Consider the following 64,633-nt stretch of genomic DNA (forward strand, 5'->3'; position numbering starts at 1 on the left):
CGACCGTGTCACGTTTATTAGCTCTCAAACCATTATTCATGTGCAATTTAAGTTTAGCCTCCATGAAAACTTGTAGGGTTCTTACTCATGCTAACATACTGAGTGCTCAGGGTCCCTCGTGCTTCCTCCTCTTAGAAGCTCAGTCCAAAGGCTCTCCTTCCCCACGCACGCCCACACCCACACACAGTTTTATTTTATTGTATAAAATTTGTTTATCGCGATAATAACAACTTAAATCACCATCATATGTTTGTTGCAGTTTGATTTTATGTCCCTTCTCAGAAGATATAACACATTTAATGTGAAATGCAACACTAATGTGTGATGTTTTAGTATACAAAAGTCATCTAAGTAGTGCTTTTGAGTGTGTGGGTGATGGCAGTTGGTTTTTATAGTTAGTCAGTTATAGACTACATTGGAGTTACAAAAGCATTTAACATATGATAGTTAAAGGAAGATCATAAACCAACATAGAAGCTTCCAATGTCAGCATCAATTTAGATAAAAAGATGTCATTTAATCAGCAAGTTTCTTTTGTCTGGCGATCGACTCCTTGCTCTGTATCTGCATATAAATCAGTTGCAGTAATAATTTCATATACTTATAGGATGTATAATATATGCAATGCTAGGAGAAAACAGGTGAACATAGAAAAATTCTGTCACCAATAATGATGACGGCAGAGTGCAACCAAAGCTTGCAGTGGATCTAATAAACAGACCTTGTACAGAAACAAGTGAGTGGATCATTATTTTTGTCCATGGCCGGGGCAGAATGATAGCAGGGAAGATGGATACAGGATATATAGGAGATCAATTTGGCAACTGGACATGTTAAAAAACAGAGGAAATAATAGTATCCGAGTTGCATGATCTTTTTCAGAATTTGTAACATGATTTATTTTTGTTGCAGATGGATGACTATGATTAGCAGCAAGCGCCAGTAATTAATAATAAGCAATGCGAACTTATGAAACAGCTTCCAGTAGCTTTTAAAGTTCTTCTGTTCATTGAAATCTTTCAGCCTATCTCGCAAAGTTACAATGCAGCATTAAGAGGCAAGTCTTTCAGCATAAAGTCGTACGCACAGTTTCACCTCCACTCACTGAATAAAATCTTACTCGATTATCTTTTAACTACCCCTCCAGATTTAGTTTTGTATGTCAATAAGCCAACAAAGATCTTACAGGAGACACGAGAGAATGATAGCGTCTCTCCATCCTTTCAGAATACAAGTGCTGAAAACATCACTGAGGAATGAATGAGAAGCAAGCAGGTACTTTTCACTTATAAGTGGAGAGACTACTTAACATCCAGCATATACACATTCATAACTAAAAATGTTATATGCTCTCATTGCCTTTAATAGGCAACATACCAAAACTAGAACAAAAAGAACAAATCCACAGACACATATTGCAACCAAAGGAAATCATGAGGATGCAAGGATTTCTTTAACCAGCTCATCAATTTCTGTCCCATATGTGCGGGGAATATATTCTTCCCCTATATCACAGCAACTTAATGTCGAAATTCCACCAACTTGCAAGCTTGTAATTATACAGATTTGTAAGTTTTTTGAAACAGGCAGTTTAATAACGTAATGCAGCATGGCAATTGTTTTTGTGTAAATGACAAAAGGATTATAAAACTTTAGGTACTAACTGAAACATGAATTGAGTAAGAAGATCATTCCATCTAACAATGCAGGGCAAGTGTCATTTTTATGATGATCTGGTAGTTGGTTTTGCAACGGTTATATCCAGACTCCTGTGTGATGAGATATCTGAACAACCAAGTATATTCTCCAGCCAACAGACTGCATACCTGAATTGATTAGCTTAGCTTTCTATTACATTATTTTATGGCATTACTGTAAAACAGAAATTAAGAGGATCTAAATGATGGTGTTTGTTGCATCACTGTAGCTTGGGCAACTAAGAACTAGGCTCAGATAAATGTGATTTGTATAAATTTAGCTGACTCAAGTCCCAAATCTAAACTCATATAAAATCAGGACAAGCTCCACCAGCATGCTACAATGTCAATATTATTATTAATTACACACAAATATAATCCAGTTTTCCTCCATTTTATTAAAATTTCACAGTTATTTGCTTAATATTTTTTGAAAGTTGTTAGTTTATGATAATCTAACTTTTATTTTTTGAAAGTTGTTAGTTTATGATAATCTAACTTTGGAAATAGTATAAATGTGTCCATATTAAAATTAGTATAAAAATTGCATTCAACAAAATGTGGACAAATATCATGAAACATTTTATTTTGACAAACAAAACTATTAAAATGAGAACTTAACATCAGACATATCCCTCTTCACTTGCATGTCTTGTGTTGGGGTTAGCCCCAAATTTTTGAATAAGTTAAGAATTCTAATTTGAGAATTTATCTTATGTATTACTCCTTTTGTCCCACCAGGTTCTTTATGTTATTTTTTGGCACGCATTTTGAAACTCCTATAAAATATACTCACATAATATATTTTAAAAAATTCCTAAAAAAGTTTGACGTTTTAACTTTATTCAAAAAAATAAATTAAAAATCTGTTATAGAACTATATTTTACCAGAGGCCCAAAATACGTGCGTAAACAATATAGCGGGACAGAAGTAGTATCTGTCGATTATATATTCTCTATCTATCTATCTACTATTATATTACGACCATCTCCAACCCGAAAAACTCTTAGCTAAAATTGTCTATATGGCATATAGGTGACATCTAGATGACATTTATAGAGATTATCTACAAATTATAAAACTTCAAACCCTCTATCCTTTAGCAAAAAAATATAGTTGATTATATTTGTCGAACCAAATGAAGCCTTTAGGTATACTGTAATTTTAGACAAGCACAATTATAAATAATCCCGTTGGAGCATATATATGTCACCTTAAAAAAAATTTAGATAATTAATTTAGCCAGCCATTATACATATAGATGCTCTACTAAATACTAATAGCCTAACACGGTGCTAGTTGAGCAAGAAAAAGGTTGAGACCTTTTTATCAACTGAAAAGATTTTTTTGACCCGCTAGATTGAGATGAAAAGAGTGAGAAGTGAAGGTAGCTGAAAACAAATGAACTTTCACTTGTAAATTGCATCCCACCTTTGGAATTAAAATTTGAAGTAAAATTATGTTATAATTACATTTTTATTTGCTTTCATGTCTTCGAAAAACTCATAAACAACGACAGTGAAAATTATATTATATAATTTTAATTCCTTTTCACTAAAGTGTGGGGAGCAGGACGTCACGGAGTCTCCGGCTGTGTTTCTTTTTTGCCGCGCAAAGACTGGGTCGGCATGGGTGAATCAATAGCGACCTCCATGATTATGAGACAATTAAATCCACGTTACACGAAATTAGTTGAGATATCTAAATCCAAGTCCGAACTAGCTCAGTTCCACGTCGCCCCAGCCGGGTCAAAACTCCAATGTAAGCCTTTACACTGCAGACACTATACAGTCAATACCCAACTCTCACCTTCTCCGACTCTTCGCCTGATTTTACAATCGTAACTATCCGACTATCAGAAACAGTCATTTCAATTCGTGAATGTTATGAATCCGATATAGCTTACATATCAAATTCTAAATTTTTGTCAGAAGTTTGAGAATCAGGTTTCGAGTAGGTGACCCAGAGAAGTTTCGTATATTTATATGTATCAGGATCATTATGGATGAACATATGAATTCCATGATTGTTCCAGGTAATTGCACGCCCCTTTTCAATTTTTTTCTTTTATTTTGTTTGTTTACCTCCTGGTTTGTGTGTTCTTATCAAAGTCTGGATTTTTGTTTGTCAAATTTGTAACCTGTAATATTTTAGGGTTTAATGAATTAATTTAATTAGTGGAAATTGGAAATTTATTAATGTAAATTAGTGTTTAGTGTAATTTTGTTCTTGGGCGAGTTAGAATTCTCTGTTTTGTAAAAAACAGGTTCGAATTTTGTAATCTTTATACATCTACATAGCCTCCTTCTCTAAAGTTCCTTATAGCTGATTTTAAATCTTAAAATAAAAAGTGTAAACAATTGACCTTTGCAACTTGGATAGCAATGTATTATTCATATAATAGGTTCATGAATATTAAAATAAAAATTGGATATCTCTTTGATCTACATTCGCCTTTCTTAGTATTTGATACCATATACGCATAGCCAGTTGAGCAACATGCATGCGAAACCTAAATACCACCAATTTTTGTTGTTTTTGGCCTCAAAGTTCTCACAAATATTTCACGTTGCAGAGCTAAACCATAGTATCACTTTACCTTCTTTTTTTCATTTATAAATGATGTATATTTGTCTAAGCCTATGGATAGCTAACTCCCGAATAGAAATTTAAAAAATTAATTCATAGGACTAGGAACAACACCCGTGCCTTGCACGGGTTTTAGGGCTAGTTATTATAAATATAATGCTGCAACATGAATTTTGGTAAGCCAATTAAATCGTGTCAAATTATAGTCTTATCCTTTCTTATTTATTTATCTTAATCTATAAATAGATAAATACTCCTCCCTTTTTAGTTGGATGATTACTATCACTGCCCTTCTTCAGCCTTCTAATTACGTTTCTTGCCATTAAATTTCAATTTTTCTTTTTCAAGGCGCACGTGTACTGCCATCCAGCACGTGTTTTTGTTTCCAAATCACTGACGCGTGCTACATTTTGCTTTAATATGCTGAGAAATGGCGGGTTGAACTGCTGGGTAATGTACACACTGCTGGATAATGCTTATATTCAAATACAAGTCAATGTTATGTCCTTCTAATCTCCCAAAACACTATGTTTGCATTTTGAATTTGAATTTGAAAAAGAAAGAGCCCATTTTGCTCTGCATTCTTTCAAGGCGATACAGTGATTATTTACCCTTGAGCTCCACAAATTCATGGACGATGTAAGTTTCTAATGTTAGTTTTGATTCTGCTCCACATGTTATCTTCCTGGCATGATTTTTTTTTTTGGAATATGCTCTTATACACAAATTTCCCATGTCTATGTTAAGTATTTCAGATGGAAGAGGGATGTCCTCTACCGTCTGTTGCTGCTTCTTCAAACAGGACTCGAAAGGGTGAGAGATTTATTTTGAATTTTGCTTGAATTTCTGATGTCCATCATCTGTTTGATTTAATTACAAAGTTAGCCCAGAGAGATTCACTAATATGGTCTAAGTTTGATGACTAATTATTGTTGTTCGATTGTTTCAGGTTTATTTTGTTATGATTTGAAGATCTTTAAGTGTTTGGGAAGAAAGTTTGCATATTTGTTGCTTATGAGTGAGATTGGTTTTTTGTCTCAGTATTACTCATAAGATGTTTGATAGATAGTCGGAAAGATGTTTAGGTAATATTTGCAGGCTTGTGATATTTTCTTTCTCTAATTTTTGAATTTGTTTCCATACTCTCTAATCCTGCATTTTATTTTGATTTTGTTTCTTGATTAAGTTACTAAAAGTTTATGGTTGGGATATGTTTATTCATTCTTAATCTTGAGTCAAAATTGCTATGTAGTCATTATGATATTAGGCTAGCCAACATATAGCAAGATGAATGGGATGGTGCATCAGCCTCAAATTATTCTGTATTATGGTTTAAAGAATCATAGTTACCATACTTGAAACTTGCCCTTATCAGATACAGTACTTGCTACCTCTACCGAAAGAAGCTTGAATGGTGTAACAATTTTTCTTTACTTGAGGAAAGCTTCTGACATGATGAAAGTACTTTTCTGGAGAGACAGAAGGTAGTAAACTCCTACTCTCATCACTGTCAATTAAGTTTGCGTCAGATTTGTAGTGTATTCCGGGCAGACCACAATCTATGCTCACAAAGCCTGATAGAATTTAAACAATATAAGACATGTAGTTAAGTATATATAAACATGTGTTTGCTAAGTGTTTGTAGTACATTTTGGAAAGATTTAAGCCTGGTTCTTGTGCATGACAAGCACGACTCGATAAAATGAATATCTGAGAACAAGTGCAAATAGTAATAAAGCTGCAGTAATTTGATAACATCTCTTTCTCGCTATATAATCAATTTCTGTAAATAAATGAAGTGTTTCATATCCATAATATGGTAGTTCAACACTTAAGCACACATGTATTTTTTCCAATTTTTAAGATTAAAAATATAAAATAGATAAAATTTCCGACCCACAATATGGTTAAGTAGTTGAGTAGTTGATATGAAGACTTTGCTGGGGGGTAAAATGGTGGCTATCCTTTCACATTAAGCATAAGGTGAAATCTGCAGTACTATTGTTGTCCTAATAAAAGCTCTTAATTTATCTTTTTCTTATTACATGTGCGTTTCATTTAGCGGGATGCCCAGTAGATTATTACACATGAATTCCGGCCAAATCACTCATTTTTCACTCATTTATTGTGCCAGCTATAACAGTTTATCAGCATTCACAGATGTAGTACAACTGGCAACTAAACATTTTCTGATGACAAATTTACATATAATTATTACATTTACCAGGGGAGATGATAATTGGCCCATCAAAGGTTCTCTTCATAAATGAAACCTCCAATGGCTTAGATAGTTCAAGCACCTTTCAGATTGTTAAATGTCTCCAGCAGTTGACACACATAACAGAATCAACCACTCTGATTTCACTTCTTCAGCCAGCACCGGAGACATTTGATTTGTTTGACGACATTATCTTGATGTCTGAGGGACCGACTGTATACCACAGGCCTCGTGATAATGTTATACAGTTCTTCGAGAAGTGTGGTTTCTGATGTCCAGCAAGGAAAGGCGTTGCTGACTTCCTGCAAGAAGTGTGTTAGTTATTACAATTGAGAAATTCGCTTTCATGCTTAAAATTGGTTGTGTCGCAGTAATTATTCTTTTGCCATAATACTTATACTGCAATGTCAACTTCGACAGTCACATCTCTGCAGGTAATATCTGAGAAGGATCAAGCACCATATTGGCACCCTGATAATCAACCTATTTATGTCAGTGTGAAGGAGTTTGCAAGAAAATTAAGGAATCCAGTTTAGGACAGAATTTGCACGAAGATCTCTTTCGGAATACTGAAACGGATGTGATCCAGATTCTTTAGTTAATTGCTGACTGTTTTTTGTATATTTTTTCCGTTATGTGTATTTATGGACTCTTTCATTCTTTGTGCTTTGATTGAGTTTGACGACATTATCTTGATGTCTGAGGGACCGACTGTATACCACGGGCCTCGTGATAATGTTATACAGTTCTTCGAGAAGTGTGGTTTCTGATGTCCAGCAAGGAAAGGCATTGCTGACTTCCTGCAAGAAGCGTGTTAGTTATTACAACTGAGAAATTCGCTTTCATGCTTAAAATTGGTTGTGTCGCAGTAATTATTCTTTTGCCATAGTACTTATACTGCAATGTCAACTTCGACAGTCACATATCTGCAGGTAATATCTGAGAAGGATCAAGCACAATATTGGCACCCTGATAATCAACCTATTTATGTCAGTGTGAAGGAGTTTGCAAGAAAATTAAGGAATCCAGTTTAGGACAGAATTTGCACGAAGATCTCTTTCGGAATATTGAAACGGATGTGATCCAGATTCTTTAGGTAATTGCTGACTGTTTTTTGTATATTTTTTCCGTTATCTGTATTAATGGACTCTTTCATTCTTTGTGCTTTGATTGAGTTTCTATTTTGATTTTATACTTTCTAGCGAGCAATGTTGATAATGATTTTATAAACTATATTAGGATGAAAGTAAGGTCCAGACAATGTTGCCGTTGTCAAATAAGTATGCTCTGCATCCATGGCGTCTCACACTCGGATTATTATAAAGGAAGAAATGCAAAAATAATGATAGTAGGTATACACAAGTACCTGCTAAGCGTAAAGGGTATGATTAGTATAAAGTCCCTGATTTACGAAAGGGTTATATTTTATGTTGTGAGATCTGATTTGATTGTTCTGTAATGTGGAATTGTACTTTTCAGGCTTTTGCAAATGTATTGACAACTGTATTGAAGCTGGTGAGCTGATCAGCGCTCCTAAACCTGGTAGTATGATAGTATCAACACTTAAGGGGCTGCGATTGTTGAACTCAATGTGGAGGGGATGGTGAGGTCATTAAGTTGGCTGTCGCAAAAGCATGGAAATGTTTTGGCCGCATTGATGCTTAGGTCAATAATGCTAGAATAAGAGGTAATACTACTTGACAGTAGTAATGGTTATGATAAGTTAATTATGTCAGTAGTATGTATCATATCTGATCAGAATTTCTAAATAAAGTGTGAATTTGTACATTTATCTCTTCAGATTGTATTTTATAAACTCCTGTTTTGCCCGTGTGTACACAATGTTTGCACATAAAACTACCAAGAGATATATACTTCTAGAAAAAAATAACTAATAAGTGACTAATTTCTACAAATAAGGAATGTTAAACACTTATAATATCGTTTTGTAGTTCTTATTTATGATTGTTATTTAATGTATTGATTATATTTGCATAACTCAGGTGGAACGAAATCTTCATTATATTTAAGTGTAGAAGAATGGAACAACGTGGTGAGAACCAACTTAACAGGATCATGGCTGGTGTCCAAGTATGTTGGATTACACATGGTCGAAGTAGTTCAAGAAGGCTGCATCATTAACATATCTTCTTCTGCTGGAAATGATACATGCCTTGAGGCTGTACCTATTCCAAAATTAAGTCATGTCGGAGACTCTTCAGATCCTCTCGAATTCATAAGGGAACTACACAAAACGATGGACAGAAAAAAGAAATCATCAGCTGTTTATATGACCGCCAGCTTAATAAAGTGTGTCGGAAAATTTAGAGGCCCTGAGGTACATACTATTATATTGCAAAGAAACAAAAAATTACATGCTATGAGAAATCACAAGATATATATGAGTTCAGTGTTAAAATTCTGTGTGTGTTTGTGTGTGCACGTTCCTGATCAGGTTGCAGCTAAGCTCATTCATAGCACAGTGAAGAATTCAAGTATAGCACTTTCGAATCTAATTGGAGCAGTGGAATACAAAATCATCCTGTTAAAGGCTTCTACCTCACAGTGGCTGGTGTTCCTGTGGTAACTTGCTAACACTCTTCTCTAATGAGTAATAGTGATAATAATTCCTGTAAGAATCTAAGCTTGCCAGGAACTTTCCATCCTAAAAGATAAGAAATCTTTAGAAGAATCTGTATATATATTAAGAAATGATAAATACACTAAAACCTAAAACATTGATGGGTTTGCAGAGCACTGGCTTTGCGAGTGTTAGTTATATAGGGAAGCTGAGGGTTGCAATTGCTTCAGAGAAAGGCCACATCGATGCAGATAAATTCAAGTCTTACATTCTTGAGGCTTTCTATATCATTTGTAAAATTATTGCTGATGTCTAAATGTGTTTCAGTGAAATTTATATAGAGTTAATTGCAAAACGCAACCCCCCCAGGATATCCGAAAAGGCATTTTAGACCAATACTTTAAATAATTGCACTATGCACCCTGTTGGTTAATTTGGCGCCTCATTTTGCACCCTTTCCGTTAATTTTGACTGTTAAGGTTAAAAGTCTCAGGGGTAGTTTGGGAAATTTAAAAAAATTAATTTTAACCGGATCCTTATTTAATTTTTTTGACCCTCTAAATGATATTTTTTGAAAAATCTTAAAGAACGAAAGTTGTAGAGAACGAAAAGATCCTTTTAAAACAATAAAATTCAAAAATATTGAAATCCTTTTATCAGTTTGCATTTTTTTTTAATTACAAAATTTTGCACTCACACGAGTAGCCTGGAGTCGGGATATGCTATTCAAATATGGCCTGAAGGCTGGGTATGCTTTTCAGAGATGATGTTAAGAATTGTTGCTGCCTTTTTTAATGCAGAATGAATTTGGTCAGAGCAATACACAACTAAGCTGCCAATTTTTTCATCCCATATTGGCTTAACTTTTGATATCTTGCAACAGCAAGTTTACATATGATGGATTCACAAGTGGTCCCCTCCAACACACCGCCACCTCCACCAGGAAAAAGGAAAGATTTAGGAAGTCAAAGAATTTGTCCAACCCAATCCACAAGTATGTTGATCATTTACTCTCATAGGCTAATGTCCATCTTCTAAGTCTTGGTTGATTCTCATCTGAAAAAAACAAACATAAAACATTGGGTTATAAACTGGTTTAATGAATCAATCATGTATGTTGCAGGTTATAAACTGGTTTCTCCTAATAAAAGGGAATGCTCTGTTAATGTTGACTCTGTTATGCGTAATATTTTGTCTAATGAGAATAGTTCTCTTCAAAGTATTGTCATGCCGACGCATCTTGATGGTGGTTTGTGTTCCATCCATCAGACTTTTTTATTTGTTTTATATTCTATTTTTTTTGTAATATCATCTAACAATCATTTGTTAACCAAAAGGAGAGACTTTGTTCATTGGTACTGAAAGTGAAAGGTAGACGATGACTTCCTACAAGTTGATGGTAAAATTTTAAATGTTCTTTATATATCTGATAATTATTTGTAATTGTTTTGGATGACTTATCTACTTTAATAGATTTTTCTTCCAGATTAAATCGAGCTTTTAGAGGATTTCAATATTAAATAAGAAAAAAACCTAAAACCTGGTATGCATTCAAGAACCTTACATTTTACGAAAATATGTTCTGCAACAACCTAATTTATTATTCAACTTTGCAGCCCCCAAAGCTATGGCTTTCTTGGTCCTCCTACCGGCAAATGCCTGAAATGCCAGGCAATAATGTGGGTAGAGGAAGAAAGAACAGCAGTTACCAGTCCGAGAACTTTATCAACATGATTGGACATGTAAGTAACAATCTTTCCAATATTCTACACTCAATAGAATAAAGTAATTAATCATGTAGAATTCCCAACTTGTGGCCTTATGTAAAAAATTTCTCCCAGGTTTGGGATCTTTGGGGAGAATCGAATGTCTTGGAAATAGTTGATCCGGCGCTTGGGAATACACATGAATATGATACTGAAATCCTTAGATGTATCCATATTGCGGTACTGTGCGTGCAAGAATCTGCTGCTGCAAGACCAAGCATGTCGGAAGTAGTGTTTATGTCATGCAACGAAATGAGTCTTCAACCTCCAGGCCAGGCTGCATTCCTGTTGAGAACAGCGAATAGAGGTGTCACAAACACGAGTTCTGGTAGTGTTGGAGGTGTTTCTGTTAATGACTATACAATTAGTACAGTTGAAGGTCACTAAATGATACATATTTTCTGATTTTGCACTAAGAATATGCCTGCTTTTGTAGTCGGCTGCTGGCAGCTGCTGATCTTACTCCTGAACGGCATGATATTTATTCTAAAAATTAGAGCTCTTCTCTTTGCTGCACTTCCACAGGTATCCCATAGCACCCCACAGGCTTGATTTTGATTAATTCAACTGTTATTTTTTTTTCCTGACATATGCATTTTTTGGTTTCAATGGTAATAATAATAATAATGATAATAAGAAATAAGAAATATATCTGCATTAAAATCATACTGTGTATAGATTGATAATGTGATTTTAATTGCAGGAACTGCTGGTGTGTGGAGAATTTCAGCACTTAATGAGGCAGGAGGATGGAAGGATAGGACTACTGTCGAGGATATGGATTTGGCTGTCCGCGCAACCCTCAAAGGATGGAAATACGTTTTTGTTTGAAAATATTCAGGTACTTATTTTAGATTGTATTCAAATTTCAACAACAAAGAAATTGAAAAGAGAGATGCTAATTGCATTGAGTTATTGGTAACTCAGGTAAAAAGTGAGCTTCCGAGTACTTTCAAAGTCTTCCGGTATCAACAACATAGATGGTCTTGTGGTCCAGCTAATCTCTTAAAAAAATGGCCGTCTGGTAAGGCAACGGGTTTTGGTCCCGGTATTCGGAGGTTCGAATCCTTTCGTCCCAGGTCGAAATTGCAACAAACAAGGTAACATATTCTATGCAGACATGTTATCATTTATTCTTTTTTGAGTTTGTATATTCTAAAAATAGTTGAAAAATCAAAAAAGCAGGCAGACATTTAGGTACTCTGTAATTCGAAATTTTGTTGTCTGTTACAGAAAGTGACTTTTTGGAAGAAGCTATATCTGCTCTACAATTTCTTCTTTGTAAGAAAAGTTGTGGCCCATGTTGTCACTTTTACCCTCTACTGCGTCGCTTTGCCACTGACCTGTCTGGTTTCTGAAGTTGAAGTTCCTAAATGGGCAGTCATTTACATTCCATGTACTATAACTATCCTCAATGCTGTTGGAATTCCAAGGTCTTCTGCTCTCATGATAAAATTTGATCATATTGATGATGATTAACGATCCATACCATACTTCAATTGTTTGGATCAGTAAAAATGTTATTCTCATTTTGCTTAATTATGTTGCAGATAATAAATATAGGTATGAGAATAATTATGTTATTTTCATTTTGCTTAATTATGTTGCAGATAATAGTTTTACTTTGGGTTTTGTTGTAAGGAAGAGTCAATGAGTAGGTTGTCACCGAAAATTTAGGAGATGCTTTGAAGCCTAAAGCTTCTAATACTGTCCCTCTTCTTAGTAGTGCCCCTGTAAAAAAACCTAGCTCAAAAATATGGGGAAGGTACTTTTGTTCTTTTTCTGATTTATTGCTTAAACTGAACAAGATCTACAATCCAATAAGTCTATAATATAAGCTTTTTGCAAACAAATTATATATATCAAACTATAACAACAGTTTTTTTTGTGTTGCAGAGTTAACGGGCTAGAGTTGACTAGACTGAGATCACAGAGAAACTCATGGCTCAAACACTGTAACTAGACTGCGAACACAGAGAAACTCAGGGCTCAGACGATCCAGAAATTTGTTTGAGCTCCGGAGATGCGAAAGCTATGCCAATTATGGGACTGGGATTAGGAGTTCCTGATCTAACTCCAGAAGTTATGAATAATACGAAGAAGGTTGTGGTTGGAGCGATTGAGCTTGGATACAGGATATCATATCTGTTTGGACAGCAATGTAAGAGTGCCAAAGTCCCCGGCCTTACAAAATCAATAATTGTCAGTAATTTAAGTTGCAAGGAGATTGCTGATGTTCTGGCATTTGCCAAGATTCCTTCTGCAATCAATCAAGTAAGCTTGCTTCCATATCATAGTGTAAATTCCATTAAATTCCACTTACACCTTTGGTGATGTATCTTACTTGAGCTATTGATAAGGCTTGCTAAGATCAATTGAATCAGAATCCTTGCTATAAATAAATTGAAGTTTTCGGAAAAAGTTATCACCGAAATAAATCCCCAATGCAAACAGTGGTCTGAATTCTTAAAGAGTCTTAGGAACTCCACTTCATACTGTGCTATCGGATTTAGTAATAGTTCAATTCTTTTCATAACTGAAGTTTGTAGGCTGTTGATGTTGAAACATGTTGCTATTATTCTCCTCAAAAGAAGTATACAGCTACTGCCAAGACAAATTTATGACTAATAATTTTTTGTTAGGAAATGATCTACAGCCTAAGAGGCCGTGCAAAATCAATTGTTTAGGACAAGGTTCCTAAGGATCCTAACAAGCCTAAGAGGCCTGCAACTGCTTTTTTCATTTTCATGTACTTGAGTTTTCACCATTGCTATCCAGCTTTCTGTTTACTGTTCTTTTGATGTGTATGGTTCAAGTCAACTTGTGCTTGCTGCAGGGAGACTTTTCGAGCTGAGTTTAAGGAAAATAATCCTGGAAATGCAAATGGAAATGCAAACGAGTCTGTTGATTCAAATCCCAGTGTTGTCATTTTAGGTATTTTTAATTCTTTTTGTGGCTATTTTTTTTATTCTTTAACTGCAGGCCTTATCTAATTGAGTTGATAGTCTAATGGATTTTATCAATTTAAATGTGACATGTTTTTGAACATCCATCAGTGATGAAGAACCATAAAGTGATAGCCTTTTAAAAGAAAAAAAAAACAGAGAAAGCTTGTGCCTTTGATATTTCCACAATGAAGTTTAGATACTGCAGCAAGAATGTAGTGAAATCCCAGAAAGCTTTCTTTCTGACAGAAGTCGTGTAAGAAAATTTTAAAACTGAATAAGAGGAATTGCTTACCTCCGTTAATTTCTAAAGTTTTATAATAGACAGAGCTAGCCCAGATGTCCAATGTGATTAAGGATACTTTGAAATTATTATTGGTGTCTTTGTTTGGTACTTTAAGTAATTGATTTCTTATTTGCAGTTTTTAATGGGAGGAAAAGCTAGACATCATGCATCAGTTTTTGACAAGTACCGGCTCAAATAAACGGTTAGCTTTTGACAGTTTTAGTTGGTGTTGCATTTTGCTCAGAAGATACAAAAACTTGCATATGCGTATGCGTCATTGTTTTTCTGCCCATGTTTAGTGGTGCTAAATACCAAACTTGATATAATGCCAGTATCTCTTCTTATATATAAAGTTTTGACATGGTGATGGTGTTTGTTCGGTCTACAATTTGGGCTCCCAAGTTCCTGCAGCCTTGCAGGTGGTGATGGTATATAGCTAGCATGGGATGATTACACCATTTGGGTTCCTCAGATTAAGATGCTAAATTAAGTCCGTCAAGGCATTGTTCAATTCGTCAAGTTTTAGTTCAGTAGTTATATTCTCTAATTTATCAGATCTTTTTGTTATTTACTTCAGGCTGTTGCAACAAAAGGCCAAGAGACCAATGTGGTGATAACTAAAAACAACTGAGGAAGTATATATATAATAATATACGGTATATATCATCTTAATGATTTTATAATAATTTTTTGAAAAAATGATTTCTTTAATAGTTATCTACTACATCAGTCTATATTTAACGGATATTTAAATTTTTAACACAATAATCGAGTTATGAAAAAATATTAATCATTTTTATTATATAAATTCTTAAATTAAAGAATTTCAATTTTAAAATTTTTACATAATAGAATTTAACATATATAGCGTAAATTTATAAAATATCGATTTTTTTTTAAAAGATGTTGGTTGAGAAGCACGAAAAGTTCAGTTTTAGGCTTTTAGCCAGGTACATATCGCAAAGAGAAATGCATATTTTGAAAACAAATTGGGCTGGGCTGATTGAAAACAAAATGGACAAATTGAACTTGGCTTTCTAAAATATTGGTTGGTGATCTATCTTGCTTTTATATGAAAAACAGTAAAGTTATCGGCCACTCGAATCAGGAAGTGCAGATTAAACTTTTTTTCTTATCAATTGTAACATACTCCGTCCCATTTATATGACCTTTATTTCTTTTTGGAACGTCCCAAAAAATGAACTTATAATACTTACTCCACTACCTCTATATTTTATACTCTCTTTTTATTAAGTAATCACTATTACACCCACTACTTTCGTCCATTATCTCCAATCTATTATTAAATATTGATAGGTCCCACCACTTTACCCATTTTTCAACTAAATTTAATATTTTTTTCTTAATCTCCGTGAATGTTAAACCAGCTCACTCTTCTTGGGACGGAGGAAGTATACTTCTTGATATCAAAATCACCTTGGAATTTAATTTATATAATTTTACATAATATTATTAAAAAAACAAACTACACGTAATTTATATAAAATCTACAAAATCTAATTTATCCCTAATACTATTAACAATAATTTATATATAATATTAAATTATTCGAGAAATAAAATTTTTTAAAAGTTTAAGCTCGCGGCAGCGGGCACAATCCTAGTTACATATATTCCTCGATCCCTGAACCCTTCTTCTTCCCTGTACCATTCACTCTGCAAAATATGGTTTGTGAACCATTTCTTAATGGTCATCCATCATTTTGTGCTTTGCGGGACTCAAAATTGTATCCTTCCTCATCTGGCGATTAGCATAGTAAAAGATATTTAATTTCTTTTTTACAAAGCAAGACTGGATTTTGATTGTGAAATTTTATATTGGCTTGATTATGAAATTTTATCCGAGTTCTTGGTCTTGAGATGGGCTGCTGGTATTTTTCAACACCTTTTCCTTCTTGGGATTGTAACTTTATGATCTTGTTTTTCTTGTCCAAAAGCTGGTGGATCTGACAGAGTCGGTGTTGAAACAATGTGAAACAAGAGAGAAGCTTCAAAAAAAGCTTACAAAATTATATGATTATCCCAAGTATGATGCTCCATTTAGGGAAGGTACAAGTTTTTCTATTTCCATAACACTGGTCTTCAAGCTTAAAAAGTCCTCTATATTCAGGTACATCAATTTTTTTTAATGCTAGCATCTATCTATGCATGTGTGCTCGAAATACACCTAACTAGCTGTTTAACTTGGTACTTAACATCTATCCTGATTTCTGAATGCTATGTAATATTTTGTTAATTGACTATATAGCAATATTTTGTTTAATTGACTATATAGCAATATTTGTGATTCTTAATATATTATTATTTTCAATATTTTTTACTCAAAACTAAAAACTTCTTATTGATTATCTATATATGCTCTAGTTCTTTACAGTGTTTTATGCTAGTCTGGATGGACAACTAGAGGTTTTACTTGATCCTAGTGAACTCAGCGAGGATGGAAAGTAGCATTAAGTGTATATGCAGTAATCAAAGATGCTAAATAATTGGCATAGGCTCTCATTTTCTGCCATGGGTATGTAGTTTCATTGAGTGTTCTGTACAAAATAGAAATTGCAATTACCATAGGCATTTGGTACTATTTTGTTAATGATATGTTTGCTTTGTTACAGGTCAAGTTCTCAGACATAAACTGGACCGATGAGCAAAGGCTTTTTCTATTGTCGTTTCCCAGCTCCCAAGTAAGCCGAAGATTTAAAATTCACTTTTGAATGATTTTATGTTATAATATCATCATACATCTGTTGTAAGTTGTAACTTGATTGTCATATGGAAAGCAATCCCGCCTCAAATTTTATAAAGAACTTGTCTTTTATATTTTTATTTTTATTTGATTTTGAAAATGAGCCGAAAAATACATAAATTGTATTCAACCACTCGTATAATCTATCTGTGTGGTTTGGTTGTGAACAACAGTGACCGTGATAATAAAATCTGTTAAGTTGGGGACGTTTGAATTGATTCTTCAAAAATGAAAAAGAAATACACATCAATTTATACCATCCAAAAAGATCAGACAATTCTTGAATACATCATTTAATGTATCTTATATAATCCTAATTGAATATTATAAAATTTTGAAATATAATTATTTTAATTTGATTCAAAATCTCAAGATTTAAAAAAAATAATTTTAAGTATTATTTAAAATTCAAATTAAATACAGTCAAAATTATAGAATCTTAAATAATCTTTAAAAATTCACATTAATACTTGAAAAACCATTATTCAAAAATACATATAACATTCCTAAACTAGAAATGATAGAAAATTTGTAAAAATAGGATCCCTTCAACTATACGTTGCCTTTATTTTTAATTTAGAATAAATATTCTTGGAAATCTGGTACACTAGGAAGAGACTTTAATCGTAGCGGAATCATATCCCTGTCAGCATTCAATAAAAAAACTCTTAAAAAAGGCAGGCGCTCCAATGTAAAAGCTCTTAAAGAAGGCAGAGCTCCGTCATCAACTTGAAGTTCAAACGGACCACCACTGTCGGGTTGTATTCTTAAGAATTGTAGACACGGAAACACATCTGCACTACAAACCATTTTGTCTCCACAGTTCATTAACCAAAGGGATGTAAGATTTGACAAACTCCCCGGAATGGGCATCGGATCTTCTGTGGAAGTGGTAACTGATAGTGTTAAATCAGTAATTGAATCTGGTAGAAAATTCAGTTCTGCTAGATCTTTTATCTTACACAACAACACCAACTTGTTGAGATGTTTGCAAGACGAAAGTGGTTGCATTGTTGAAATAACACCACCCACTCCCATTCCCAGTAGGAGGACTAATGTTCTGAGACTTGTTAAATTTGCCATAGACTCCAAACTATATTCTTCTTCTTCTTCTTCATCATCACCATATTCTTCTGAAATTACAAGTGTATGGAGATTGGTCCAATTATTGGTTTCAATATGGCACCATTCCTTATACATTATTTCACTTATGGTTTGGAGCTTTGTCTGGTCGCTGCCAATATTCAAATTCCCTTCAATTTCATTAAAGAATATATGCCTTAGTTCCTTAAGCTCACATATCTCTTTTGGAAATACGTAACTATTATGCATATAGACTGATCCATGCAAAGTTTGTAACCTTTTCAATTTGCCTATACTTGGAGGAATCACTAAAGCTTTACCAGAGTAAGGACCACCCATTAAACCCAAGAACTTTAGGAGAACTAAATCTCCTATTTCTTCTGGTATCCCCACTGATTTATTCACACTGGTCAAGTCTAGCACTTTGAGATATTGGAATCTTGTGTACATCAACTTTATTTCCTCTACTTGAAGTCTAGCAGTTTTAGTAGTTAGCGCTAATGAACGCAAATTTAAATTGCCAGAATTAGGACCAAGTAATTTAAAGTACTCACCAATTCCATTGTAGATTGCATGACGTGTCTGTCCTTGCAACGAACGTATGGGATTTGGATGATGTTTATTTGAGTCAAAAATTCCCAGTATCTTCTGCTCCCTGGCCTTCTCTATGACAAGATCACGTACAAGATCATGGATCTTGCACGCCAAAACTTGCCCATCTGCAGTCTGTAATTCTATCTGAATCATATTGCGATTAATAAGCTCATTTACATAATCCTCAGCTACATCCTCCATGTCTACTTCATCGTGTTCCTCAACAAATTCCTCTGCAATCCATAACAACTTTAACTTAAAAACTCTGATAGTATGGTCTTCAGGGTATCTTGCAAGGTATAGAAAACATTGTCTCATGTTGAAAGACAAGTCATCATAACTCAAATTTAGTAGTTCTTGAATCTCTGAAGACTCACCCTTCAACTTTCTCCAAAGCTGGTCCTTCACATCGGACCAAAATTTGTAGGTCCTTTTTTGCAATAATAGCCCACTCAGGATCACGATTGCAAGAGGTAAACCTCCACATTTATCTAACATCTCCTTACCTAACATCTCCAGGTTGGGGGTTGGTTTTGCTCTCTTACAGAACAATTGCCAGCTCTCGTCTTTGCTCAAAAAACTTAGTTCATAGACGAAACATGTGTCTTCTACACCCTCGGCAACTACTTTATTCCGCGTGGTTATAATAATCCTACTTCCGTTTTTCTTGTCAGGAAAAGCATTTTTAATCTTTTTCCAGACCTCTACATCCCATATATCATCAATCACCACAAGATAGTGATCACCTTGCAGAAGTATCTTTCGCAGGTGCCGCAACAGCTCTACCTCTTCCATTTTGTTCAACGAATCTTGTCCATCTACCTCAAAACACTTTATTATCTTCCTCAGAACATGTGTGATGTCATAATCCTCAGAGACACAAACCCAAGCACGACTTTTAAAATGGCTTAATTCGCTTGAGTGGTACAGCTTACTAGCAAGAGTCGACTTGCCCAGCCCCCCCATTCCGTGAATGGAAATTAATCCAAGGGATGGATCCTCATTACCAAGTTTAGCCAACAAAGTCCGAACATCATCCCCAAAACCAACGACATCCTTCTCGTGGTCGAAGGAAGCTGCTCTGAGCAATTTTCTCCTTCTCTTTTGCACGTTTGGAGTGGCGATGATCATGTCGTTGATATGGTATTCGTCTCGCCTACTCTTGATCCCAATCATTTTTTGCTTCAGGGACTCGATATCCTTACCGAGATCATAAAGATTGGCTTCTTTCTTGCAGATACAGATAAATCTCCGGATACAGTCCAGAACACCACCTTGCTCATCTGCTGCCTGTTCTTCTCGTTGAGCGCTAAACCTCTCCAGGATAATAACCGCCTGATTAGCAACATCTTTGACGCTGTCTGTCCATCGACGGATATGATCCTTATCTTGGTGTGCTTCAGCAGCTCTTACAGAGATAAGCAGGTAGCCTAACTCATCTTTAAGCCACCCTATACCATCTTTCACTCCAATCCTAATGTTTACTTGTTGGGAAACAAATTCATGAAGTTTTTCGATGGTAAACGATACAGCTGCATCAACCATTCTTCCCTGTGGAGTAAAACAACAAACTGTGATTTGTGATATGGCTAAAATGAATTGTGTATATAGTAATAAGCTTCCAGGTTAATGGCCCATATATATGATGGTGATGGAGCCTATCTGGAATATAAATGTGACTTGTATTTCACAACTACAGCATTATTCAATCATAATCCTTGCTTGTAGGCTGTCACTACCTTCTTCTTGTTTAACCTTACAGAATTTATGCTTTACTTCTTTTGTAATGTAACTATTTTATTAATGATATGTTTGCTTTGTTACAGGTCAAATTCTCAGACATAAACTGGACCGATGATAGCGAAGGCTTTTTCTATTGTCGTTTCCCGGCTCTCAAGCAAGCCGAAGATTTAAAATTCACTTTTGTAATGATTTTATGCTACAATATCGTCATACATCTGTTGTAAGTCGTAACTTGATTGTCATGAAAGCAATGATCTTGTTTCAGGGAAGGTGAAAAGTAGATGCTGGGACACCCAATGCTAATCTTGATCATCAGGTGTACTGTCATTTCCTGGGCACATATCAGTCTGACGATATTTTATGTTGGGAAGATCCTGCCAATCCAAAACATACTTTTGGAGCCCAAGTAACAGATGATGGAAATGTTACGAATTTTACTTAATGTGGTCTCTCTTTTTCTTTCTATTGTTCAAACTCAGTAAGGTTCTAAAAGTCATTAAATTTTGAAACTGAAAGAGAAAATCATAGTATTGGTTTTGTTTGTCGGTCTCCTCTCCCTTGAACATATGTCGTAGTTGACATATACAATCACCTTAACCTCCCTCATATAAGAATTGTTGTATACTCATGGTAATTGATTTTCTCTATGGTAAGAAGTTTATGTCTTTCATAGCTTTGCCCAAGGACATCAAACTATTATCTTCCGGTTTTAAATTATACAAATCCGTTAATATAGTTTATGCAAAGCAAAGTTATGTCTTTCATCGAAATATTTAGAAGCTTGAACTAATCTCACGTCTAATTTCTTCTGCAGTATGTTCTTTTTTATACCTTTGAGAGTAGTGATCCTGTCAACAAGTTGTACTATTGTGATAATTCTGCTTTTTCTAATGGACTTGGAGGTTACAAGGGGAAAAATCTTATTCACTTTGTTTAAGCTTGTTGACAATTCTGATGCATATTATGGAGCCATTGCCAATGTTAATTCTTTGTTCACCTTTCAGACTAATAAGGATGTACCAAGATATAAGTTAGTTCGGGTAGATTTGAAGGAACCATCTACATGGACTGATGTCCTCGATGAAGCTGAGAAAGATGTGCTTGAATCAGCTATTGTTGTCAACAAAAATCAAATAATTGTGAGTTATATGAGTGAAATTAAAGATGTTCTGCAGCTAAGGGACTTAAAAACTGGTACTTTTCTGCATAAGCTGTTGATTGACATAGGCACCGTGGTTGATATCTCTGCCCGGCCTGAGGACACAATAGTCTTCATTTCTTTCATCAGCCTCCTTAGCCCTGGTATAATATATCAGTGTAACCTAGAAAGCTGTGTCCCGGATCTTAAAATATTTCGTGAAATAATTGTTCCTGCATTTGATCGGGCAGAGTTTCATGTTAATCAGGTAGCAGACTTGCTCTTTTGGAATTTGTAGTTTGAGATTAAATTTTTACTACTACATTATTCATTGATGTTTCTGAGTTCAGTCATATGGAAAGTTTATATTGGGATTTTTCTTAGAAAGTACTATCTTCTTCATTCAAGTTGACGCTCTCCTCTCCCTAAAGACAGCCAATTATAAAGTATATCTGGTACATTACCAAATCCTATGTTATTTATAATTGCTACACCTCTTCCATGTCTCTAACGCCAATAAATCTGTATCTCGACTCACCTTTGGATACAGATCAACATATCCCCACAAGTGCTTCAGAGCACTATGCCAGTCAAAGGGCTTATTATCTTTTTTTTTTTGATTTCGTATCGACACTATTTGGTACCTTCTTTACAACTCTTAACTTATACGATTATTATGTGATTGGCTGATTGCTGTTTGGTGCCTTTTTATCAATATATACAGGTAAATTTATGAGAAAAAATATGTTAAGTTATGTGAATAAAATTTTCAGGAACCATAGGTATTAATATGTTATGTTATTAGCGATAGAATTTGTAATAGATTGAAGCTATTGGTTTCTTTCGGATGTCTTATGAAGGTTCTGAGTTGGAGAATGGAATTATTAAATTTTGGGATCTTCTATTAAGCTCGACGGTCTGGAGACACTATCAAGATCTGATTGAAACTATGTTCTCCCAGCTCAGTAGCGCCAAGATTCTTAGTCTTGACTTGGTGACCATTCAGGTAACTTTATATCTAAGTTGGTTGTTATTCTGGAATTTGCATCACCAATATCTTCATTTTATTCAGTTGGCTTGCTCTTAAAATAATTCTCTTAGTTGGTCGGCATAATTTTGTGTTTGTAGTAAGAACATCTACACGAGGGTGCAGGTGTAGGAATAGATGGGAGATTGGTTCGAGAGATAAATATGGAATGAAGGATCAAACTTTAAAAAAATAATTAGAGAAAGGGTTGCAGGAGACTATTAACTTCAGGCAGCAATAAGATGATAAGACTTCTGAAAAATGTGAAGTAAAAGATTAGTTAAAAACGGACAAGCGAAAAGAATACATGATATAGCAAAAAAATTGCAGCAGAATGGAGAGAAATTTTGTTTCAGTCATAATGAACAATTTAGTTAAATAAAATTTCTCTTTCAAATACATCGTAGAGCTTGATCATTATTCCCAAGACTTGTATCCTTCCACAATTGTGCGGTGGATAAATCACTCCCATTTACATGGTCTACCATTCATAATAAAGTATAAGATAGACACAAATTCAATAAGGATAGAAGGAACAAGGCTACTCTGTTTGAAGTGGTGATGGGGCATCATAGATAACTTAAAACAAACCTCAGGTACTCTGGCGGTGAAGCACTCTATGCAGTCCCTCCCACTATTCTTCAAAATACTGTCTAAAAGATACAGGGATGGAAGTTTTTGATCAGTAGGAACCTGTAAAACGATAGTCTTGGTCAAATATTAGATGTATCAGGCGGAATCTCGAAGATATCGGATTGATAAATGCGGGGCTAATGTTACAAAAGATGATGAGTAGAAATATATTTAAATGGAATACAGTTGAGTCAAAGTAATAAAATAAACTTATCTGCAATGGAATTGTTCTGTAAATACTGAATGCAATAAGAAGCATGATACAGAATATATGTATGAGTAGAAGTATATGATAGTGGCCGAACTTTATCCATTTTTCATTTTAGTGGCTGTGGATTCAAATTTGCAATACGGTGGCCATATATTGTCTTAATTCATCAAAAATGTGGTTAGGGGCCACTTTTTTGAGAAAAAAAGATTAATTTTTTCTTGGAAAAATAGCCCTTGGCCATTAATTTGAAACATAAAAACAAAGTCTGGCCATGTATTTGTAAATTTGAAATTTCGGCCACTAAAATACAAAAACAGATAAAGTTTGGTCATCACTTTGCATTTTACTCTAATTATATAAGAGTTTTACCTTTTAAGTTTTCAACTTAAACTGGAGATGGACTTAAAGAGCAATTCCAATGTTTTATTGCAGTAATCTTCCATAACCAGTACTCCCTCTGTTTCTTATTTCTTTTCTCCTTATGCGAATGACACAGACTTTAAGAAAACACGGTTTTAAGTAATTTGCATTAACTAGCAGCAATCACACAGAAGCACAATAGCTATAGCATTACATGTAATCCTCAGGTTATGTTTTCAACCAATCAGCTTACATGATCAAGTTTAGACAAACAATCAAAATTCAATATTACATACACATAATCTATGTGGGTTAAGCATTAATGGGGTAGTGGGGTGATGTTCGGTTGTGTTGTTTTTTTAACAGCTGTATATGTATATAAAACTGTTACTGCAGTGGCCCAAAATAGAAGTAGGAAAAGTATTTCGAATTATTTTAAAAGGAAAATAGGAAAAGTATCTAGAACGGAGGGAGTACAATTTAAACTGATGGAAGATTACTCTACTGTTTAAGTCCTTTGACTAAAGTAGCTGTTTTGAAGTTGTATTTCCCATTTAAAGAATAAAGAACACAATATAACATCAGATCTTCATGTCAAACTTTGCACATTAAACTACGGTATCAAACATCTATGTCCTTGCAAAAAAAGAGAGAAAATACACACAGCTGAAAATTATAACCTGAAATTACTGATACTCTGATAGCCACGACCAATGCAAATGAATAATGCCAAATTTACGAATTACGAGCATCGACTGTAATGTATTATTATTATTATTATTATTATTATTATTATTATTATTATTATTATTATTATTATTATTATTATTATTATTATTATTATTATTATTATTATTATTATTATTATTATTATTATTATTATTACTTCTTTATAAAAACACTCAAATGATAAGATCGAGAATTTGCAAGCAACATCAATATCATAATCAACCAAGCTCACTCGAACACAAAAGCTAAAACATTAATTTACCTTTTACAGTAACACACTAGTATTATATAAGGTGGAACCACCTCAACGACATTCGAGCATATAAGAGCAAGTCCAATAGCCGTCTCAAATGATGTCATAAGTCATAATTTGAGGCATTTGATTGAAAACATTGCTCCAACAGTGTCCTAGTGATGCCTTAAATCACTAGGACAACTTACTTCAGTCCTTTTTTTAGGGCTCACCTACTTGTGCCTCATTTCACTTTTAATAATAAAATATTATCATTCTCTCTCTCCCCACTACTTTTCCCTCTACTTTTTCATTCAAAATATTAATATTTTAATAATAGAGCTTGTGGATAAGGCTTTTTGTTGGAGTGAATTTATAAAAGTGATGTCCTAAACTACTAGGACATTATATTTTATTATTTATATAGGGCATCCTCTAAGACACTCTTGGACTTGCTCTAAGGCCAGCACTAGCCTTAGGAGCCTGCAAATTTTCGCCAGCAATAATAGTCAAGTTAGTCGTAATAATCGGCGTGAGCTCGTCAGCTCGGTAAGGAACATGCACGCACTTGGCTTTATGGCAGATGTCCAAATGCATCTAAAGCTTCTCGCAGTATAGTAACAGTTACGTGGAAGACCTGGCATGTAGGATCAAAGAAATCTGGCTGATGAAGTTAAGGATCAGTGAACAAGAGAGTCCAAGAACCTAGACTTTGTTGGTAATTTGATTCGGTACCTACTTTGGTTTGTATCAAAGATTAGTTTATTAGGATGTTTAATATTTAAACGTTATATTTTCAATTCTTTTCGGTAAATAATTTTGCTCTTGATTAATAAGATGTTGCAGGTTATGTAGTAAAATGTTGAACAGTTGTATTTATATGTTGAAGTTGCATAACAAGAATATTACTCCCTCCGTCCCTATTTAGTTGTCCATTTTGCAAAAAGAATTTATCCTGAAATAATTGTCTCATTTGGAATTTCAAAACATTTTTAACACATTTTTCTAACTTACCACTGGATTCCAAGTTTCTATGTTTGACTTTACAATTACTCCCACTGATTTATGCAATAATTATGGGCATATGTGGAAACAAATTTTATAATTTAATGCTCCTTAATATGTGTGTTTTTATGCAAAAAAAAAAACGGAGGTAGTACAAACATAAGACGTATAAATAGGTGTCCATATGTGGGACTGCCACGTGTCTCCATCTGATAGAAACACGTGGCAGTCACTAGCCCGATACATGGCAGAGGCCAACAAAACGGTGTCCACATATGGATCTCATTTATTTTTTTGAAATAGGTAAATCTGACATAACATAAAATTTCAGTTGTAATAGGGTAGTTGTAACATAAAATAGAGACAGGATATTAAGTATTTCAAATTACCTTGTGACAAAAAAAAAAGTTATTTCAAATTACCTCAATTCATTATATGGCGCAAGACGACGGAAAGCCAGCACATATTTTGTTAAAAACAACATGTTTTTCACGAGTGTCGAAGTTTTCATTGATACTTTATTCTTGATTTCTTAATTTCCTCTCAATCCTGTATACTTTATACTATTGCATTATGATGAATATATGAATATTAATCCTTTAAATGTTTTGGAATAACCGGTCACAAGACTCACAACTATGATTTTGTATAAAAATGTAGATATTCTGAACAACTAGATCCACGTCAAAATACACAAACTCTTATAATAAAATTAAGAATTTAGGCGGAAAAAATCCAATAAATAGATTCAAAAAGGAAAAATAGATTTTTTTGTCACCAAACTTATTATGTTTTTAGAAACTTACCACTCAACTAAATTTTTTTTCCTTTTACTCACTAAAGTTAGGTTCGGTTTTGATTATTAGCATTATATTAATTCTTTATAGCATTAATAAATTATAGATGATGTGACGTATGTTTATATCCTTATATATAGCAATAATGACATAAAATGAGTCGATAAAATATTAAAATAAGGAAAAATCGTAATTAGAATATTGAATCAATTACTTCAAACAATTCATCCTCCTTGATAAGATAAAGTGTAATTAAGTGATATGATAATTGTCCTCTGTAATGCATCATTTTATGTAAGGTGTCAAACGAATAATTCGGATACGGATCTGTCTGTATCCGTATTCGAAAATTCATATCCGGATACGGGTCCGATCTAAAATTTTTTAAAAGATTATATCTGAATCCGGATCCGATGGATATTATCTAGATACGGATAATATCCGGATCCGAATTTTAATATAAAATTTATTTTTATATTAAGAATCCAAAAAAAAATATAAACAAAAAAATATTATTGGATACGAATATGCCTATATCCGTATCCGCATCCGACATTGTTGTATTCGGACACGGATAATATCTGTTTTGTTTTGGATACGGATAATATCCGCTTTACCTCGGATACAGATATCGGATTTTTTCAGTCTTTTTTGACATCCCTAATTTTATGTTATTATCACCTCCTCTGCCCCTTTCATTTGTTTACAATTTTTTTCTATTTAGCATTTACTTTAAAAGTTTTATAAAACATACTTTTATAACTTATTTTTGAAATTTTCTTTTTTGTGAATAAAAATTCAAACACTAAATTTTTATTCGGAAGAAAAAATAATTATTTATGAAACTACCTCTTTTAGAATCCGTAAAATGCGTGTCAAACTCTTATCACCCAAGGTAAACGATCTTGGGTACAAAATAAGTTTCATATATAATGATATAGACCTATATCAAATCATCAAAATATTACAGATTAGCGCTATATTTTAATAATGTTACAAAGAATTAGTATAATGCTAATAATTAAAACCGAACCTAACTTTAGTGGCAAAAAACAAATCTAAGCCTAACATTAATGAGTAAAAAGAAAAAAAAATTAGTTGAGTGGTATGTTTCTAAAAATATAATAAGTTTAGTGACAAAAAAATCTATTTTCTCATTGAAAAACTCTTAGTAGAAAAAAGATTTATAAAATTAGAAATAAAAGTAAAACAAATATGTTGAACGGGAGTTTGTGGGTATATAAAGTTGAGTTAATATAAACAGTCTCTAAACTTGTTTATAATAATTTCTTTGGCATGCTAAAGCCCCTTTAAACGTAAAGAATAAGATTTGTTGTGGTCGCCACAATTGCTAGTGGCTGAAAGAGATAAAGATACATATTTTCCGTTTGGGTAGGCATGTTTAGTTTCACAAACATCCTCTAATCCTCTCGCATATACACACGTAAACAAAGTCGTCACCAAGAGTCTAAAGTTGATAGATTCCCCTAATCATACACTAATATATGCATAATTATAGGCATAAGCATCTAATTATAAGTTTGTGTAAATAATTAAAATTGAAGAAGTACGACTGCTTTAAGGCTTTAGCAATAATCTAAGTTGTACATACTTTAATGAATTGGAAAGCCGTAGTAAACGCCTAAAGCTTCCTCTTTTAGATGTGGATTAATATTATAAACGCATGATTAATGATCACTCGTATCTATGAATCACAAATCACATTCTTCAGTGCGTGTAGGAATGAACCAAAGTTTCTTTACAAAATGGGTCTTCGATTTAATACTACAATTATTTTTATATTAGGGGTCATTTGATAACAGGTGAATGACTGAAATAATGGGCTCGTCCAGAAATCTATCCATTCAGATCATTTGACTAACTATTTTTTGGGCTGGACCACACAAAAAATCAGCTGGACGACGCGACCTAAAAATGTTCTCTCAATCGTCCAGAGCGTCTCTCCCTCGGCCCTACAGTTCTTCCCTGTAGTCTGATATACACTGTTGTCCTTTCCCGCAATTTACAAGTCTCCTTTTCTTAACACGACTTTTGCAATAAAAGTTCAATAAAAACATTGACATTTTAATTTTTATCCCTTATAAATAAGTACTAGCCTATAAGCGGGTATTATTTAAATTTTAATATCATTTTATTTATATTTTAGTATTAATAAATTAAATTTTATTTAAATTATATTAACCAACTAATTATACGTCCTCACGTAAATTTAGCTTTTACAATTTATTATCTATTTATAAATATTTTTATGTTATTAATATTTGATGTTATTATTCAAATAATTTTAAATCAAAATTTTCATATATTTGTATATCTTCGTATATATGAAAAATAATATTTATTGTGTAATAGATTAGAGTTACAAAGGGTTACATAATGATTAGTGTTTGGACTACAAATTATACCTATATTGACTTATTATAGTGTAGTACTCCCTCCGTCCCATTTTAGTTGTCACATTTCCTTTTTTGTTGGTCAAATTGACTAATTTTTGACCAAAGATTACAAGTCACTCCTTCATTATTTCAAAAATCTGAAAATTACATCTTAAAGTAGATTAAAAGTTATTTCCGGTGACATATTTTTTTTATTTTTTCAATTGATAAAATATTAATAAATTGCAGTCAAACATGGGTCAATTTGACCGGCACAAAACCAAATGTGACAACTAAAATGGGACGGAGGGAGTATTAATTATTTAACAGGTTATATTAGTAAATTATCATTATCGAGGTAAGCTAGTAGAATTATTAACAAACAACATCATTCATTCAGATACCGAGATTGACTAATCATCCAGATGTTCCTCTCATCCAGAACCAGTGGTTCAGATTTAACAAATGACCCCTTAGTGTGCCAAACACCAACACAATAAGCCAATCATTCTCACTGATATTTTAATAAATTATTAATAATTTATGACTTATGTTTGAATTTGATTTCATACCGTGTTTATCCGATTAGAGATTAAAAAATATCATTGAAATCCGAAGAAGTGCCCATAGAACTCCTATAAATGGATCATACTTAGCATGTAAGTACGGTACTGCAAATTATAGTGAATTATGGAAAACATAAAATGTACTAAATAATCCGTAAAATAAATCATTTCATAAAGTTACAGAAAGTACATCAATACTTGAATATTATCATAATTTTACTGATTGAATATCGTCATCTTTTTTTCTAAATAGTTATAAACCTAAAGCGTCGTCGTTTTCCGAATATATAGCGACTAGCGTCGATTAAATTGTTTAACTGACGCAAAAAATACTGCATAAATGACATTTAACGTCGGTTAAGAAACCAACGCCATTAATATGTATAGGCGTTTGTTTTGCCTTTAACTAACGTAGGCGATGCGGGAAGTAATTTTATACTAGTGATATATAAAAACTCTAATATATTTTTTAAAATTCAAATTTGATAATACATTTTATGTCAACATTGATATCTTCATGTGTTGATTGCATGGAGTGGACACCAAAGAATCAATGTGCGGGTGTTGAGGAGAAAAGAGATAAATGTCACATGCATTTTCGGGGCTCCATGTAGCTCAAAGGGGAGAGAAATACAAGGCTTTTTTGTATGGAGAAAGGAAAGTGGTGGGGGAATTGGCGCGCATGAATTAATGTAACTCATCCATCATCATTCATATATATACACCGTAAAAAAGGAAGCCAAGCGTGCTCTGATTTTGGTTTTGCAAATCAAATGAAACATGGTGTGGCCCTATGCCGCCATCATTCATACGTTCATATGCTAGTATGTTTTAAAAAAAATCTCGATTATCCGATTAATCTCTAGTAAAATCCATTAATAACTGTTTGCAGTTATGCTATAGTTAATAAAATCAAATTTTTTAAAACTAAAATAGTTGGAATTGGAGCAACAGTACGTAATGGGGCGTGCACGTGTACTTTAACGCCCGAGATAAAACATGTAGTAGTACATATGTGGAAGAACATGATGATACGTGTTCTGAACAACTTAGCCAGCTGCAGATCCTGTAGTTGGGACATGAAATAATGAAAAGGTCGAAAACATTCCCCATTATTATTGTTGATGAAGCAAAGTGAAACCATAATACACATGAATACAGTCATATAGATCCAGAGAGATTTGGTTCAAGACAAACTAAAGAAAAGATGACATGAAAACGTCAAAAAAACCATATAAGGTCCAAATCAAGGGCGGGCAAAAAGTGGTCTCTGGGCAGGCAAGTTCTGATTGAGAGGACTATGATTGCCTGGGCATGCCTCCCAACTCACCATAGCACTGCCCTTATTTTCTCTTTATACTCATCATATCATCATGCATGCCTGCCTGCCTTTGATTCATTAATCTACAATCAACAACTACTTCATTAGCAACTTATATTATGATGAGTATCTGCCCAATGATCACAAGTCTAGATCCATTTGGGTTTTTTTGGAAATGCAAAGTTAAAGCATCTCCGGCAGTTTAACTATATGGTGTACTAAGTTATTATAAGAAATATGACATAAAACACAACTCCAGCAGAGTCCTAGCAATTCCTTAAAAAGTTAGGATGTCCACTTCATTCCTCATTTTTAAGGATTGTGGAACCATTCCTCATATTATTTTGAAGAATAAAATGTTCACTTCTTTTATGTTTCTCACTCTTTCCCTCTTTTCTCTGTAATAAGTTGAATATAATATTATAATAATAATAGGGAATAGAAATAGGGAAGGTTGTTGGAGTTCCCATTCAATAAAATGTAGTAATCCCTTAAAAAATGTATATTTTATTATATATTCAGGGAACACGTTATAAGACTCTGTTGGAGATGCTCTTAGTATCTTAAGTTTGATTGTGCGAAATGTTTATTATTGCTCTATTTATATACTTCCTCCATTCAAATTCGAGCACTTAATTTAAGTCCATTGACCGCATACTACATTATTTATTTTTAAAATTTTATTTTTGCAAATAAAAAATTAAAATATGAAATTTTCGTTTATAAAAGAAAACCTAAAAAAATAAATTCTGAAACTAGACCGTCAATGCAATTTAAGTTGTATGTCCAAAATCAACCAGTTCATCTAATTTGGGACGGAGGAAGTAATTGATTTTTGATTTTTTAATACATAATTTTAAATTTATTGATCACATAACTAAAATATTTTTTTAAAAAAATTCTTTTTTGTGAATTAATATATAAGTATAATATATTTAATCAACTTTTTTTAACAATAATAATTTTAAATAGATAATCACACCTAGGATTGTACTTATATTGTAGTGTTTGGTGCAAAATATATGAAATGAAATGATTTAGTGTGAAGATTTATATGTGTGGCTTGCACTAAATAATACAATAACAAGGTAGTAGCAAATGAAAGAATGAATTGGATTAGGAGATGGAGATTAAGAAGAGAAGGGAATAAAGAGAAGAAATATGCAGGCACAGGGTGACACCCAGGTGACTCCAAAAAGGAGGTCCCCGCGCGCGCACCCCTCGTGGGCTAGGGATGGGCACGGGGGCATTTCGGGGGTGGGGAGTGCTATCCCCGACCCCGATCCCCGAATTCAATACCCCTACCCGACCCCGCCCCGAACCCCGAACGGGGATTATTTTCCGCCCCGATCCCCGCCCCGAACGGGGAATGGGGATCCCCGCGGGGTTTCGGGGAATTTTTATTTTTTAATAAAAACATAATAATTTTATAATATATAATATACTTTTTAATTAAAAAACAAACTACAAACTCCTAATATAATAATAAAATAATATTATCTTATATTTTCAACCTCAAATCAAATTAAAATTGATTTATGATATAAATAAACGACAATTTAAAATTATAAAATATATTATATTACAATATATTTATAATCAATCAATAAAAATAAAGATTATTTTTTACTTTTAATTATTTTATAAAGTTTATCTATTTTTAATAATATATTTAGTATAATATATATAAATATATTATTATTTATATATATATATATATAATCGGGGTCGGGGATCGGGGCGGGGAGACACCAATCCCCGACCCCGCCCCGATCCCCGAATTTTTTATAAACCTTTCCCCGATCCCCGCCCCGCCCCCGAAAAATTCCCCGAATCCCCGACCCGAACGGGGCGGGGATCGGGTCGGGATCGAGCGGGGCGGGGTAAATGCCCATCCCTATCGTGGGCACAATTATTGCGACTAACCAACCATGCATCCGTTCCTTCCTTGTCAGCCCCCACGCTCTACCCTTCGCTGCCCTCACTCTAATATTCTCCATCACATTTTTTATAATTTTAATTCTTCTTACTCATAAGTCGAGTTTCCGGGATTATAAGTTAGAAGCATTTATTCGTACCGTTTGTGATATGGTATAACCCGAGTCTTGCCTACCCGGGTTCGTATATGGGCCCCGGCACCAGCAAGACCGTCGACCACACGAGGCAATCAAGGCAAACCTCGATCTTACCCGGGTACACAACCAAGGCGATCAAGGCAAACCTCGATCTTACCCGGGTACACAACCACGGCAGGACTTCGTACCCGGGTACATCGAAGCTCACAACTCACCCGGGCACACCCGTACCGGCCGACACTTGCTGCACAAGGCACAGACTGACACGATAAAGACAAACATAACGGTCAACTACTGGCGATAGCGACAAGCCAGGGAACATTCCAAAATACTACTTCTACGCTGACACCTGGGCACGTGTAGGGGATCAAACCCCTACACGTGTAGGACCAGGATCCAGGTACGCACCCTTAAACCCTAATCCTTGGCCTATAAATAGACCAAGGGTCAAGAGTTTAAGGGTTAACTTGACTCCCTCTTTACACTCATTCTCACACACACTTGCACTCAGCATATATTCAAACACTCTTAAACACTCTCAGCCACCAGCCACCAGCAACCACCAGCAACCACCGCACATACACCTTCACCCACCACACATAGATAACACTTTCTCTAACCTTTATCCTTCCGAAACCTACGCTTACTCTCACGCCGGAGGCGCTTTGGGGCAAAACCCCCCCGCCGGCGTTGTTTTGTAGGCTCCCATCCAGCAGCTACACCACGGAACCACCAGTCACGGAGAAGGAAGGACCGGGATCGGAGATTGGCGTTATCAGTTTGTATAATAAGTCAAGAAGCACTTATAAAAATCTAGGAATGTTAGCTTTTGTTTCAGGATTTCTACTTATTTCTCAAACACTTTAATAACTTATAAGTCTTATCTTGCTTCTAACTTCTACTCCATTTATTTATTTTAAGTAAGAAGCATTTATTTTAAACTCATCCCAATGGCTCTTTTATTTTATTACTACTGCTGATTTCTCAATAACTCCTCCACGTTAATGGAAATCCTCGTTACCATCACACATCTTATCAAACCACACTAAATTAATAACATACTTAAATGAATTTTATATAATGTATACTCATGAACGCATTTTTAACTACTTAACTGATTGGTTTCCTTGTACTCTCTTCTTCGTCTAAAATCTCTTCATCAAAACCAAATCATTCATTTAAAGTAGTTATTAGAATCTGTTCACAAAAACTTATTAGAAAGTCTTTAAAATGTTACTCTGTTTTTATTTACTTTTCCCGTTTGATAGATCTGAACTGTTCATAATATAATACAAATTACTAATTTATGTCTAGTTTATAAAATTAAATATAATTTTGAGTGATCTTATTGGATTTGTATTCATGAGTATACTTTAATACGGTAAAAATTTTATATTTAATACTAATAAGAAATTAAAGATATTAACAATCAAAATTGTATATCGGAAAACTTCATAAAAGTAAACAGGAAAAGTATCAATAGACAGAGGGAGTATTCTTTAAAATATTTTAAGAAAAAAATATTCACGAGTGCATACGAAAAAGACCGATACATGGACGCTATTTGATGGAGCTTCTTTTAAGTGTTTTTGGACTTCTTTTAGCACTTTAGTAATCCAAACACTTTCAATAATTTATAAGTCAAATTGATCAGTTATCATTTATAATTTTTTTTTATTTTAAACAAGACAGTCTTTTATAATTAAACGAAACCGCAAGTTGGATTATTGAATATTTCTTCATCTAGACTCTCCCCTATATATACCTTCCTAAAACCCCCTCTTCTCCTCGCTCAAACTCATACTCACCCAAATTTCATTCTCCTCTCCCCACCTCATTTTTTTTCTTCAAAAATGAGAACCATGATAGACTTGGGAAGCCAAAGAGGCCCCATAGTCCTCCACATAATGGACACCGCCACCTCCGTCGACTGCGGCCGCGACGTCCGTCTCCGTCGAACCTTCCGCTCACTCATCGAATGCATGGTCCCCGCATGCTGCGCCTTCCAACCCCCCTCACCAGACTACTCCTCCTCCTCACCAACCTCACTCTCCTCCTCCTCCAGCGTCGACTCCTTCTCCGACTCCTCATCTCTCAGCACCTCAACTACTAGCACTCACGCATCCACAATAACCGGCACTTTCTTCGGATTCCGAAGAGGCCGCGTAAGCTTCTGCATCCAGGAAGACGCGAAAAGCTCGCCGCTTGTTCTGCTAGACCTGGGAATCGCGACTTCTTATCTGGCCAGAGAAATGCAATACGGATTGCTCCGAATCGCACTCGTCGAATGCGAATCCAGGCATGATGTCAATGCGAAACAAGAGAATGGATCACTTTTTAGCGTGCCTCTGTGGTCCGTGTTTTTTAATGGGAGAAAAATCGGGTTTGCTAGCCGGAGGGTTGCGACGGAAAGTGACGTCAGAGTTTTGAAGCTCATGCAATCGGTCTCTGCCGGCGCCGGAGTTCTGCCGGCGGTGTCGACGAAAGGTGGGTCCCTGGATGATAAGGTTTGTGATGAGAGAATGTATTTGAGGGCAAAGTTTGAGCGAGTTAGCGGGTCCGTGGACTCGGAGTCTTTTCATATGATTAACCCGGATGGGAGTGGCTCGGGTCAGGAGCTCAGTATCTTTCTTCTTAGATCATAGATACACTTTTTTGTTTTAATTTAATCTTAGGATGCTTCATGTGTAAAGATATAAAACTGTATGTAACATATATATATAGACGTACCTAAAAATGTGATTTCGCAAATCACATGTATATATGAAGCTAAATTCTTATATGGTACTCCCTCTGTCCCATTTTAACTGATGTTTGACTTTCTAGCACGTATATTAAGATGTAAAAAAACAATATCTACACTCAATAAAATAATTCAATTCTTATATCAAATAAAAATTTAGGTTCTAAACTTTTATTTGATATAAATTTTATAAAAAAATATTATGTTTAGATGTGATTTTTTTAACATCTTAAAATACGTGTAAAAAAGTCAAAAGCAGTTAAAATGGTACGGAGGGAGTATATATTTATGTAAAGTATTCTGAGTGATTTCCATATGGTTAAACAACGATCTTTAAGGCTTGCTATCTCATGATTTCTAGGCGTTCCAATTGAACGTGCTAGTAAGCTGGTCTGGACACCAAATAAAATAAAAAAAAAAAGTTAATGTTGAGTGCCATTGTTCATGTATCTCTCTCAATTCTCATGTCTCAACTTAATCATAGTTACAGTTGGGAATGAGATAAGTTGTGCAAAACATAACAAAACTGAAATAATACACGCCTCGCTATCACTACTTGTATGTGGTTGTCGTAATGCAAGCAACGGTAAATCTAAATAGCTTCCCAGAATTTGGACCATACGTGTATACAGTCTTCTCACACACAGTTGACTCATTCCGGCTTATATATCGTTGTCCCCTTCTCCTTGTCACATGCTGTCCAACTTCAATTATTAATTTATTCTGCATATACCATTGATTACAATCAAATCGAAGCCTTTCTCTGCATAACCTACATTTCTGTTCATTTTCCCAAACTACCTTATTTTGTTCAATTATTCCCAAAATGATCTATTTTTTTCAACTCTTCCCAAAGTAACTTAGTTTTTCTATATTCTAATATTTGGTTATAATTATAAATATACAATATTATTAATATATATATTTACTGAATTAATATATATTTACTGAATTAAAATATTAATTCAGTAATATATATTAATAATATTGTATATTTATAAATTATAACCAAATATTAGAATATGAAAAGACTAGGTTAGTTTGGGAAGAGTTGAAAAAAATAGGTCATTTTGGGAAGAATTGAACAAAATAGATTAGTTTGGGAAAGTGAACGGAGATGTAGATCAGACAGGGAAAGACTTCAATCAAATCATGCAGAAAGCACGTAAATTAGTGCAAATTATTCAAGAAATTACACATACAGATAGGGATTTTATGACCAACTCGATCCATCAACTTTATGGTGCGTACTTTATAGCTCAACTGTCTACATACAAGTGACGGTCTTCTGAATCCACTTGAAAATTAATATTTATACCTATGGGAGAGTGATGGTCGTTAAGGCAGGAGGCCACTTCTTAACAAGTTACATTCATGATTAGCACAGGTACTTCACATAAACCAAACTGCTCACGGAGTCTCTCGAAAATTTCTAACTTCAACCTGATTATGTGTACCGCAAAATGTCATCCTAACAGTGTCGTTATGCACAAGATCTCTGAGAAAATGAAACCTCACATGAATGTGTTTGCTGTGACTGTGCGAAACTGGACTTGAGGCTTGTTTAATGTTAATTTGTTGTCGCACATTATATGTGTTCCTCCTTGCACAAACCCCAGATCATGTAATATCTTTCTCATCCACACAGCTTGACAAGCACAGCTAGCTGCTGCAATAAACTCAGCTTGGATAGTGGACAACATTACAATTGGTTGCTTCTTCGATGTCCAAGCAACATGTTATGGGAATAGTTTTTAACTTGAAGATTAATACCGACTAATAATAATGATTATTTTAGCTGTCAAAGTTAAATTGATTCTTAGGCGAGAAAGTTTGTTTCTATGTTATGAAACCATTTGTATAAATATAGATAGAATTGTCATCTCTTAAATCTCTCTCTCTCATATATCTCTCAATCTCTTTCTCTCGCGTCACTAACATATCTGAAATATATAATATCTCTGCAAATTTATAGTAAAACATAAGGGTGAGTACTGTTGGAAAAATGTGGTTTAATTAAGATATGAGCCTTTCTTACCTTGACACAGTGGAACATTCATGTGGTGTTTACTTGTGTTTAATGTGTTATGCTCCATCTTCTACGTGCGCGTAGTAGGGTGCAAGTCATCAAATTTTGAGACAAAATTCGTGGCTTCGCAAGTCTCAGGTTTTTCTACATGTGCGACGAATGCAGCAAAATCTGGGCCCGAATTACGGACTAATTTTGATGATTTTATTTTTCACTAGGCTTGGGCTCAATTACATTGACAGAATTTAATTCTGATTTAATTTCGGATTAAGTGTTTGTCAATTAATTAGACCTCTGTCGGTGATAGGTTTTGGACCGGTTAAAGCTGGTTGAAGGTAGGCCTGTAAACGGATCGGATTTGGATCGGATCTAGCTAAATCCATATTCTAATCCATTTAAATTTATCGGATTCGGATCGGATCGGATCAGGAGTCGGATATTTTATAAGTCAATCCATATCCGGTCCACTCGGATCATGGATAATCGGATCGGAGCCCCGATCCACTAAAAATTATGAAATATATTTTTTCACCGTGAACAATGTTTTAACTTCCATACAAAAAAAGGTGATATTTTCTCGCTATATTAATTCATAAACTTTAGCGTAATAGATAAAAAAAACTAATAAAGCAGTATTTAATAAAAACTTTGTAGGTTGTTCCTATAAAAACATCAACACAGAATTTATCAAGTAAATAGAAAAATAATAAATAAGTTGCTTAATACTTTTGGAGGAAGCAAATTATGATTTGCTCCTCTATTAATAAGGATTAGAATCGATAAATATTTCTTAAATACGGAACCAGGTGATTGAGGAGCTTTTAAGTGGAAGAGTTAGCTCCTGTGTTTATACTCATTCTACATAAAAAAAGAGTGATTATTAGATTAACCGGATAACAAGAGTGAGAGCCATGTCAAGAATTAGGAGCGGCTGATCGATTATAAGAAAATATGATTTAGGGTTTTGTCTTGTATTTTTAGAATTTTTTATTTTGTATGTAATATATTAATAATAATATATTATATTATAATACAATATAATATAAAATATATAATATAGTTAAACATGAATCGGATCGGATCGTTAACAGATCGGATTTGACCATATCCATATTCATTCTTTATCGGACCGGATTATTATCGGATCGGATTATTAGCAGATCGGATTTTTTTAATAAAGATCCATATCCATTTGTTTAACCACGGATCGAATCGGGTCGGATCGGATATCCGATCCATTTACAGGCCTAGTTGAAGGTGCTGCTCTGCTCACGACATAACAACAAAAAAGTAATATATTTCTACTAACTAATGTAAAAGCTTAGAAGATTGTAAAAGAGTTATGTTATTTTTGTGATCAGCTATATGAAAGAGGCCATGCATATATTCAGAGAATCACAATTGCTAAGGGAGCATGTCACTATTATATACTTATATATAATAAGCTATACTCCCTCCGTCCCAAAAAGAGTGAGCTGGTTTGACTTTGACGGAGATTAAGAAAAATGTAGTAAGTTTAGTTGAAAAGTGGGTAAAGTGGTGGGACCTACCAATATTTAATAATAGATTTGGGATAGTGGAGGAAGATAGTGGGTGTAATAGTGTTTATATTATTATAGAATGGAGATAGTGGAAGAAAGTAGTGGGTGTAATAGTGAAAAGTAGTGTTCAAAAATAGTAAGTATTGTAAGTTCATTCTTTTTGGGACGTCCCAAAAAGGAATAAGGGTCACATAAAATGGGACGGAGGGAGTATATAATAAGCGTAAAGGAAATAATTTGGTCGCATGATCCTATTGTCTAAAAATTTATCATTCATTGGATTGTATATTGAACAAATAAATACCATTAGATTAGAACAAAATTAATTTCTGTTTTATAAGGCAACTGATATCTACTTGCATGTTTATAATTCTTTTTGTAAATGCAAAACAAATTCTGTCTTTCACGTGTTTATGATTTTTTTTAATACAAAATAAATATTTCCTACCAGTTTTATTTGTTGAATCATATAAATCACACCGTCACAATTTTTATATAATATATTTTAAAATTAATAAGTCGGATTTATGTGAGGAGCGAATACAAAAACTTTTTCTTAATCCAAAACAAATTCTACCTTCTATTGCACGTTTATGATTCTTTTTCTTAATTCAAAACAAATTATCATATAAATTTTTAGAAAAATATTTAAATCACATTATAATAATTCTAATATAAAATATATTTATAAATATAATTCAATAGAAGTTGGTGTCACATATTCTACTCAAAATATATCAAAATTTGATAGAAAGAATTTAATACTTTGGCATGATACATACAAGAAAAAGGAATGATTTGATTATAATAGTTTATTTGAAGTCATTAATGACGTGTATTTACAACAGTTCTAACTTGCAAATAAATCATAATTTCAAATTTTATTTTATTGAAAATTTTAATTTATTATTTATAAATTAAAATTTTTCACACAATTTAAAATATATTTAAAAAATTTATAAATAATTAAAAAATTTATGTGTCTTGCACGGGCCATAAGCTGGTATGTATAAATGCGAGCATGTATGGACAAGGACAACCAACCAACCCCTCGTTCTGTTTGAATTTGTCTTTTTAAGCTGGCACTGTATTTAATTAACCAAAGAAAAAACCGCAATATATATCAATCAATTGAATGAGTACTAAATATTTACTTATTATCGGGTATTAAATTTTAAGTTACTAATAGAATTGCGTGACCGGATCCAAGCGAGTCAACCTGCCCAACGCCTGTGCAATTAGTAAGTAAATTTCAAGTCCAACGGCAGTCTTCAAATTCATGTTTTCTTTTAAATTTCTTGTTTCGAGATTCTGATTCCCTCCGTCTTATAAAATTAATTTCTATCAGATAGAACATAATCGTAAAATCTACTATATCTGAAAATAATAACGAGTTTGTTGTACTGAGTACACAATGGATGTGAAAGATGAAAAGGATAAAACAGAATCTTTAATATCTTTTTTATGTTTGTCATTTCTAAGTGCAGCTAGGTTCTTCTGAGGGTCCGCTTGGCCGGCTTATATATTACATGTAGTATTTGTGTTGTTGATTTGATCCAACTTTGTTTCATTTTTTATAAACTTTGTTTCATTTTTTATATGTAGCTGGCAAAGACACAACACTCTTCAGTTTTATTAAACTGCTAAACACACCCTCTTGCTCTGTTCTAAAAGTCGGTGATTAATCACGAGCAATCACCGATTAATCCATGTTTCGTAACTCGTTGAACTGATTAAATATCCGATTAATCCGATCAATCCAGTTAATTTTATCCCGTGACTTTACCGATTAAGTCTGATCCTGTTTTTTACAACATTGTTCTCTTGTAGTAGAACAGAACCAAAAATCTGCCAAGATACAGCTGTTGAGTTGTTGTTACTTTCATTCTTGTACTTCGCTTCCTTAAGCTTAGAAGCTTCATTTTTCTTGGGAATTATGTTCATGTGTTGAGAATAGTTGTTTGTGAAAATGGAAGCAAGTGCTGGCCTAGTAGCTGGCTCACACAACCGTAATGAGCTTGTGATCATACGCCACGATGAGGCTGAAGCTGCTGTAAGTTTTCTCATGATCATCACAAGGAGTTTCAGTGGATATTTTTTGTTTATTTAGCGAGTCTCGGTTTTTTGAACTGCAGAGGAAGGCGTTGAGGGGAAAAGTTGGCAGGCTGAGGATCTGTCAAATTTGTGGTGATGATGTGGGCTTGAGTGCTGCTGGGGAGTTATTTGTGGCTTGTAATGAATGTGCCTTCCCGGTTTGCAGGACTTGCTATGAGTATGAACGTCGTGAAGGCAATCAAATTTGTCCTCAGTGCAAAACGCGCTATAAACGGCTCAAGGGTAGCTTCAACTTAGTCCTACTTGTGCACTAAATATAGTATGAACATAGCAAGGGTGACAGGGTTGTGTTCCTAACAACAATTCTGAGTTTTGGGTGGTGCTCATGTTCTGTGTTAATAAAATTTGGTACGATGCTTTGAGTAAACATTGACATGGACTTCAAAATTAGGCCTAGTTTGTATCATCAACATAGTATCTTACACCAACTAAACTTTGCTAGAACCAGGTCACAATTCATAATAGTAGTACATATTGAAATTCATCAGGCAAACATAGTAGTAACCCAATTACGTTCCAAGAATTATTTAGTTCGGGTCATGATGAAACCAGCAAGACCATGATGCTTACAAAGTCAAGTTTAGAACTAATTTATAACACATTGTTTATGATTGTCAGTCTTGAAGGCGATTATTGATTAAATCTGATGTGTGCAGGGTGTGCAAGAGTTAAAGGGGATGAAGAAGAAGATGATATTGATGATGTAGACAATGAATTCAATTTTTATGAAGGTGAGGGGGAGGACTCGTATCATGCTCTTACTGAGCCTGGATTTTGCCAGGGTCATGGACTCGAGTTGAGCTATGGAACCTCTAATGAACCAGATGTATATAGTCCACCAATTGAATTTCCTCTTCTAACTAATGGTCAAATGGTAAGTAATCTGTATACGAAATATGATGTAGAAAATTACATGTGCTTTATTACTGTTATCACTTGTCAAAGTTACTCTTCATGGAAACCAGCTTTAGTCCTGGGACAGGATACAATATTAGTTTGCTTTTGTTCAAGTGGTAAACTTCCAGTGTAGCTACTACCATCATATTTCATACACTTCTTACAGCTTAATTATATGTTTAAACATAGGACACTTTACGTTTGGTTATGTAATGTTTAGCAAGCTTCCTATGTATTAGAAGGTTTTTCTTTTGAAATGTGGCTGATTTTTCCTAGTTATTAATAAGGTTGATGATATTCCTCCGGACCAAACTGCTTTAGTTCCATCACATATTGAAAATGGAGGCAGAAGGATTCAGCCGCTTCCTTTCTCAGAACATAGCACTCTAGGTGATTAGTTCTGTTTGCATAGTATACTGAAGCTGTCTCTTTATCTTGTAGAGATTGTAACTCATGAATCATGAACTTGATGAGATTTATCAGCCACTAAACCAGTTTCCTTGTACTTGCAGTGCGGCCTAGACCAATGGATCCTTCTAAAGACTTGGCTGCCTACGGATATGGTAGTATTGCTTGGAAAGAGAGGATGGAGAGTTGGAAACAGAAGCAGCTACAATTAATGAACAGTGAAAATGGTGGTGGAGATTGGGACAATGATAAGGATGGACCTGATTTGCCATTGTAAGCTTCCCCCGAATTCCTTCCATTTGAAATATCTCAACCATTAGGAATGCTTGCTCCAATGGTGATGTTCAATTTCACGTGAAACTTAATCCAGTCATCAAAAACATGCAAACAAATTTATACATGTTTAGGCCTTTAATTAAATGGTTAGGGAGCTTCACAACTGAATGCGGACTGGAGAAATATGATCTTGTATTGAACTCTTCCTCGTATATTTACTTTGTGAAAGTACTTAAAGAACACGTATATGAAATTATTAATTTTCTTCTATCAGGACAGATGAGGCACGACAGCCTCTCTCAAGAAAGATGCCAATTTCTTCAAGCCAAATTAATCCTTACCGGATGATAATCATTGTTCGACTTGTTGTTGCTGGTTTTTTTTTCCATTACCGTGTCACACATCCTGTAAAGGATGCTTATGCTTTATGGCTTGTATCAGTAATTTGTGAAATTTGGTTTGCTGTTTCATGGATCCTCGATCAGTTCCCCAAGTGGCTCCCTATTGAAAGGGAAACATATCTAGATAGATTATCCTTGAGGTTAGTCATATAGATTTACCCAGTCTTGCCATTCTGCCTACTATTCAACATTTAAACTTTTTTTATCTAAATTTACTTGCTTGTCAGATATGAGAAAGAAGGCCAGCCCTCTCAACTATCACCAGTTGATTTATTTGTGAGTACGGTTGATCCACTAAAAGAACCTCCTTTAGTGACTGCAAATACAGTTCTCTCCATTTTGGCGGTGGATTATCCTGTTGGTAAAGTCTCATGTTATGTATCGGATGATGGTGCTGCCATGTTGACATTTGAGGCACTGACAGAAACAGCTGAATTCGCAAAGAAGTGGGTGCCCTTTTGCAAGAAGTTCAGCATTGAGCCTCGTGCACCAGAATTTTATTTTTCTCAAAAGATTGATTATCTGAAAGATAAGGTCTTGGCATCTTTTGTGAGGGAACGAAGAGCAATGAAGGTATAGGTCATTACCTTTTCTTTGCATTTTCTCTTTATGTTTTCTTTTGCTAAGGAGCTTCAATGATAGTTGATTCTACTATTGCAGAGAGAGTATGAGGAGTTCAAAATTAGGATTAATTCCTTGGTGGCAAAGGCACAAAAGGTTCCAGAGGAAGGTTGGACAATGCAAGACGGGACACCGTGGCCAGGGAATAACGTCCGAGATCATCCTGGGATGATTCAAGTTAGTGTTTTAATTTTTTTTTGTTAGTATCTTATAGTTCATCTTCACAATTGTTAATTTATACTCTATTATATTTCCATTAGGTTTTTCTTGGCCAAAATGGAGGGCTTGACACGGACGGAAATGAATTGCCTCAGTTGGTATACGTCTCCAGAGAAAAGAGGCCTGGATTTACTCATCACAAAAAGGCTGGTGCAATGAATGCCTTGGTAAGTCTGGAACCAAAAAAGCCATTTCATTTGTCGAAGGTGTTAATAATAGTAGTACCAGACTCATTAATGTGACCGTTCTCTATGTCAGGTAAGAGTCTCTGCTGTGCTAACCAATGCTCCTTATATATTGAATCTGGATTGCGATCACTACATCAATAACAGTAAGGCAATTAGAGAGTCGATGTGCTTCTTGATGGATCCCTTAATTGGAAAGAGAGTGTGCTATGTTCAGTTCCCACAGAGGTTTGACGGAATTGACAAGAATGACAGATATGCAAATAGGAACACAGTGTTCTTTGATGTAGGCACCCTCAGTCTGTGACTTCCACTAAGGCTTTTCTCATCACTCTTTTCTTGTATCGGTTGCCTAACAATGATAAATTCTTGTTCTTCAGATTAATATGAAAGGGTTGGATGGCATTCAAGGACCAATTTATGTGGGGACAGGGTGTGTCTTCAGGCGGCAGGCACTCTATGGTTTTGATGCTCCCAAGACAAAGAAAGCACCATTAAGGACATGTAACTGCTTGCCAAAGTGGACTTACTGTGGATGTTGTTGCTCTGGAAGGAAGAAAAAGAAGTCTACCAAGCTAAAGTTGGACAAGCTCAAGCATCCCGGGAAGGATGACGAGGCACATGAAGGAGTTAAGGAGGGAAATGAAGGTAATTTAGTTACTTTAAATTTTTGTCTGCAGTCCGCACACCTGTACTACAGTTTGTACTCTGAAATTGTTGTCTGCAGTCTGCACAATTCAACGTAAACAATAATATGTCTTCCTTCTGTGTTCCTCGGTCCTCATATTTACTATTGACAATGTTTAGAAATTCTTTTCACGTATTATTAAGTTTTATATGACAGTAACTTTGTACTCTGGGGATAAAGAGGAAACCATGCCTATGAAAACTGAGAATGAATTGGAAAAGAAGTTTGGGCAGTCCCCTGTATTTGTGGCATCCACATTGATAGAAAACGGTGGTACAATAACGACTGCTAGCCCAGCCTCTTTACTCAAAGAATCAATCCATGTAATTAGCTGTGGTTATGAAGATAAAACAGAATGGGGAAAGGAGGTAACCTAAACAAAAATATTTTGAACACTAAGCAAGAAGGTGTAGAAAGTGCATTTGTATTACCGTTTATTTTTTATCTTCTTCCAGATTGGATGGATTTATGGATCAGTTACGGAGGATATTTTGACTGGCTTTAAAATGCATTGTCATGGATGGCGATCTATATATTGTATACCAGCAAGGCCTGCATTTAAGGGATCAGCACCAATAAATCTTTCTGATCGCCTGCACCAGGTCCTTCGATGGGCCCTTGGTTCAATAGAAATCTTCTTCAGTAAGCACTGCCCTATCTGGTATGGTTATGGTGGTGGTCTGAAATGGTTGGAGCGCTTGTCATACATAAACGCGACAGTATATCCCTGGACTTCTATTCCACTTCTAGCATATTGTACTTTACCAGCAGTGTGCTTGATTACAGGAAAATTTATCACTCCTGAGGTAGCTTTCCCAGCCTCAGTCCTTACTATTCAATTTTAAAGCATTATTCGAATTCTCATTACAACTTGTGTTTCCCCTGTCATTGTCCCATGCAGCTAAGTAATTCTGCAAGCATGTGGTTTATGTCACTTTTCATAAGTATTTTTGCAACAAGTATCCTGGAGATGAGATGGAGTGGAGTCGGTCTTGATGAGTGGTGGAGAAACGAACAATTTTGGGTAATTGGAGGCGTGTCAGCCCATCTATTCGCGGTTTTACAGGGACTGCTAAAAGTGATAGCCGGAGTTGATACAAATTTCACTGTTACATCAAAAGGTGGCGAGGACGAGGAATTTTCTGAACTCTACGAATTCAAGTGGACAACTCTGCTTATTCCGCCAACCACCCTCTTGCTCATAAACCTCATAGGAGTGGTAGCTGGTGTCTCTAGTGCAATCAATAATGGTTTCGAGACATGGGGTCCTCTGTTTGGAAAGCTCTTCTTTGCCTTGTGGGTGATAGTTCATCTTTATCCTTTCTTGAAAGGTCTACTAGGTCGGCAGAATAGAACTCCCACCATCATTATCGTGTGGTCGATTCTGCTAGCTTCAATATTTTCACTTCTGTGGGTTCGAATTGATCCGTTTTTGGGCAAGTCGAGTGGTCCGCTGCTAGAGGAATGCGGACTGGACTGTGACTGACCACTGGAAGGTATAAATCAGTATTAAAAATGTGCATCTGATGCAAACAAATGTTTTGATTTCATCTGGTCTGAAAAATGTACATTAATGTGTGCTGAAAGGAGATTAGGAGAGCGTGGCTTAGAGGAGTTTTCGATACTCTGTTGTTTATACATTATTTTTTGGAAATTTCTGCAGATCCCATGTCAACGTTGTTATTTGAAAGGAGTGGAGAAAACTCAGAAGACCTTAGGTTATTTTGATGAAGCAGAGTAGCCTGAAGACAAATTTTGATGTTCCTTAGTTCTCAATGTAAAATTTTATGAGAGTCTTTTGGCTTTTGAGCCTCTAAGCTATGTCATACAATTTTTTGCTTAATTAACAGACTTGAAAAGCCTAGAATTCAAAATAGTCAGAGATGCCATATTTTGTATTGCCTGTCTTCATCAATATTACTCGTTTTCTGTATTTGTTTTTTTTTTTTCGCACTTCCATTGTCACACTTCTTTCTTCTTACAAAGATGTCCTCTTTCTCTGTTATTAGCCGCGTCTAGATTATTAGCTTAAATCATTTAATGCCAGTTTTGCCTTGTTTACTGAAAAAATTGGCATTCACTTTACTGTAAACAATTATCTGTTCTTAATGATCCTTCACAAGTGATTGTTGTCGATAATCTATACACGACTTTTTACCCTGAAAGAAGAATAATGTTCCGCAAGACAAAACAGCGGATAGTTTACTCCAACAATCAGAGAGACCCGGGCCCTATCCTAAAGAGATAAGCTAAATAAATAAGATGAGGAATAATTCGATTTCCCACCGCAGCAGTGACAACAGTGATCTAGCTCTCTCTCCAGCCATCTCATGGGTGACTCTGAAACTAATAATTCATGGCAGCATCCCCACAATGTTCCTTCCGTACTACGCGTTTCATATAGCTGGCCACTCTTTTCATTTGAATGAGTCTTCCTTTCTATTTTTATATCAATTTATAGAATCATTTCGGTTCTTTTCTTCTCATGTACTTGTACAAGTAGAACTACTATATATTTGTAGGTATGCATGCTCCTTCTCAATCATCAGCCATCATTTTATCTCAACCTAACACTCCTCCAAGTCTTGGACCTCTCCAGATTCATACCTCTTACATTACGACCTCTGTTCTAAAAGTCGGTATTAATCACCTTCCGTAGCTAGTCGAACTGATTAAATATCCGATTATTCAATTAATCATTCGATCAAGTCTGATTTCCGCTTTTTACAACACTGATTACAACATACATTCACGTAGCAAAAACCCGAGAGTAGCCAAGCTACATTTGCTATATAGCAGCACTTTTGTGAGGAAAAAGAGAGAGCAAGGATCATGGGCCGCGGATTTGCAGTACTAAAAAAGCTTTTCATGTGTGGGAAGAGGAGCTTAATTTTTCCTTCTGAGGTGCATTCATCAGTTCCAGAAGGGCGGATTCGTGTGGTGGTGGGGAAGTCGAGGAGCGAGGAGGCGGTGGTGGAGATGGAAGCTCATTATTTGAACCATCCACTGATGGAGAAGTTGCTCAGTCTTACAACAGAAGAGTATGGATATTGTTATGAAGGAGCCCTGAGAATAGCTTGTGACATTCATCTTTTTCGATACCTTGTTGAGCAACTGGATGGGAGAAATCCCAGTGCACACTACATGGATCTTCCTGATCTCATTGCCAACTTCTCTAAATCCAGCTATGGAACCTCAATATGATCATACAAATCATACAAACATGAATTAGCTATTTACTTCTGCTGAGGTGACCAATATTAAGGGCAGCCTCTGCATTACATCTCATTATTTTACTTCTTTTCTTTTTTTGGTTAAAATTCTTTTGTAAATTTTACAAAAGATATATATATGTAGAACCTTCATTTTTAGTAGGGTTAAAAAGTTGCCTCATGACTCTATGTTACTTAAATTAAGAAGTGAAATTTCGAAAATTTTAATTTAATATCTGTTGGACTAATTTTCTTGTATCATGATGTATTGAAATATATGAATAAAATAAATTTATAAATTATACATGTGAATAGAATTTAATTTTTAACTTCAAGTCAAAAATCATTCAAGTACATGTATTGTTCATAAAATGCATTGTTCTTGGACCATCTTCAACCGTCATATCCAACCAAATTCTTAAAGTCACAAAATTTTGGTGTGATACCAAAAATTATACCAAAATTGGTGAGCACCGAAATTTGGTGCAATTTCTAGAATTTTTGAAATTCCAATTCTATCATTCTCTTCTCATGAAAAAAACAAATCATTCCTCCTGTGCCTCAATTAATTATACATTCTTTTACCATTTTTTTTTCTTATTACATAATTTTAACTTAATTTACTAATTCAGTACAATTTGAATCTTATCAACTTTTAAGAAAAATTCATTCACGTGACAATAACTAGTAATTTAGATACGCACGACCTTAAATTCGTATACTTCGATTGATATATACCTCCTATATGTAAATAAACATTACACAGATGTACATCTTCATCATTTGTATATGAAGTGCTTCTGGTTGTTGAACTCATTTTAGAAAAAACTGTAGCTGTGTTTTTTTTTTTGATCAACTGTAGCTGTTGAGGTGGCCAAACGAACGAGCTCAAACGGCTCGACTCATCTCGACTCGCATAAAAACTCGCATAAAAACGGTATCGTAACGAGACGAGTTCAACTCGGCTCGGCTCGGTAAACTATACGAGGCGTTCACGGGATTGAATATCACAACTCGGGCTCGGTACGCCTCGGCACGGACGTTCGTCACGGCTATCGCTTCGTCTCGGCCGCTCAACTCGTCTCGCAGGTCTCGGCTCGACTCGCCGAGACGTCTCGGCTCGTCTCGTGGAGACGCGAGTCTGCTCTACTTCCATATAAACCCCGACCCCCCTCCCTGTCTCTCACACCTCCCTCTCATTCTGTCTGGGTAACTACACAAATGATGACTGAGGAGTGATGAGTGGTGAAGTCTGGGTCCCACCTCCTGGTGAGGCTTTTTGATTAGCAGTGTACGTAGAATAGATAGTCAAAAGCATGTATGTATAGACTTTTTTGATAAGATATGTTTTATTTTTTGATGAATCAAAGGTGCGTTTGTCATTTATAATATATTTTTATTTATATAACTATATTATATTTTATTATATGTTATCTATTTTCATTTCTAATTATAATTATTTCTATTTAGAAATATTCAAACTACTTAATATACTTGCCAAATTAACGAAAATAAAAAAAAAGAATATATGACAACAACAAAAAAAAAATAATTTGTGACATTGTGCTGTTGCCTATTACCTACCGCTTAAGTAAACTCGTCACGAGACGAGTTGGCCGCCTGGGCCTTGGACTCTGCTGCAATCCCAAACATTTAAAAAAAATTATATATAACTCGCCCAACTCGCCAAACTCGCGAGTTGGACACGAGTTTAGTATTGTATGATTCGGCTCGCCTCGCCTCGCCTCGCCAGCCTGGGACGAGACGTCCCCGAGTCCACCTTCAATCAACTCGTCTCGCCTCCGACTCGTCTCGCCTCATCACGTCCGTCTCGTTTGGCCACCACCCTGTTACTATGGTATAACTGTGGTACATTTTATAGAAGGTAAAGATAAACTAAAATCATAAACTAAAAATAAGACTATAATTTATTTACTTATACATATATTTTGCATTTGTTTTATGAATAACTTGTAATTTAGTACAAGTATATTGATAAAAAAATATGAAAAATAATAAGAATATTCCTTTTAAAATGAGAAAGAATTCTTTTAACGTGAGTTTTGGTGTCATACTGCTCCAGTCCAGCCGCTCGCTGTAATAGCTTGCTTATTGGGTGGCTCGTGCCTCGGTGGTTTATGAACTTTTCTTGCCCTCCATGATGCTTTCGGACTCGTTCAATTTTTTAAGAAGTGATTAATGGATCCTTTTCGCGTTCAAGAATCCGTGACGCGAAACCCATCTTTGAAGAAACAATTATTTGGTTGTTAAGAGCAACAAAATAAAAAGGCATCAGCAAAGATCGTTTGGAAATACTTCAAAATTTGGTGTGATTTTTACACCAAATGGATGTAAAAGTTACGTCAAATTAGCGTAATTTGTTGGATATGTTCTTACAAGTCTAATTACACGAAAATCAATCAAAACAACTGAATGTTTTAGCTTCATACATCACACTGATATCTACCAAGAACTGGTCTTTCCAATTCACAAGACAAACGAAATAATCTACGAAGCAGTGATGATTAACAGGTGCTAATATTCTCTGTTTTGAAAACTTTGCCAAATAATGGAAAGTGCACTGCAGTTTACAACCAGTTCACATTATTGATACCTCTTTTATCCGATCCAGTGCATTAAACAACTAAAAAAATGATTAACTTGGAGATTCTGTACTTCAGTTGAGCGCTGCCCATTTTATATAACCCTGCTCTAATCAAAGAACTAAGATCACGAACTCAGTCTGTGTTTAGTTTATTGCATCTATATTTATAAATTGCATACTTCTTACAACTCGGAATAATTTGATTCTCCCACCGCAGAACTGACGAGTTTTTTTAGCTCTAGTATTAATAATTGAACCATCTCCATGTCGAATCGTCGTCCATACTACGTGTTTCTGATAGCTGGCTACACTTTACACCATGCCAACACCTTCCTTCCTTGTTTAATATACAATTCACACTCATTCTTCTTTAATTCTACTCGTTCATTACTCGAAAAAGTCTTCCTTCTGTTCTTATTCATTTCTGTGTCAATTGTATTTTTTATGTGTCCAATCATTTGTATTGTTTTGTCCATACTACTTGCAGTGTTGCACCTTCGTATTCACCAGCCACAAGGAAGGATTCAGGGAATACTAGGAAAGACTAATGTTGTGTTTGCTTTGGGAGAATGGAATGGAATGAAATGAGTAAAAATACTTGAAACTAATATAGATAGGAAGGAAGTTTTGGAAAAATTTGAGGGAGTGCAAAATTGCTATGATAAGATTTGTAAAGAAATTGAGAATAGAAGAGAATGAAGCATTCCATCTCAAATTTAAGATGTGATATCTAGCACATGAGGTAAGAAATGGAATGGAAGAAGGAATGAAATTTCTTAACAATTGTCCATAATATAGTTTATTTTTCATTCCATTCCTTCCGGAATCATTCACCCCAACCAAATACAACATAAGGTTGTGTTCACTTAGAGAATATATGAACTGGTTGTTCGCTGTTCAAGAATTCTTGTTTAGGTAGTTCATACCATCCATACAGAGTGTTTTGATCTAATATTTCAATTCTTCCGTGTTTCAGCAGTAGCCTATTGTTCCAGGGAGCTAAGGTCCAAAATATGAAAGAAACAAGCGTTTCCGCGACTCTACCACCCAGTAAATTCTGTTCCACTTAATCCCCCCTTTCATGGCCACATAACTTTCTGCCTAAGGAATGGAAAATCTTTCTCCTGTTCCATGAATCCAATTTTCATTTCATCCGGGAAAAGCCATCTTTTTCTCAATAATGTCTTTGGAATGGAGGTAGAATGGAATGAATTTTGTACTCTAAAATGATGTTGATCAAAGAAAATGTATACAATTTTCATTCCTTCAATCATTCCATTCATACTATTTTATCTAGAATTCTATCACACATGCCATCTTTATCACAAGAAATTTAAAAACATTCTTTCCAAAACATGTGGGTTAGAATTCTAGTTAAAATAGTAGCAATGGAATGACCGAAGGAATGTAAATTATAGACATTTTCTTTAACCAACACCATGTTATATTACAAAATTCATTCCATTCTCCCTCCATTTCATTCTATCCAAGTGAACACAACCTAAGAGTGGGGAGTTGGTGGTGGAGATGGTAATTATATGAACCATGGAGAAGTTGCTTAGTCTTACAAGAGAAGAATAAGGATATTCTTATGAAGGAGCACTCAGAATAGCTTGTGACCTTAATCTTTTCCGATACCTTGTTCAGCAACTGGATGGAAGAAATCCCTGTGCACATTACATGGATCTTCCTCATCTCATTTACAACTTTTCTAACTCTTGCTATGGATGCCATTGATCTCATCAATTAAATTGATCAGTGTCAATTGATTTAAAAACTCATTCAATTAATAATACTAATAGCTTGCTTTATGCGTTCCTTATGGTCCAATCTGCATCTTGCAGTATCCTAACACAGGAAACACGAATTCAGCTATCTTATGTCTGGTTGCACATATGTTCTACTAAAGCAAATCTGAATTGTGTAATCTATTCATGGATGCGAGAGGATGCTGTTATTTTAGGTTCGTCAGTGCATTATGAGTACAAATATATTCAGTAAACTTTCATTCAAGGGGTAATCAGAATTGACATATGACTTCAGTACAATCGACTAAATCATGAGAATATTATTTATGCAGGTCAGAAAGAACAACTGAATTTGGGAAGTTGAACTTTGCATCTACATCATGCAATTAGACATCTTCAGTAAACACTATAAAACATTAGCAGATACTTCACAGCATTGTGTTTGTGAAGCTAATATCATTTAGAAATCGGCCTTAGATTATTGAAGTCTACAACTACCAAGGTATCGTGGCAACAGATTCATGCGAGGGAGTGCAGCTGATTAGTTAGCAAAAAAAAAAAAAAAAAAGCAGTTAGCTATGGCAAAAAATTTCCTGCAACATAGTTGGATCGCTGAGGGATTTAACAAGAGAACTCTACAAAAATGGAGTCTTTGACTGTTCTTATTCCGAGGTAATAATTAGACTGTCTGAAAGTGTTGTTTGGCTATAAATGGTGTAATGTATTATTAGTGCTGTTCACATTGCTGCTACATCTTTCATCCATGCACCGAACACTGAACAAAGACCAAGTTTTCGTGTTAAAAGATTTTGAATTAATTATAAAATGCAGACTCCACAGTCCACATGCATACAGAGCAACAGATTTCTGACATAACTCAACTAAGTTCTGAAATTGAATGATACAGTTTGATCTTATTTTATTGCATACATTAAAAAAATGCTTATGAAACTAATTTGGAATAATAATTCAATTCCCACCGGTGCCATCTCCTGCTTACACTGAATCAAATAATTGCAGCATCCCCGCAATGTTCTTTCCGTACTGCGCGTTCCATATAGCTGGCCACTCTTTTCATTTGAGGAAGTCCCCTTTTCTTTTTTATTCATTTTTAAATGAATTTATGGAATCATTTCAGTTGTTTTCTTCTTATGTACTTCTAGTGGTATAGCCTATAAATTTTCAGCTATCACATATTCTCTCAACATTATAACATTCTCTAAGAGGGGTGTATTGGATTGAGATTTTAAAACATTTTTTTGCATTCATGAAATCCGAGGATATTCGATTGGGATTGTTTGAAATCCATTAAAATCTTGAGGTATTCGATTGGGATTTTAAATTATGCTACAAAATCTGGTGGTATTCAATTGAGATTTTAAATTATGCTTTAAAATCCGATGGTATTCAATTGGGATTGTTTAAAATCCATTAAAATTTGATGGTATTCAAATGCTGATGGATTTTTTTGGACTTCATAAAATGATGGATTTTGTGGCATTTCATAGTGTATTTTAAATCTTTTGAAATCTCATCAAAATCTATGGGATTTTGAAGCATTGTACTTAAATCCTATCAACTCTGTGACATTTGATCAAGAATCCGCACAAAATCAAAATCACATACAATCCATTAAAATCCATAAACTAAAAACAATCCATTAAAATCCAAATCGAATACACCCTCGTAAGTCTTGAGAGATTCATCGTACCTTTAACATTCATAAACCCCTCATTTACTGATATACCTAGCAAAACCCGAGAGCTACCAAAGCTAATTCTACTATATATCAGCACTTTTGCGGCCAAATTCAGAGACAGATCAAGAATAATGGGCCGCGGTTTTGCAGTGCTAAGAAAGCTTTTAATGTGTGGAAAGAGGAGTTTAGTCTTTCCTTCGGAGGTGCAGTCATCAGTTCCAGAAGGACGGATTCGTGTAGTGGTGGGCAAAGCGAAGAGCGACGAGGAGGTGGTGGAGATGGAAGCTCATTATTTGAACCATCCATTGATGGAGAAGTTGCTTAGTCACACCGGAGAAGAGTATGGATATTCTTATCAAGGAGCCCTCAGAATAGCTTGTGACATTCATCTTTTTCGATACCTTGTTGAGCAACTGGATGGAAGAAATCCTAGTGCACACTACATGGATCTTCCTGATCTCATTTCTAACTTCTCTAAATCTAGCTAAGGAAGCCATTCATCTCATCAATATGAAGTTACAAAGTATAGAAAAAAGATTAGCTATTCATACATGTATATTTGTTGGGATTGACCAATTTTAAGTGCAACCTCTACATTACATCTCACCATTTCAGTTTCTTCCATTACACATTTTTCTCTGTTAGCTAGAATTCTGTTGTAAATCCTACCACAGGCTAAATTATAATGCAATATCGACAATATCCATTAGTCCTCTATGTTTACATTTTATGATACTTTTGTACTCTTCTGACTTTCTAGACTAGAAATAAATTACAGATTTATCCGACAGATATACAATGATAATGCTATCTCCGAATTGCAGCATATAAGGTTTTGTGCAGCATTCATGAGAATAATGAAACAATCTTGCAGATATCCGCCTCAAAATAGTTCTTTCGAGTTCATGAGAATAATGAAACAATCTTGGAACTGATGTTGCATAACAAGTGATAAGATTTCTATCTGAGAAACTTTGCCAAACGGGTCCCGATCTGTGGCAGTCGACTGCCAGGGACAGGTTAAGTAACATGCTGGTTTCTAGATCCAGCGGCCAGGATTATAACAAAATTTTAACATGTCGAGCGCCCGCTCGATGGGGACTCGTCTAGCGCTGAAAGGGGTCATTTTCCCCGTCCAGCGGTTGAAAAACGTTGAACATGTTAAAAAGAATGTGATAATCATGGCCGTCGAATATTCGTTCAACGTCTAGAAACCAATATGTTACTTAACATGTCCCTCACAATCGACTGCTAGGAACCGGTACCCTTGCCAAATAATGAATAGTGCAATGCAGCAAATACATTCAGTTCACATTACTGGAACCTCATATATCCAGAGCACTAAACAACTAACAATGATTAGCTTCTCCTTCTCATCATTGTTACACCGATTTAAACAACTACTTATTCCCAGAATAATATTACACTGTTATGATCAAAGAACCTAGTATCACGACTTCACTCCATGTATAAATTGCATATTTTGAGTTGCTTATTCTTTATGACTTGGAATAAATTGATTCTCCCACCGCATGCACCAGCTCCAAGTCGAATCCTCGTCCATACCACGTGTCTCTTTATAGCTGGCAACACTTTACACCATGCCAACACCTTCCCTACATGTTTAATATACAATTCACACCCATTTCTTCAGTGCCAGAAGGACGCATCCATGGCATTCCATTCGTGTCCATATTTTGTTGTGTTTGACTCTTCATGTTCGTCTTTAGATTTTTAGATACACGAATTCAATTCGTATCGTTTTCATATCAAACATCTAAGTCCACGAAACATGAAAGTACGCGAAACAAACGAATTCAATTCGTATCGTTTCATGTCAAACATCCAAGTATATGAAACACAAAAGTACACGACACAAACGATTTGTCTGGTCAAATGTCAAATATGAACCATCCAAGTTGCTAAGTCGCTAAGTCTCACAAAAGAATAGTACGGATATTCATACGAAGAGCACTCTGAATACTAATACAGTAATACTATGTGTCAAACAGATATACAAGTTTCAGTTAGTCAAACTCAGTCCATTTTAGTGCTTGAATTGAGCACTTCCAAAATTTTGGATCAACTCACTGGTCTGTATATACAAGTTTGTTTCAGGTACTCAAGCTCAATCCAGTTTAAGTTTAATGTTTGAATCGAACTCTTCCGAAAACTTGGATCAACTCACTTTTCTGCAAAAAAAAAAAAAAGATGAAGCAAGTTTAGTTCAAACCACGCCCAACCCATTCTGCACTAATTCTGCTTTGTGGAAATCCAATTCATTTATAAATCACATTATCTTAAATAAAAGGGTGTTGCTATCAAACACTAGAGACAGTCATTGACTCATTTTATAAGGTTTTCTGGAGCATCCATCCAGCCTGTGACAGTGTATTTATTAAAGCTCGATTGTTTTTTAATCTCCTGCAAACTCAGGACCATGTGCAGGGCCTCAATTGTTAAAAATAAGAATCTCTCTCACTGATCCAGTGCAGGCCAAATCCCCAAAAATGGGATTTAACAAAAGTGCTAAAATATGACACAGATAATGACCCTACAGCAGAAAACAGTAGAAATTTTGAATAGACTAAAATTCCAGTAATATATTTAAGTTACATAGATCCTGCCAAAATCCACTATAGAAGAACTGTTCTTTCGAATTCACAACAAAAATTGAATAAATAAGGAACTGGTGTTTTACAGGTGAATGTATTTCTATGCTTTAGATGAGGTATGTGAGATACAATGGAGGCAAAAAAACTACAAACAGATGGATAAATATGGCACAAACAGCATGTTTCCGACTGCTGGTATGAACTTTAACTTACACTTTTGAATCCTCTACGTCAGTATCCTTCAGAGGTGTGTGATCCACTCCTTCCTTTAATAGTCTAAATTCCTCTTCTGTCATACTGTGTTTTACATGGGACATTAACTTTGCATTGGCCTGTTTGTCAAGCTCAACAGCCCAACTATATATTATCATTCCAGCAATGGCAATCATCATCCCCATAATATTCTTGAATGTCAGCGCTGAATCAAATAGAACCCAGCCCAAGGTCAGGACACATACTGTTTTCATGTGGCCTAAAACCTGGAAGGAGACTGCTGAAAAGCGCCCAATACAGAGATACTGGCTGATATTGCAGAAGACTGCTAGGGAGCATGAAAGAAGTAAAAATAACTGCACAAAAGGTTCAAGATTCAATCCACTACATTAGGACAACTCAGTAGAGGCAGTATACACATGTTGACAGGAACAAATATATCAAAGATAGCACCACTTACAACAAAGCCATAAGACATGGAGTATTTCAGTATAGAATTTCCACTGAGAGAGTAGTCAACAAAGGGACCAAAGACTAGGAGAGAGATGGCCTGAATTGGAGCTGTCTTGCTTAACAATTCGAATGATCCAATTGAGTACTTCTTTTGGAGAGAACCTATAGACTGCATCATATTATCATATCAGTAATCTGGACAGGTAAAAGTCTTGTTCTCAAGACAACAATGCAACCACCATATACTACATGTTCATCAGTGATCGCAAGATAATTGGTAGTCAGAAGACATTTTACAAGATTCTTAGATATTTTTGGCATATAGAATAATATCTCTAATATTGATCTTGCCAAAAAATTTATCATGAACTGTTGATGTGAAAATATATATATATTCCAATGCAAACTCGTACCTATCTACCTTCAACGTTTCACTTCGTCACATCCCCACAAGAAACAACTATCACAAAATCTTTTACTTTAAGACTTTACGGTGAACTTCCAAATTTCTGATTCTAATAAATAGGGGAGTCAATCAGGTAGATACAAGATATAGTCATAGTAAGCTTGACATAGTTGTTGATAGGCAAGAATAAGAGAGTGAATTCGGTTTTCTAGCACAGCCAAGTAAGTGATTTAATTTTTGAGAGCTTCTGTAGATGTTATGTGAACAGATATTCCAAAATTATGCAACTTGGTGTATTGTTTTCTAGTGGGTAATTAGGTGTATAGTATCTAAAACCACATGGGGTTAAGACAATAACATCATTAATTTTATTCGGGAATGTTACTGTTAAAAATTTGGATGTCCAAGAACAAATAACCTTTATTATGCATATTTTTTATCCAGAAACTGTTTAGTACAGACAAAAGAATAAGGTCCTCATGTACACCAAATGAGTGAGCAAATAGAAATTTCATTACTAATGCCAACCTTTATTCTTTAAACCATCACAGACTTTAAGGGGGGAAATCTTCACATAAAAAAAGAAGCTGTACGGCAGAATCAAAATCACTTGTATTCATATATGCATACATGTGAAGAGGGACAATGTACTCACAATTTGTTGCAATGATGTTGACAGGACTGCTACACAAGCACATATGAAACCTTTGGCATTGACTTTGACATCAGTTACTGTGCAGACGCCCACGCCTATAACCACCACCACAACTGCCAATTTGACCTCCCTTCTGTAACTCTTATTATGAAGAATCCATTCCATAATGCAGACTACAGGTATCATACTCAGTTTTGAGATCTGCCCAAAAGCAATCAGTGTCAGCTAATTGCAACATTATACGAGTAATTGCACACAACATAAAAAACTGAAAGAACTATGTACTAAAGCCATGTAATTAAAATCTGAACCTGTGATACTTATACAAAATCAGCATGTGCTTTTCCGCCACCACATGTAAGTTAAAAACATAATATTAAAAAAAATACCTACTAAATTGATAAAGACATGCATATGGGTGTTCCAACACCTGGAATTGTTATTGATGTGTAATTTTTCCTTAGAACCTCAATAGGAACCTCTAAACAACTCTTTATTCAGCCAAGTACCGTGTAGCTAACTAATTTATCCTAGTTTCGAATCAAACTTTTCAACATTTTGATCCTTTGAATCTACTCGTTTAACATGTTAGTGGTATCCTTACCTTGGCAATAATAAAATCAGAGTAACAAATTCAATATTAGGTTTCTAGCTTAAATTATAAGGTTGTTACATGCCCTTTTTGCATGTGTACTCTGTACAGCATTTTCATATATCATTTATGTTACTTTACAAATAAATATGAACATCTTGTACATTGCACAGTTTACTATCCTACATACATACACTGAATTCATAACAAATCTTAAAAACATATAACGAATTATAGCAGACAAATGATCTTCCAAGAACAAATTTACTCAAAAAGAAAAGCTGAAGATCAGCATAACATAATTGATCTATTTTGGGTGAAAACAGAAAAGAAGGGAAAAATCAATTAATATACAGGCAGTTATGATGAACATATATGAAAAGGAAAACCACATGCAACTTGCTTTAGGAGAAACCATACTTGGTAAAATCCAACGGAGTTTAGCATAAGACTAAAGTTCATGCCGGTGATAGACATGTTCGCAACAACTGAAAACCAGAGTAGTTCCCACAGAGGAACATGTTTCGAGGCAGAGAGACCCGAAGCATTTGACACAGCTCCAACAAGTGCAGTTACCAAGAAGTGGCAGCCAGTTAATGTTGTTGCTGCAAAAAAGTGAATTAAAGTATTAAGAAGTTGGATGTTGAGTTGTTTCATTATATTAAAACCTCCTACTAAAAATACAAGGGAGAACATAGAAATTAATAAAAACCCAAATGACAAACTGCAATACAGTTATGGGGAATTTTGTGACATTAAGAAGTATGCAGATCCTTTATACATAACTTGTCTCTTCAATGCCAAGTTCTGGCATGGACTCTTACTTCATCTAACATATATCACTTGAATAGACTAACAAGTGAAGTATATGATAAAAGAATAGTATACAATCAGTCAGACAATTAAGCATAACTTTGTCATTGGGCTCAAATTACTACAAACTGATGGAGCAACCAATCCAAACATGCAGCCTTATACATTGCCAAAGCAGTAACAAACCAAAAAAGGTTAGCAGAGTATAATAATGCCAAGATGGAAGCTGTTAAAACTTTCATCAAAGTGGTAGATCCGAATCATAATTGCAATTAACTGGTGAAAATTGAAGAAACTTCCCTTCTTTCAGTAAGACCCCATGTTCACACAATGACACAGGTATATATCGAAAAGAATCAGATCTTAGCCTCCAATTTGTAGCAAGAGTGTGAGTAAATTACTTGGTTACAAAAGAAAAATGACCAAATTATATTTGCAAAAGATAATCAGACAGGAATCCCAACACGCAAGAAGTACAAAGCAGAATTAGAGTGTCATCATTTGCCATGCCATATTCAAGCATAGCAGAATTAAATGAATCATTATCAATTACAGAGCAGCAGTCCAAAGTAAAGCTAATTCTAACAAATTCATCACAAAGCCACGGACAACTGAATTAACACAATAAATCAAAATGCAAATTACACGATCCGAAACGAAAAGCTAAGTAAATTATAAAAAAAAAAAAAAAAAAAAAAGCAATGACAGAAACATAGAAGTCAAGAAACAAACCAAAGGTGAAGCCATAGCCACCAGAAGACATGAGTTGCTTGTTGGCCATAATAATTCCAACAGAACTAATGATGTTCATAGCCCAGGCTCCCACATCAGACACTGCAGGCTTCTTCTCCCCCTCCATTTCACTCTCTTATCTTCTTCACTCTAACCCCACCTCCTCAAGTGAAGAAGAAGCAGCAGCAGCAAGACCCTTAAAACACTAAAGATCCAGATCTCTCTCCCTCCCCCTCTCTCTCCCCCTTTCTCTCCCAGAGTTGAAAGGTGGGGTGATAAAGAATAGAAGACAAGACACACTAATACTCCAAAAACAAGTAATTAAGACAAGATTCGAAAGCTTAGTTTTTTCCCCTCTGCCTTGTCTCTTTATAGATATATAGGCAAATGGGTTTCTACCAAATGAATGTGAGGGGACGGCGAGAGCGGAGGAGTTTTACGCAAGGCGTCATGAATATTTACAGTCTCACCTATTCACCTTGTTCATCTTCTTTACACTTTTGCGTTAAATATAAGTAAATTATTACTGCTATGATGAAAATGATGTAATGATACGAATATACTTTTCTTATTATTACCATCTGTAGACTCATTATCGCGGAAAAGTATAGGGTCTTTCTAGTGTGTGCCCATGGGCACACATTAAGCATTAAATTTGATAAATTTGGTGGATTTTGATTGGTGGACTTAATACATATGCAGAGGGGCCATCCTTATTTATGATTAGATGACCAATAAAAATACACCAAACTCATAGGAGTTAGTGCTTAATGTGTGCCCATGGGCACACCATAGAAAAACCGAAAAGTATATTCTGTCTTCGGGTCTTTCAAACTTTGCAACTCCCTCATCGCCAGTCGTGTGACCCTGTTTTCAAATTCGCTCATTTATTAAACGGTTTTTCTATAAGGTGTTCATGAACACATCTTAAATGCGGAAATTTACACCAAACACACCAATCAAAATGATCTAAATGCAAAAATTTCCACTATTAGCATATGCCCATGGGCACACACTAGACAAATCTTTTATTAAAACGAGCTCTGCATTCATCTGATGCTCTGATTAATATTTTTGTTGTTGGATTAAATAATTTATGTTCTATTATCTTTGAAAATTTCAATTATATATATTTAAAAGTATAAAGAAAAACATGCCAAACTATATTATTGTGATTATTCTTTACCATATAATTTTTTTTTTGAGAATGTTACCATATAATTTATTCTCGTGACTAAATTATAATTTAATGAGTTTATTGCTTGTGTAATGTTTGTCTCATACAAGTTTACGCATATATGTAATAAACTTCATTTTTAATACATTGATAATGAATAACTATTTCTTTGTAATTAAATTTGATAATTAATCGTATATTTAGGATATTGACCTCAATTCATATGTAATATTATGATTTTCATCAACATCTTAACTAATATAAAAATTTAGAAGAAGTTCACTAAAAATCACAAAATTTTACAGGATTCATTTTACAACATTTGAAAATTTGTCATATTTTTAGTTACATTTGTTGAGGATTTTCTAAAATTCATCATATTTATTGAACGATACTCTATACGTAATTTATTGCTAAACTGAGACGTATATATTGTTTAATATATATTTTATTCAGCTGAAATTTTTGGGATGCGCTTAAATTTTCTATCTAACACGAACTTGGCTCTCATTAAGTCACATCACTTTCACAAACAATCTCTAGAGATATTTCTTCAATAAAACTTCCATCTTACACACATATTTTTATATATACACAAGATTTGAAATATACAAGTTTAGTTCATCCAATCAAGCTATCTCTCACCACTCAAACTCATCCACCACTTATTGTCGGTCTCTCGAAAGGCTACTTAAGTTCCGCCATAAAGCCATAATCTGGTCGAACATCCGACGAATTTTACCGACGAATATTTTGATTGTCCTCGTATCTATTTATATTTTAGCTTCAAATCTGTGTCTTAACCCACCATTCTATTTATAAAAAATCTTGTTATTTTCATAGATTTACTTTTTGTGAAAGCTCTTCATCTCATATCTCTAATAAAAAAAGATTTCTTGTTTCGAATAAATTATATACAACGATTCTTATTATTCGAAATATATTAACATGAACTAAAGTTTTGTGATTTATACTTATACGAATTAAGATTCGTTAGATTTGAGATATATTTATAGACGAACAAAATTTCACAATATTGGAATTTATAATATTCGAATATCTAATATATATATACGAGCACACACGAACATCGATTCGTAATACACTTCTAAAAAATGACTATTTTTTACGATGGTCAAAATAAATTCATGTTAGCTTGATACTATTCCCTCATAACACATCAGTGTTTCGTGAGAAGAAAAATCAAAAAACTAATATTTTCTTTAACGTTTATTTATCACTTACCTTGTTAACTATCCAACTTTCAGCAATTAATATTTTTGTTATTTTCTCTCTTGATGCTTAGTCAACATCAACTAGTACTTTTATGAAGGAAAAAAACACATCAACTAGTACTTTCATATTGTGTAAAAACCAGATAAGCCCGTATTTATATAATTTCTGCAATTTATGGTTATTAACATTTGAAAATTGCATAAGTTGTATTATTAATAAAAGACTATAGCCGTTCACAGTTTCACATATTTATAAGAAACTATAGCTTCCGACCATTTTGTCACAATTAGATGTTGGCCCAACAAATTACAAATGTCATGTTCCTGTTATGCTATGGGAAATTGTTAGATTAATCAACAGGCTTTCTATAAATTCAACGCCATTGCGAAGAAGATTTTAGTTGATGATAACAATCAGTTCAACTAAGAAAAGATCAATCATTAGATATTTTATCAAAGAAATATATGCTCCATATATATTGTCTGATTTTCATTCTAACAGTGTTTCGCAATATATATGCAAAATACTAAATATAATGTGTTGTTTTTCTTTTCATCATTATAATTATATTGGTTGCACAGACTAATAACCAAGTCTTTACGGACAATCTACAATCCGTCGTAAATTATTATGACGGAACACAAAACTGTCGTAAATTCATTGTTTTATTATTCTGAGTACAGTGTCGTTTTTATATTCCAAACTTACGACGGCATAAATGTTTCGTCGTAAGTTCCTTATTTAAATTGATTTCTTAAATAAAAAATAATAAAAAATGGTCCGGATATGAAGCCTCGGCCGTTTTCATATTTGGAGATATAGTTCACTTATTTCATAAAATACATATATTTATGTATTTTTTTGAAACTTAGTATATTATATTTGAAAATTTATACAAATAAATAAAACTAAAAAAAAATTAGCCTAGTATTGTAACCTTTTTTAGATTATTTCGTATTTAAGAATTATTGATCAGCTAATGTGTACCAAGAGTTGTAAAAATGACCCGACTTCTAGTTATGTCTTACCTATACTTTCGTAAGTTGAGGCGCGAATGTGTTCCGTCGTAAATACCCTGTTTTGTTGTGCTGAGACCTATTAAATGTATAATACTAATTTTTTAAATAGATATAAAAAGTTCCAAAAAATTTCTTATTTAAGTCGGATAAATTTTAGTCAAAATATTGATTTGTAAAAATAATCAAAATAAACATCAGTTGACGTAGTCTTTTTCAGCCATCAACACCCTACCCTAACATGGGCGGTGTGAAAATAGCTAAAAATTAAAGATGAAATTACGAGGAGATGGCATGGTTGAATCTAGACAAGGATGCCTAGTCCTTGGGGAGTCTATTGTGCTGAAAGGTGGTGTAAGAAATTTCCCGGCTACAAAGTCAAGCCATCCAATTCGATCTGGAGTATCTCATTTTTAATGTATGGCCACTAAAATGTAGCCACGGTTCATGTACCTATGTCATTACTAACCAAAGAACATGGAACTTGAGTATCTAAATCAATTTCTGACTTGAAACTCTGTAGTTCTATTAGTTTTCTTTAGCTTAGATAATAATATGTGCTTTACGTGTCCTCTGCTCCAT

The 64,633-nt window shown here is 34.6% G+C and overlaps 6 protein-coding genes and 1 pseudogene across 37 annotated transcripts; 5 read left to right on the top strand and 2 right to left on the bottom strand.

The window, feature by feature from the left end:
- The first annotated feature begins 3,243 nt into the window (after positions 1 to 3,243).
- On the top strand, positions 3,244 to 14,654 carry LOC108222978 (uncharacterized). Of its 31 annotated transcripts, none has more exons than XM_064093711.1 (25): positions 3,248 to 3,733; positions 4,636 to 4,926; positions 5,035 to 5,100; positions 5,237 to 5,372; positions 5,663 to 5,771; positions 6,515 to 7,318; positions 7,438 to 7,601; positions 7,745 to 7,887; positions 7,985 to 8,192; positions 8,509 to 8,843; positions 8,961 to 9,088; positions 9,887 to 10,080; positions 10,210 to 10,335; positions 10,424 to 10,485; positions 10,573 to 10,629; positions 10,703 to 10,828; positions 10,928 to 11,192; positions 11,289 to 11,377; positions 11,556 to 11,693; positions 11,780 to 11,952; positions 12,086 to 12,285; positions 12,463 to 12,617; positions 12,749 to 13,126; positions 13,689 to 13,786; positions 14,220 to 14,444. In XM_064093711.1, exons 16-21 carry the CDS (start codon positions 10,742 to 10,744, stop codon positions 12,090 to 12,092), a joined length of 759 nt encoding a protein of 252 aa, XP_063949781.1. In that variant the 5' UTR covers positions 3,248 to 3,733; positions 4,636 to 4,926; positions 5,035 to 5,100; positions 5,237 to 5,372; positions 5,663 to 5,771; positions 6,515 to 7,318; positions 7,438 to 7,601; positions 7,745 to 7,887; positions 7,985 to 8,192; positions 8,509 to 8,843; positions 8,961 to 9,088; positions 9,887 to 10,080; positions 10,210 to 10,335; positions 10,424 to 10,485; positions 10,573 to 10,629; positions 10,703 to 10,741; the 3' UTR covers positions 12,093 to 12,285; positions 12,463 to 12,617; positions 12,749 to 13,126; positions 13,689 to 13,786; positions 14,220 to 14,444. The 31 variants fall into 31 exon arrangements, with proteins under 31 accessions (XP_063949774.1, XP_063949775.1, XP_063949767.1 ...); XM_064093713.1 differs by having other exon boundaries at positions 12,494 to 12,617; XM_064093712.1 differs by having other exon boundaries at positions 12,086 to 12,248.
- Positions 14,655 to 17,391: 2,737 nt separating this feature from the next.
- On the bottom strand, positions 17,392 to 20,117 carry LOC108222976 (putative disease resistance RPP13-like protein 3). The gene has a single exon (XM_017396984.2). It carries the CDS (start codon positions 20,066 to 20,068, stop codon positions 17,423 to 17,425), a length of 2,646 nt encoding a protein of 881 aa, XP_017252473.1. The 5' UTR covers positions 20,069 to 20,117; the 3' UTR covers positions 17,392 to 17,422.
- Positions 19,810 to 25,511, top strand: LOC108222977 (uncharacterized; annotated as a pseudogene).
- A 9,019-nt stretch (positions 25,512 to 34,530) lies between these two features.
- On the top strand, positions 34,531 to 35,563 carry LOC108222013 (protein MIZU-KUSSEI 1). Its single transcript, XM_017395886.1, has one exon. It carries the CDS (start codon positions 34,610 to 34,612, stop codon positions 35,399 to 35,401), a length of 792 nt encoding a protein of 263 aa, XP_017251375.1. The 5' UTR covers positions 34,531 to 34,609; the 3' UTR covers positions 35,402 to 35,563.
- A 5,078-nt stretch (positions 35,564 to 40,641) lies between these two features.
- LOC108220712 (probable cellulose synthase A catalytic subunit 5 [UDP-forming]) lies at positions 40,642 to 46,821 on the top strand. Of its 2 annotated transcripts, XM_017394560.2 has the most exons (15): positions 40,642 to 41,122; positions 41,205 to 41,406; positions 41,841 to 42,058; positions 42,369 to 42,471; positions 42,594 to 42,762; positions 43,040 to 43,306; positions 43,394 to 43,739; positions 43,827 to 43,964; positions 44,048 to 44,173; positions 44,265 to 44,477; positions 44,572 to 44,839; positions 45,036 to 45,247; positions 45,335 to 45,685; positions 45,781 to 46,375; positions 46,543 to 46,821. In XM_017394560.2, the coding sequence occupies exons 1-14, from the start codon at positions 41,039 to 41,041 to the stop codon at positions 46,363 to 46,365; spliced, it is 3,282 nt and encodes a 1,093-aa protein (XP_017250049.1). In that variant the 5' UTR covers positions 40,642 to 41,038; the 3' UTR covers positions 46,366 to 46,375; positions 46,543 to 46,821. The 2 variants fall into 2 exon arrangements, with proteins under 2 accessions (XP_017250049.1, XP_017250048.1); XM_017394559.2 differs by lacking the exon at positions 46,543 to 46,821 and having other exon boundaries at positions 45,781 to 46,536.
- A 465-nt stretch (positions 46,822 to 47,286) lies between these two features.
- LOC108222487 (auxin-responsive protein SAUR15) lies at positions 47,287 to 48,319 on the top strand. Its single transcript, XM_017396407.2, has one exon. The coding sequence runs from the start codon at positions 47,712 to 47,714 to the stop codon at positions 48,081 to 48,083; it is 372 nt and encodes a 123-aa protein (XP_017251896.1). The 5' UTR covers positions 47,287 to 47,711; the 3' UTR covers positions 48,084 to 48,319.
- An 8,373-nt stretch (positions 48,320 to 56,692) lies between these two features.
- On the bottom strand, positions 56,693 to 61,103 carry LOC108219849 (UDP-rhamnose/UDP-galactose transporter 1). Its single transcript, XM_017393396.2, has 5 exons — positions 60,623 to 61,103; positions 59,498 to 59,682; positions 58,486 to 58,686; positions 57,432 to 57,593; positions 56,693 to 57,327 (listed from the first exon to the last, which is right to left on the bottom strand). The coding sequence occupies exons 1-5, from the start codon at positions 60,747 to 60,749 to the stop codon at positions 56,968 to 56,970; spliced, it is 1,035 nt and encodes a 344-aa protein (XP_017248885.1). The 5' UTR covers positions 60,750 to 61,103; the 3' UTR covers positions 56,693 to 56,967.
- Positions 61,104 to 64,633: the final 3,530 nt, after the last annotated feature.

Source organism: Daucus carota, chromosome 5 (genome assembly GCF_001625215.2).
Source record: "Daucus carota subsp. sativus chromosome 5, DH1 v3.0, whole genome shotgun sequence".
NCBI lineage: Eukaryota > Viridiplantae > Streptophyta > Magnoliopsida > Apiales > Apiaceae > Daucus > Daucus carota.

Excerpts from the sequence above, each read along its gene's own strand:
- LOC108222978 (XM_064093704.1), top strand. The coding sequence starts at position 10,742 with ATGCCTGAAATGCCAGGCAATAATGTGGGTAGAGGAAGAAAGAACAGC. Across the intron at positions 11,193-11,288 it reads GAGTTCTGGTAGTGTTGGAG|TCGGCTGCTGGCAGCTGCTG; the intron begins GTGTTTCTGTTA and ends CTGCTTTTGTAG. Across the intron at positions 11,378-11,555 it reads TCTTTGCTGCACTTCCACAG|GAACTGCTGGTGTGTGGAGA; the intron begins GTATCCCATAGC and ends TTTTAATTGCAG.
- LOC108222976 (XM_017396984.2), bottom strand. The coding sequence starts at position 20,068 with ATGGTTGATGCAGCTGTATCGTTTACCATCGAAAAACTTCATGAATTT.
- LOC108222013 (XM_017395886.1), top strand. The coding sequence starts at position 34,610 with ATGAGAACCATGATAGACTTGGGAAGCCAAAGAGGCCCCATAGTCCTC.
- LOC108220712 (XM_017394560.2), top strand. The coding sequence starts at position 41,039 with ATGGAAGCAAGTGCTGGCCTAGTAGCTGGCTCACACAACCGTAATGAG. Across the intron at positions 42,472-42,593 it reads CTCAGAACATAGCACTCTAG|TGCGGCCTAGACCAATGGAT; the intron begins GTGATTAGTTCT and ends TTGTACTTGCAG. Across the intron at positions 42,763-43,039 it reads GATGGACCTGATTTGCCATT|GACAGATGAGGCACGACAGC; the intron begins GTAAGCTTCCCC and ends TTCTTCTATCAG.
- LOC108222487 (XM_017396407.2), top strand. The coding sequence starts at position 47,712 with ATGGGCCGCGGATTTGCAGTACTAAAAAAGCTTTTCATGTGTGGGAAG.
- LOC108219849 (XM_017393396.2), bottom strand. The coding sequence starts at position 60,749 with ATGGAGGGGGAGAAGAAGCCTGCAGTGTCTGATGTGGGAGCCTGGGCT. Across the intron at positions 58,687-59,497 it reads ACTCCGTTGGATTTTACCAA|ATCTCAAAACTGAGTATGAT; the intron begins GTATGGTTTCTC and ends GCTTTTGGGCAG. Across the intron at positions 57,328-57,431 it reads CCATGTCTTATGGCTTTGTT|TTATTTTTACTTCTTTCATG; the intron begins GTAAGTGGTGCT and ends CCTTTTGTGCAG.